This window comes from Corvus moneduloides, chromosome 7 (genome assembly GCF_009650955.1).
Source record: "Corvus moneduloides isolate bCorMon1 chromosome 7, bCorMon1.pri, whole genome shotgun sequence".
Taxonomy (NCBI): Eukaryota; Metazoa; Chordata; class Aves; order Passeriformes; family Corvidae; genus Corvus; species Corvus moneduloides.
In genome coordinates this window covers 38557359-38627634 of record NC_045482.1, presented here as the reverse complement: position 1 = coordinate 38627634, position 70276 = coordinate 38557359, and the positions used below count along the sequence as shown (strand labels likewise).

Below are 70276 nucleotides of genomic sequence, written 5' to 3'. Positions count from 1 at the left end.
TTAAAACAATTTAGTTGTGAATATTTTATTTGTTTCCCTAAAAAGTAAACTTTTAATTATTCCAACTCTTTGTTGGGATCATCCTCCTGCACCCGTCAGGTTTGAAGGAGGGATTCCACCTGCGATGCCCAGTTCCAGATGTGCTGATCCACAGCTGGACAGCCCCTGGCCTTATCCAGGGTGAATGTTGGGAATGTGATGGCGACACGACAGGGATGCTGGAACTGAAGAACAGCAGAGGCTGATATTGAATCAAATCTTTGTGGTGACTCCTGAGCCGGGTGAGGCTGTGCCGTGCCTGGCTGTCCCTGGAGCAGCCCCGGGATTCTGGGAAGCGTTCGGGAGGAGCAGGAATCCCGGCTGGGTGGGATTTGCACCGTGTCGCGTTACACGTGCTCCCGTCCCGTGCTCCGTGCTGCAGCACAGCCGCGCTGACCTCGCTTGGCTTCACCCCACGGAGCAGGGCGGGAGGAGCTCCCGGGGCTTGGGAATGGCGTTTGGGGGGGAATTGGGGCTGAATTCCAGCCCTGCTCGCTCTGGCGGTTTGTTTCAAAGCGTTTTGGTTCGTGCCATGGTTTTGTGTTTATATCCAGGGTTCTTACAGGATATTTTTATCGGGTGGCTGTATTTCCTGTTTTATCCCCATTTCTGACTCATTTCTGGGGACAGAACATGGGCTCAGACACTGAACCTCACTGGCTCCATCCCACCACCAAATATGGCAGGACAAATACCTGAAAATAATTGTCTTAATTTTTTATTTGTGATTTTGTGTGTTTGGGAGCATCCCTGTGCCCATTTGGGAGCATCTCTGTGCCCGTTTGGGAACATCCCTGTGCCCGTTTGGGACCATCCCTGTGCCCATTTGGGAGCATCCCTGTGCCCGTTTGGGAACATCCCTGTGCCCATTTGGGAGCATCCCTGTGCCCATTTGGGAGCATCCCTGTGCCCGTTTGGGAACATCCCTGTGCCCATTTGGGAGCATCCCTGTGCCCGTTTGGGAACATCCCTGCATCCATTTGGGAGCATCCCGGAGCTCGGTGTTGGCTGGAGCGCCGGAGCCAGCTCGGAGGGATAAATAAGGAAATAAAAGGAGCGGCTGTGGCTGATGAGGGCCAGCTCCGCGGGAATGTTAATTGCTGTAATTGGCTCGCGGTTGCCATGGTGATCGCGGGGCGCTCCGCCGGGGCTGCCAGGGGCGAGGGGGGTTTGCTCCCTGGATCCTCCCTGGATCCTCATTCCCGGAGTGCGGCAGCCCTGGAAAAGATGCCCATTTCCCTGGAACTCGTGCCTGGATCTGGGGATGCGCTGCCTGTGGCAAGCCATGGATATTTCATGGATATTCCGTGAATCTTCCATGGATATCCCGGGTGTATTTATTGCTGTGGGTGAAGCTCTGCCGTGGCTCCATCCATCCTCTCTCCAAGGGGTCCCAAAAAAGCCCACTGGAGCCTGTGAAGGGTGGTGGGACTCAATTGGCATCTGCAGGAATAATTGCCCAGCTGATCCAGAGGAGAGATTTCATTGGGGTTTTTTAGGAGCTACCCCTAATCCCATTCCTGGAATAAGGAATTGCTAGCTCCACAGAGGGTCACTCCCAGCCTCCCTCAGGGTTCATTTCTGGAGGGTCCCGGCTCAGGTATTCCTTTTGTGGAGGAATTTTCAGGAATTCCAAGCTTTTCCATTAGAAGGACAATTTTGGGAAGTTCTCAAGGAGCAGAACTTCGACTGTCACTTTTCCTAAGTGAGGATTCCCGTGTCCAATCCCCCATTCCCTCCCTCCATCCCTCCCTGAACCCCCACTGTTATTTTGAAGCAGAACAAAGTTTCTGATGGAAAGCAAAGAGCTGCCAGAGGGCCCTTCCACACTTCCCGTGACAATAATTCCCTGCCCACCTCAGCCAGGATCAATCCGTCCGTGGCTTTTCCTTCCCTGCAGCCCAGGGCAAGTGTGGAAGGAAAAATAAATAATTTGCGAGGGTCTGAGCAAAGCTCGGGATTACTCAGAGCTAAACTGCAGTGGATGAGGTGCCCCTGCCTGACGCTGCACTCCGAAGGCAGCAGGAAAACTTGGATGTGCAGCTTTTCCCGGAGCTCACGGAATCACAGCTGCTTCATTTGTGCTGTGACCAGGAAAAGCCATAAATAAATCATGTGCAGGATCCTTGCCTCCCCTCTTCCCGGATTTCCAGGATGCTGTGCTGGTACCGCATCCCTGCAGCCGGCCTGGATCCAGCCCTGTCCCCGGGGCCTCGAGCCCTGCGGAGCCGCTCCCGCTCCCTTTTCCCTCCCTCGCTCCCAGGAAAGCCCTGGAGAGCCACGTGCCCGGCTAATAACAGTCCCAGCCGCTGTAATTCCTCAGAAAATCAGGCGTTTGGGAAGGGTTATTGGAGCAGGAGCAGCTGCTCTGCGCCTTCGGAGCTGTGCCGAGGCTGTTGTGGTTCCCGAGCCCTGGGCTGCCACAGGCTGGGATCGGGATCCCACGGGAGAAGCCCCGGCCTGGCACAGTCCCTCCCCAAGAGGTTGTTTATTTGCCATTTCCCTCGAGCTTTTCAGGCCGATTTCAAAGAGCAGGGCCCGGGGCGATTTTAAAGGCGTTGGATCATTTTTCCTGCAGGGAGAACGACAGCGCTGTTGGGGAAAGGGGGAAAGTTCCCTCCAGGCTTTATTGCCCAGCCAGGGGTTAAATCCTCGAGGATCCTCTCAGACAAAAAGCAAAACCCCGAGCTCGTGGCTGGATCACAAGTTTTTATGTAAATGAAGCCCAGAGCAGGTCCAGGGAGCAGTGAGGGATGGCGAGGAGTTCCCGGGTTTATTATTCATGGAGGAATCCAGCGGCAGCAGCGCCGTGCCCGGGGCTGGGAGCAGCGCTCGCTCCTGGCTCTGCTCACAAACCCCACGGAGGAGCCGGGCCAGCCCCAGCCTGGGGATCTTGCTCTGAGGATCAAAAATAAGGATTAGAGGAAGGAATTTCTGAAGAGGTTTCAGTTTGAAATCTCCCTCACCGTGCTGAGCTCCGCAGGGACATTCCCAGCACAAAAATCCCTGGAACAAGGACCTTTATTTCTCCTGGAAGGTGCAGTTGTTAGCGAGGTGACAATCTCCTTTTGCTGCCTTTCGCTCTCACACAGTGACAATAAATCGGAGCTTTCGGGGCTTTTTCCTCCGATAATTCCACCCGAATCCGGGCTGGATCCGCTCCCCGTGCCAGGAGCTCGGCTCTAGCCCGGGTTTTCCTTCACGGAAAGAGCCTTAGCCAGGAATTTCTCTCTCCCCACTCCAGCTCTATCATTTCAAAGTTTATTCCCAAGCTTTCACTCCGTGTTGTCCCCCGGTCGCGCTCCCCTTTGCCAGCCCCAAGCATCGGTGCTGCGGGACCAAATCCCAAATTCCAGCCCAAAACACACAGAGGGGGATGTGGGCAGGAAAAAAAAAAACCCATCCCAAAGAAATCCCCAGCCTGGGAAAGCCGGGAATGCGACTGAGCAGCTCCGGGATGCGGGAAAAAGGGGACAGAGCAACTTGATTTTTAAATTCCTGTGAAACCCCAGGACTGGGGGTGGAGGGAGGATTTGGGATTTGGGATTTCACTGAGCACGTGAATATTTGTGTGTGTTCCTTGTGTCCGGCTCGGGCGGGGAGGACTTGCTGCTGCTGGTGCCGAATTCCCGCTGGAAGCAGCCGCGATGAGCCGGGAAGTCATCCCAGCGTAATTGGGACTTTTTGTTTTGTTTTCTTCAAGGCAATAATTGCCCGCGCTCCCTGATTGTTCCGAGAGGGCAGGGAAAGCGTGACTGTGGAGGCAGCGCCGGGAACAAAGCTGGGCTGGGATTGATCCTCCAGGGAAAAGGGGCTCAGCCACGCTGGGCTGGGTGCTCCTCTGAAAGGAGTCCTTTTTTTTTTTTTTTTTTATTATTAATAGAAATGCCAGTTAATTTGATTTATAATCCGGAGTGTTAATGGAAGAGAATCATAAAGCAGCCAGCTCGGGCAGCTCGCCGAGTGCCGTGCGGCTCCTCCTTAATTAGCCCCGAGCTGCCGGACAATTCCGAGCCCTGAACCCCCCAAAATCCAACCCCGCTCTGTCCAGCACCCAACCCAAAGTTTTGCTTTCCGATGCTCAGAACCCTCTGTTGTGGCGGTTTGGGGTTGGTGTTTTTTTTTTTTTCTCGGAAATTTTATTTTTATTTTCTTTTCTTCCCAGCACGGCGGCTGCCAGAAGCCAGCAATGAGCAATGTTTGAAGGGGCAAAAGCGCTGGCTGTAAATGTGCACAATATTCCACATTATATACATGTCACTCCCGAGCACCGCTGGAACGAGGCAGTGTCAAATCTGGATGACAGATTGAGGTGAAAGCTGGGAAGGGAGAGCCTGCGAAGGAGCAGCCCTGACTGAGGCAGGCACCCTATAGAATTTATCCTGCAGGCTATGGGGAACCGCTTCCACCGCACAAAGCGCTGCGAGAGGGATAATTGTCACTAATTTGGGGCTGGGCAGCCGCCGGTCTCACAATGCCACCTAGTGCTGCTGGCCCGGGTGACCCTAAAAGCGGGACCGGCCCCAGGTCGCCAGAGCCCGGCCCCGACCCCAAAAACCGGACCGGCCCCAGGTCCCCAGAGCCCGGCCCCGACCCCAAAAACCGGACCGGCCCCAGGTCCCCAGAGCCCGGCCCCGACCCCAAAAACCGGACCGGCCCCAGGTCCCGGCCCCGACCCCAAAAACCGGACCGGCCCCAGGTCCCCGGAGCCCGGCCCCGACCCCAAAAACCCGACTGGCCCCAGGTCCCCAGAGCCCGGCCCCGACCCCAAAAACCGGACCGGCCCCAAAAAGCTTCCCTGAGCTGGGATGAAACCTCCTCCCGCCACAAAGTTGTTGGAAAGCTGCTCTGGGGGGAGGTTCCGGCCGTTCCCATGGCAAGGTCGTGCCCTTGAGGGCCGGGCTGGGGGATTGGGGATTCCCGAGACTGGGAGGCTCCAAAGGAGGGATAGTGAGGGGTCAGGTGTGGTGTGGTGTGAGGGGTCAGGGGTGAGGGGTCAAGTGTGGTTGGGGTGTGAGGGGTTGGGGGTGGTTGGGGTGGGGGCTCGCAGCCCTGTGTGTGCACACGTGGGGGTTTGACAGGTTTGTTTGGGGCTGGAAGGAAGGAACTAGCACAGCAATGAGGAAAAGCAGGCTGCAGTCCCAGAGCTGCACGGGGCCGGGCAACTTTGCTTTATATTTATAATTATTTTTTTTAAATTATCTGATTTCACCTTTTTTTTTTTTTTTTTTTTTTTTTTTAATTTGCTCCCACTCAGTGCGAACAATTTTATGATAAAACATCCAGGCTCCACAGAGCTGGAAAGCCAAGAATGAGCTCCCTTGGGAGATGGAGAAGAAGCTCCTGGTCACTCTGGTGAGAAGGATCATTAACACCCATCCCTGGGTCAGCAAATTCCAGAGGAATATTCCCAGAGTGAACCTGGGTGCAGGTGGGAGCCAGGATCTTGGACATCCAGGACTTCCAGGGCCAACCATCTCCTTACTCCGGGATGGATGTTGGGAGCAGAGCTCCCAGTCCAGCATTGAGACTCCAAGCTTTCAATCATTTTTTAAATTTCAGTTTTTAACAGAACTCCTGATACTCCAAAGCCTTGAAAATCTGGAAAATAACTTTGGATTTGTTTGGATTTTTAGTGTGAGTTTGGGGGGTTTTTGCCTAAATCTGTTGCATCTGAAGCAAATATTCCATCAGAAATACATCAGTGATCTCGGGAAGGGCTTTACATCCCAACTTTCCCATATGGAGGGAACAGGGGAAGTTATTGGGGTTTTTTTGGTGTTGTTTCCCTCTCCCTGCACATTTTGGGCCTGGGACAAAAATCCATGGATGCTCCAGGATTGGGGAGCCGAGCTGGGCAGCTTGGAGGCTTTTCCTGGGAAATCTGCCTGGCTTTTGTCAGAAAGAGCAACAAAAAACCAGCAGGTCCTTAGAGCTCATTTTTATCCCACCCAGCTGGCATTTTCTATTGGAAAAAACGATCCATTTAAAAAATAATAATTAAAAATCTGATGAGTCCTGTAAATATCAGCAGTTCCTGAGCTCCCTCAGAATTCCTGCTGCCCGTGTGTGTCCATGTGCTGCTGCCGAGCTCCAGCAGTGGAAATTGGGGGAATCATCCTCCCAGAAGGGAAGTGGCTGCATCCAGCCCCTCTCCTGGAGCCCTCCCGCAGGGCAGCTCCAGCCCAGTGCATGGCACTGAGATTTAAAAGGATGTCCCCGGCAGGAATAAATCCTGGCCTCTCTGAATCCATCCCAGGGTGGTTTTGGGGGGGTCTGGAGATGTTTTAGAGCCAGAGATTTTTTGGAGGAGCTGGGAAGAGCCAGGGTTTGTGCTGTTATTTTTTATTATTTTATGGAGAACTCGGAGAGGGGGAGCCTGGGTAGAGGAAGGATCATCAAATCCCAGACTGGTTTGGGGTGGAAAGGATGTGAAGGATCATCCCATCCCACCCCTGCCATGGCAGGGACACCTTCCACTGTCCCAGGCTGCTCCCAGCCCCAATGTCCAGCCTGGCCTTGGGCACTTCCAGGGATCCAGGGGCAGCCCCAGCTGCTCTGGGCACCCTGTGCCAGGGCCTGCCCACCCTCCCAGGGAACAATTCCTTCCCAATATCCCACCCATCCCTGTGAATTTACTGTTTGCTGCAGGTCCATGGATTTACAGGTTCCTGGGGTCTCTAGAGCCGAGTTTCCCCCCTCACACCCTCTTTGTGGTGGACACCAGCTGTCGATTGTCCTGTCTGCAGTGCCAGGGCAGCGGATCCAGGGAATTCCGTGTGCCCAGTGCTTGGAGAGCCAGATCTGTAATTCCTTCCTTTGGGATCGGAGTGAAGCCCAGCGCAGGGTTCACGTGCCCAGGGTCAGGCTGTGCTGGGGAGGTCACTGTGGGACTGGAGTGGGCACTTTCCATGGAATGCTGCCCCTATCCCGGGCTATCTGCCGCTCTCCTGGGCACCCTGAGCTCCCTTCCCACTGTCCCTGTACTTCCCACTGTCTTGCCGTGTCCAGCCAACCCTTCACTTTCACGTCACCTCTCTGTCCCTCTCCAGGAGCTGTTCTTTTTTCCAGACTTTTTTCCATAGCAGTGTCCAGGGTCAGTAGGAGACTTCATGGACCAGTTCCCCTTGGATAATCCTTAGGTGCTGGCTGCTTTCCCCACCACATTTCCCTGCCTGGTTTAACCAATTCCAGGCACTTCCCTGACCGCATCCATGGGCTCGTGGCCGGCTGTATCTCCAACAGCTCCCAGTTTCAGGCACTCATCCTCCCTCTGTGTCTCCTTCCTGCTGCAGGCCCATAGAGGTGTGATCCAGGTGGGATTTCATGGAGTTACCAGGACAGGGAACGTCTCCTGCCCAGCACTGCACGGGCACGGAGGGAAAAGCGTTATTTAACTTTCGGGAGCACCCCCCTTTTGCCCTATAACGATATTCCTTCCTTGCCTCCATTAATCCCCACAAAACCGATCCTGAAGGACAGCTCGGGCTGGAGAGAGGGAGGGGGGCTGTGCCTGCAGCACCCAGCCCGCATTCCTGGAGCTGCAGCTCCATCTAGCCACGGCTCCGGGAGCGCGCTGGGATGCGGGATCTGGGCTGTGGGATGCGGGATATGGAATACAGCCCCGGCATCCCAGCGCACCCCCGCCGCCATCCCCCTCCCTGCAGAGCTCATCGCCCGTTCCTCCCTGACTCCAAATGGCTGTAAGTAATCGAGATCTCCTTGGTTTAGCTCTTTTCCAACTTTATCCCTGTTTTCTGGAGCACCACGCTCTGCTCCGTCACAGGCTGGGGTAGGACCGAGCCGCTGCACTTTTCCCCTCCCAGTTCCACGGAATTTTAGAAGGAATTTCTCCCGGCCTGTGGGAAGAGGCGTTAAAAGCCTTTTTCCTCCCCATCACAAGGGCAGGGCCCAAGTCGTTATCAGCGATCGCTATCTCGTAGTGACGTAATTAACGCCTGTAATTAACGCCTGTAGCGGATCCCTGCAGCCCTTACATGCAGCTATATCCCCTAAACCCCTGTATTTATTGGGTGCTGCTCCTGGCGAGGGGTACAAGGAGAGTTTGACCCCTCTGAGCCCTGGATCTGGCTCGGAACTCCCTTTCCCCCGTGGAATAACCACGGAAAGCCCAGCTCTGGGAGCCGCCGCCCCTTTCTGCGCCTTAAATAATGGAATTCAGCTGGAATAGCAGTTCATTATCTGTGCTCGCTGCCTCTGTCACGGGCAGCTGATGGCAGCTGATTGCAGCGAGCTCAGCTCACTCATTAATTGCCGTTGATTAACAGAGTTTGATAGCACGGGAACCCTTTCTGCTGCTGGGTTTTGCTGCTTTCCAGCGGCTCTGGATCCCAGGAATGTGGGGAAATACCTCCCTCTAGTGCTGCCGGCCCGGGGTTGTCTGGAATTCAATGTTCTTCCTCTGACAAGGCACAGAGCTTGATGCCGGCTGATTTGGAGGGGGCCGGGGATGGCTTTGGGGATTTCCTGGAGGGGCTGAGGCTCCTTTGGAGCGAAATCCTCGTCCTGAAAGGCCACGGGCAGCGAGGGATGCACGAGGGAGATGTCCGAGGAATATGGGATGGCAGCAGGGAGGGAATTGCTGTTCTGCTCCAGGTGAGCTGAGTTACAACTTAAAGGTTTCCCAGACTTCTCCAGGAACCTTGGGGATGCAGCTGGGAGGAGACACAGGGCTGGCCCAGAGCACCCCCAGGCTCTGGTGGGCTCCCAGTTTCCCTGGAAGTGGAGCCCACCCAGGCACTCCTCAGCCCCACCAGCCCTGGAGCAGCCTCCCCATGGGGGGACACGGGGCTCCCCCAAATTTCCATCCAGTTCTGGATGGAAGCAACCTCTGAAAACCCAGCCCAGCCCCTCCTCATCACCCAGAGCTGGTGCTCAACATCCCACACCCAGAACTGCTCCCAAGGCTCTGGGGTATTCATCAGAACACTCTAATACCTGGGGGAATCGGGGAAAACTGGGAAGGAGGTGCTCATGGATGCAGAGTTTCTGCCATTAATTCCCAAAGTTATTCCTCATACAGCACGAGAAGCTTTGCTCTGGCAGCACTCTACTGAAGTGTCTCGAATGTGCATTTAATTTGGATTTAATAACACCATTTTTCCCTCAGAAAACTCCGTCAATTATTGAAAGTATTTCTTGAGGTTTAGCAATTATTTAAGAGGTACATTTACAGTAAAGTAATTAACTCAAATGGCTTCGTGGTGGAAATGGTGTATTTCAAACAAATTTCAATATTTGTTCGCTGGAGAAAATATTTTCTCCTGCTCTAATTTGATCATCTCCAGGCATTGTCTGGGAAAGGTTTTAGTCTCAGCAACTTGCTGGGGAGTTTTGGGAGTCTTGGGGGTGTGAGAGCAGGAAACACTTTTAGAGGTGGGACCGGCTCCAGCTGTATCCAGCCACTCATGGATTCTTCCTAAGCTGCTTGTTGGGTTTTCCTTAAAGAAAAAAATCAGCTGCAGGAGAAAAACAGGGAATCCTAAACTGGTTTGGGTTGGAGGAACCTTAAATCCCATCCCACCCCTGCCATGGGCAGGGACACCTCCCACTGTCCCAGGCTGCTCCAGCCCCAATGTCCAGCCTGGCCTTGGGCACTGCCAGGGATCCAGGGGCAGCCCCAGCTGCTCTGGGCACCCTGTGCCAGGGCCTGCCCACCCTCCCAGCCAGCAATTCCCAATTCCCAATCTCCCATCCATCCCTGCCCTCTGGCACTGGGAAGCCATTCTCTGTGTCCTGTCCCTCCATGCCTTGTCCCCAGTCCCTCTCCAGCTCTCCTGGAGCCCCTTCAGGCCCTGCCAGGGGCTCGGAGCTCTCCCTGTGTCCTTCCCTTCTCCAGGGGAACATTCCCAGCTCTCCCAGCCTGGCTCCAGAGGGCTCCAGCCCTGGGAGCAGCTCTGTGGCTCCTCTGGACTCTCTCCACACCCTGCTGCTGGATACCCCAAGGCTGAGGGCAGGTGGGGTCTCAAAGGTCCCCACCCTCCATCCCTTGGGCCCCTCTGTGCACTTTGTCTCCTCTTTCCCTCACTCTCTCACCATTCCATGATCCCATTTCTCCCCTGCACGTTCCCATCTCCTCTCCTGTCCCTCTCCATGGGCAGTGGCACAGGACAGGGAAAGGGGCAGGGCTCTGCTGGCTGCTGGAAAAGGAACCAAAACCTTGAATTTGTTTAATGCCAACAGGAATCACCTGGGGGCTGAGCCCTCAGCAGGCCCTGGGTGAGGGGAGGCAGGAGGGGAGAGGCCCCTGGGGAAGCAGCTGATGCCTTAAGAGGCCTCCTAGACACAGAGGCTGGACAGGAGTAGAAGAATAAAATAGGTATTTATTGGAAAGGCCTTCAAAGGTACCCCCTGGGAGCCACAGGCTGTTACCAAAATGGACTCCAAGGTGGACGGCAGGTCACTCCTTCACACCTTTATAGGTTTGGTTCGTTTGCATAGCAGGGTTAATTCTCCAATTAAAGCTTCAGTTAATGATGCCATTTCCCCTCTGCTGGACCCCCTTAGAAGCTCTTTGGATTCTACTTTTTGGGGCTAGGATGGTCTGGGTGACCTTGGAGAGCTGGCCTGGAGAGGCTTTGTTATGTCTGCCCGTGGCAGAAGTGAGCAGGAGTTAGCAAGCGACAAGAAACCTCAGAGCTACACTCTAAGCACTACAGAATCAGCAAAATAGAAAAGCTAAAACCCAGGCATCACAGCCACCAAGTGACCTCTGAGGGACATTAAAATCACCCCAGCACATGGGGGCAGGGACATCCCTACATTTGTGATTGTCCCCACTATTCCTCCTTCTGCCCTGAATGAGCTCCTCTCCTCTATCCTCCTCCTCCTCCTCCCGGCGTGGTCACTCTCACAGCATCTTCTGCTCGTTCCCAAGAAACTTTTCAGCCAGAATTAAAATGGGTGCCCAGGAAATTGTCGCCAAAACTGCCTCAAGCTCTCACCAAAACTGCCTCAAGCTGCATGGATGGGAATGCTGAGCTCCCAGCTGGAATGACTGACGTCCAGAGCTCAGGTGTGCGCGTGGGACAAGCAGGTGAGGGAACTCATCATTCCCTTTGGAATGAGGGCTGGGATGTCACAGGTGGCACGAGCTGACTGTAAAGCACAAGGAATCCGTGCCCAGGGATTCCCAGGAGCCGGAGGATAAAGCAAACCTGGGATGAGGCCTGCAGGAGCCGCCTGGCAGAGGCCACAAAGAATTCCCAGTCCACGGGAATGGTGTTGGATGCAGGTAAGGGGACAGCACTGAGGGGCACTGGGGGCTGAGCCCACCCACCACCCATTCCCAGCCTGCTGAGAATCGCCTTCCCTTGGCCAAAAATGTGGCAAAGCTCTGGAATGATCTTTGTCCGTGCTGGCAGCAATCCCAGGAGTGTTCCTGAGGGGAATGTGGCTGGGACAGGGCACCAGGAGCACAAACCGGGCCCTGCAGACCAGCACTGGGCCATTTTCCTGCACCGGGTTTGTAGGAAAACTCATTTGTGGGGATATTCCTGCCTGGGAATGGATGGATTTGCTCAGAGCAGTGGAAGAAACACGAGCAGAGTTGGGACAAATCCCTTGTTCAAGGCTTCCCTGGAAAATGTTGCATTATAAAGTCAGGGAAGTGTTAAGGTTGGAAAAGACCTTTAAGGTCATCAAGGTCAAGCATCAACCACAGCGTTCACCACTGACCCGCGTCCCCAAGTGCCACATCCACATATTTCCTGGGTATTTCCAGGGATGAGGGCTCCCCCACTGCCTTCCAACGCTTTACAAAACCCTTTCCATGAAAAAGTCTTTCCTAATATCCACCCTAAACCCCCCAGGCACAACCTGAGGCCATTATTCACCCAGGGCTGAACAACTGCGCTCAGAGTAGCCAGCACCTCGATTCCCAAAGGCTCTTCCCAGATTTTCTTGAGTGATGTTTTATGTGGATCTGAGCTGCCTCTGCACAGATTCCAAGCTCCATTCCTGGGCTTCCAGCTGTGCTGCTGGCCCAGGAGCAGCCCCTGGCATTGCTGCTGCCTCCCGGAGAGATTCCCTTCGGTGCTTGTTTGCAATACTGGCTGTTGGACCTTTCTTTCCACCCAGAACTTTGTTTCTCCCAGCAGCAATCTCCGTGGGCTTGCTCGGGATGAGTTCCAGAGGAAATTCCATCCCTGGAGGTGTCCCAGGCCAGGCTGGACGGTGACTCCAGGGTGTCCCCTCCCTGCATCCCACTGAGGGGAGCTCTAATCCCAGAGATGAGCCCCGAGCCTGGCAAGGGATTTTTTTATCCGCATTATTTCTTGTGGCAATAGGACGAGGGTTGATGGTCTGAAAGTGCCAGAGGGCAGGGATGGGTGGGATATTGGGGAGGAATTCCTGCCTGGGAGGGTGGGGAGAGGCTGGGATGGAATTCCCAGAGCAGCTGTGGCTGCCCCTGGATCCCTGGCAGTGCCCAAGGCCAGGCTGGACATTGGGGCTTGGAGCAGCCTGGGACAGTGGGAGGTGTCCCTGGAGTGGCACTGGATGATTCCTAAATGTCCCATCCCCCCCAAACCATTCTGTGCCCTGCAATCATTTCTGTAAATCCTTGGTACTTGGGCTTGTTCTGTTGGTCCTTGGGTAGCAGAAATGGAATTGTTTGCAGGGTTTTTCCTGGCAGGATTTAAATAATTCCCAGATTCGCTGCCTTAGCAGGGACATGGGTCCTTTGGTGTCCCTCCCAGCACCACGAGCGTGCTGTGACGGTGAGCGTTGAAATCCTGGGGGAGCAAACCCGGCCAACACCCCTGGATGCCCACAATTCCAGCAGCCCGTGACGTCACAGAACAAATTCCAGCAGCCTTCAGCATTGTGGAACTCCGGGAAGGTGTTCAGGGAAGGCTTTAGATAAGGGCTGGGGGAGATAACAGCGGAAAGGTCAGAAATGGGGTTGGCAAGGCACGTCAAGGGGCCGGGGTGGCAGAGCTGTGCCCTGGCTGGGGGCCGGCTCAGTGTCCTTGTGGGGTGACTTCTGCCCACTGCCAGGGCTGGCACAGAGCCCGTGGGATGTGAAACGGGATTGGGAACACAGCAGCAAGCAGCAAACACACAGTGACCCGTGCCAGGCTGTGCTCGGCTGTAGGGCCTGCTTTGGGGAGCTTCCACCCGGCTTGGGGCCCCACAGCTGCCCACAGCCGCTTTTGTATAGAATATATCGGGATTTATACAGACACGGGATCCTGACGGGTCAGAGCAGGTTAGGAAATGCCAAGATAAATTATCCTGGTGCTCCCAGGGCTTGGCACTGCCTGCAGTTCCAGACTCTCCTGTTATCTCTGTGCCCTTATCAGCTGTCCCCCTTATCATGGGGGAACATGGGCCTGGCAGTGCTTGGCCAGTGTCAGGTCATCTCTCCTGGCCTTTGGCTGAAGGGGACGGGGCTCAGAAACTGTCCCATTCCTTGTGGGAATCTCCTGGATTTATCCAGCCCTTCCAGAGGGTCTGTGCAGGCTGCATGTGGGGCTGGAATTCTCCTGGTCTGGGTCAAGCAGCCGGAGCTCCAGGGGGGTAACAGAGCTGGGAATTCTGTGCCAGCTCCCAGCCTTGGAAACCTGGTCCTGCTGGGGAACTCCTTGGCACAATTAACATTTCTAATGGTTGTAGTTGAAAGTTACATTTGTTCTGCTGGAACAACTTCAAAACGGCACATTCCTCCCTCTGGGTCTTCACATGTCCTAAAAATGGGATATTTGTTCTACAGGGTCTCTCCAGGGAGAGCTCCGAGCCCCTGGCAGGGCCTAAAGGGGCTCCAGGAGAGCTGCAGAGGGACTTGGGACAAGGCATGGAGGGACAGGACACAGGGAATGGCTTCCCACTGCCAGAGGGCAGGGATGGATGGGAGATTGGGAAGGAATTGTTCCCTGGGAGGGTGGGCAGGCCCTGGCACAGGGTGCCCAGAGCAGCTGTGGCTGTCCCTGGATCCCTGGCAGTGTCCAAGGCCAGGCTGGACGTTGGGGCTGGGAGCAGCCTGGGACAGTGGGAGGGGTTGGATCGGGATGATCTTGAAGATCACTTCAAACGAAACCAGTCTGTGATTCCAGGTTTTACAAATGCAAGAACAGTTTTTGTTCTCTGAAATTTAAATTTTAGTTTTTGTTGACTCCAGCTGGACTTGGCCCCATCAAGGCCCTCTGCTCTCACCCGGGCCTGTCTGAGGGGTGCAAGCCACATTGAACCCCAGGTAACACCTTTCTTTTAGGGCTGCCTTCTAGTTCTGAATTTCCAGTTCTCATTTGAAATTTGAAAATAGTTTTGCTCTTCTGGAGGCACAAAAACAAGCCCAGGGAATGCCACCCCATTCCCAGAGCACCCTGCTGGCAGCCCAAGGTGGCAAAAAGCATCATGCTGAGCAAATCTTCCCTGGAAGCGCCTTGTTCCTAAGGTGGGGTTTGCTTCTGGAGTATCTGATTTATCCCACGTTAAAGGTTAATTTTTCCTTCTTTATTTGATGGAATTCCAGCAGGCTCCGCGTCTCCTGCGTTTCCTGGCAGCTCCCTTATCTGAGCTGCTCCAGAGCAGTTCTCCAACGATTTGTGGGCATCACGTGCCTCGCTGCCAGACTATTCCTGGATCCTTATCCATGGACAGCAGCTCCCTGCTCCGAGGGCAGCCGCAGCCGGGGTGGCAGCGGATGAGTGGCAGGGACGGGCACGGCAGAGGTGCCAAGGGAGTCAGGATCATCCCAAAGGCCCAGCAGGGGCTCCCAGCAGGAGATTTTATGTCCTTGGGGCCATTTCTTCCATGTGGGATCTGTGTCCCGGTGTGGGAATATCCATGGGATGAACCTCATCCATCAGCTGATGAACCTCAACCCCAGCTCCGCTTTCCTGAATCCTTTGGGACTTTCCAGCGCCCCTCCAAAAGGAATTTTATGGGGAATGGAGTCCTTGCCTCCTCTGCCCTCAAGCCCAGCCTCCATAGAAGGCTGCTCCAGCTTCCAGCCCCCCTTCCCTGGGCAATCCAGCCCCACTTCCCAGGGAATCCATCTCCCCTTCCCCAGGGAACCCAGCCCCCCTTTCCCAGGGAACCCAGCCCCCCTTTCCCAGGGAATCCAGCCCCCCTTTCCCAGGGAATCCATCCCCCCTTCCCTGGACAATCCAGCCCCCCTTCCCCAGGGAATCCATCTCCCCTTTCCCATGGAACCCAGCCCCCCTTTCCCAGGGAATCCAGCCCCCCTTTCCCAGGGAATCCATCCTCCCTTCCCTGGACAATCCAGCCCCCCTTTCCCAGGGAATCCAGCCCCCCCCCTTCCCAGGGAATCCATCCTCCCTTCCCTGGACAATCCAGCCCCCCTTTCCCAGGGAATCCAGCCCCCCCCTTCCCTGGGCAATCCAGCCCCCCTTCCCTGGGCAATCCAGCCCCCCTTCCCAGGGAATCCAGCCCCCTTTCCCTGGGCAATCCATCCCCCCTTCCCCAGGGAACCCAGCCCCCCTTTCCCAGGGCATCCAGCCCCCCTTCCCTGGGGAACCCAGAGGTGCTGGGGGTGGCACAGTCCCCTCCACTCTCCAAGGGGCTCTCCAGCCCCTTCACCCCAAAAGCAGGAGCTTCCCCTTGGAAGCTGTTGCAGTCTCAGAGGGCATTTTAAGGTGGATCCTTTGCTGGAAACCGCCTTAATGTGTTGATTCTTAATAGGAAAACAAATCCTGGAGAGCAGTGCCCAGTTCATGGCACAATCCCGTCCCAGCTTCCTTATTCCAGGGCATGGCCCCATCTTGCTGGAATTCAGAGCAATCCATGATGGAAAAATGGCAGGAGCTGGCTTCCCAAAGACACCCAGCCACTGGCAGTGCTTTGGGATGTGGAAGCTGGGATGAGCCCATGGATGGGGCTGGCCAGTCCTTTCCCACTGGAAAAAGGATCCACAGCCATCCCTCTGCCAGGGAGGGGGAGGGAGGCAGAGCCAGCAGCTCAACCCAAAAAAATCCCCAGAATGCTGGGATTTGAGTCTATTTTGCAGTGTTGTAGTTCGCCAAATATAGTTTTCCTGTAGTGGGGAATATTGATGGATTTCATCTGACTGTGCCCAAAATAACCTCTCCAATGTGCTGAGCACGGATTTTCTCAGTCGGTGACTGGGGCAGGGATTTCACAGAGCCCCACTTTGGGTGTAGGAACTCAAAGCTCATCCCAATCCCACGGGCAGGGACACCTCCCACTCTCCCAGGTTGCTCCAACCATCCAGCCCGGCCTGGAGCACTCCCAGGCTGGGCCATCCACACCACTGGGGCCAGGAGCTGCTCCAGAAATCCCTCTGAATCCCAAGTTCTGTGGGAAGGACAAAAGGGCGGCAGCTCCAGCTCTATTTCTGTGCCACGAGGGTGGCAGATGGTGCTGCTTTTGTGCTTCCCACTCTCCCAATGTTTAATTACAGCCCAGAAATAGCTGCCTCCATGGTCAGCTGCTCCTCCAGCACGGTGGGACGACAAGGAAGAACAAAACCAGCTTTTTTTTTTCCCTTTCCCTTCAGGAAAAAACTCCAATAATTGTGACAGAGCCTTTTCAGAGAGGAGGGTTCTGCCAGGTTTATGTTGTGCCCCGTTTTCCTCCAGCCACCTGGAGGATTTAGTGACAGTAAAAGGGCTGTTCCCTAACAGGAGTGTTTATTACACAGGAAAATTCCAGGTTTTCTGCCCTGGATCCCTGCCAGTGTCCGAGGCCAGGCTGGATGGGGCTTGGAGCAGCCTGGGACAGTGGAAGTTGTCCCTGTCCCTGGCAGGGGTGGCACTGGATGGGATTGAATGTCCCTCCCATCCCAACCCATTCCATGATTCTGGTTTGATGAGCCAATGGCTGGGCCTGTGCATCCCACCTGAAAATAATCCCAGTGGGAAAGGAGAGCGGCTGGATGTACACCCAGCCCTCAAACACCTCCCTGCTCTGCCTTCACCCCATAAAAAATGGGATCTCTCCCTTCTTGCCTGACCCTGTGAAGTCTCATTCCAACGAATCCATCACCAACAGCTTGGCTTTGGGAGTGAAAGCTGCAGCCTGGAACCTGATTTTGGGGGGAAATCCAAACTGAGAGCTTCCACGTGCTCCCAGCCATGGGAAAATACGGCTTTCCTCAGGGAAAACATGTTCCAAACCTGGGGACAGGGAGGAGCAGAGGGTGGGAGCAGATGCCAGGCCTGGGAGCAGGCAGAGGGCACGCAGCCCTGGAACATCCCGTGCTTGGATTCTGCTCCTCCTGCCTGGAACGCTTTGCCATGGGAAGGGAAAACCACTGTAATTAGGGAAATAACAGCCCAGGCTTGTGTGGGGACGCCTCAGCTCTGGCAGGAACCATCCCTGGGCTTCCTGGGGAGGCTCCTTTTCCAATGGGGAGCTGCCCCGAGGTGCTGCAGGTAAAACAAGCAGCTCTTGCCCAAGGTGCTTCAGGGTAAAACAGGAAAGGTGAGGAAAAATGGGGGGGAAAGAATCTTAAATTCCAGCTAAACACGGAGCTAAATATCAAACTAATTTAAACCCAATGTGTCAGGTTTTCAAGCTGTTTATTTCTCTGTGTTTTTTTGGACAGGTGGAGAGAAAGAATCTGGAATTGGAATAAAACACAAAGCCAAGTATCCAAGTGATTTAAACACAAGATTTGACTTTTCATGCTCTGCCAGCTGTTTATTTCTCCATGCTTTTTGGACAGGTGAGGAGAAAGAATCTTAAATTTGAGTTAAACATGGAGCCAAATATGATTTAAACCCAAGATTTAAACTTTTCAGGATGTTTATTGCTCACCCATGTTTCCTGGAAAGCTGGGGAGAGAGAATCCTAAATTCAAGTTTAACACAAAGTCAACTATCCAACGGATTTAAATACAAGATTTAAGTTTTCAAGTTGTGCCAGCTGTTTATTTCTCCATGCTTTTTGGACAGCTGGGGAGAAAGAATCTGGAATTGGAGTTGAACATGGAGCCAAATATCCAAGAGATTTAAACCCAACATGTAAGGTTTTTAAAGTGTTTCATTCTCATCCCTGTTTTTTGGAAAGGTGGGGAGAATCTTAAATTCAAGTTTAGCACAGAGCCAAACATCCAAGTGATTTAAACCCAAGATTTCAGCTTTTCAAGCTGCTTATTCCTCAGGCAGGTGTAAATGTGAACCTTGCGTGAAGCAGCTGTAAAATTTGGGCCCAGGTGTGTAAAATTCAGGCCCAGCTGTCTAAAATTTGGGAACAGCTGTGTAAAATTCAGGCCCAGCTGTATAAAATTCAGGCACAGTTGTGTAAGATCCGAGCCCAGGTTGTGCCATGGGGCCAGGGCTTGGCACAGCCAACACCTGCTCACACCGGGGGCCAGGGATGTCCCAAAGGTGATGCTTTGGTCCCCAGCCCTTGTTTTTGGTGACACCAGAGCCAACCCCTCGTGTTTCAGAGCTGAGAAAGGTTGCTGAGAGCAGGGACTGGAGAGAGGGAGCTTTGCACTTTCCTGGGAATGTGCCCTGAGCCGGGAGCTGTGGCAGGTAATTGTGGAGTTTGTGTGAGTGAGTTCCCCTGCGTTCCTTAGAGGATCCAAACCTGGAATGAAAATGACTTCATTGCAGTTCCTGGGTGGGTTGAGTTGGGTTTTCTGTGTGTGGCTGCAGGCAGGGAGAGAACGTTTGCTGGGGGAGAGGAGCAGGAGGCAGGACACGGCTGGGAGCCCGCGGGCACCGCCGTGTGCTGTGCAGAATCAGGGAATGCCAGAATCCCAGCATGGTCTGGGTGGGAAGGGATCCTAAATCCCATCCAGTGCCACCCCTGCCATGGGCTGGGACACCTCTCACCATCCCAGGCTGCTCCAAGCCCCGTCCAACCTGGCTTTGGGCACTGCCAGGGATCCAGGGGCAGCCACAGCTCTCTGAGAATTCCATTCCAGCCCCTCCTCACCCTCCCAGCCAGGAATTCCTTCCCAATATCCCATCCATCCATCTAAGGATGGAGTGTGAGTTCATGGATGCTGCTCACAGCCCAGCAAAACAAATTGCCCTAATTAGTTGATCAGCCCTAATCAATACCCAACCTGTGGTTATCAACTGTAGATTAATGATGGGAATTTCCATCCCAGGCTGGAATCTGTGCCCATAAATCACAGGGAGCATCTGGCTGCCTTTACAATATTGACCCACTTATATAATTTTGTGTTTTCCATAAATCTCCAGGATTTATTTGGTCTCCTCCCTTTGCTGTTTCCTTGCCATGGAGCTTTTTTCAGCCTTCAGAATCTTGGAGCAGCTGGTGCTTGGCTGACTTTGGGACCATCGTTTTCCGTGCTGAGATAATTCCCTCCTGTTCCAGGAGAGGATCCACTCTGGCCTGGGGCTGCTGCAGAGGGAGGGGTTTATTGGAATATTGTGAGGGATCACAGGAATTACTCCCCAGGGAGGGAGAGACAAATAATCCAGAGTCATATGGAATGAAATAATGGAACGGTTGGGTGGGAAGGAATTTAAATCCCATCCCATCCCAGCCCTGCCATGGCAGGGACACCTCCCACTGTCCCAGGCTGCTCCCAGCCCCAATGTCCAGCCTGGCCTTGGGCACTGCCAGGGATCCAGGGGCAGCCCCAGCTGCTCTGGGCACCCTGTGCCAGGGCCTGCCCACCCTGCCAGGGAACAATTCCTTCCCAATCTCCCACCCATCCCTGCCCTCTGGCACTGGGAAGCCATTCCCTGTGTCCTGTCCCTCCATGCCTTGTCCCCAGTCCCTCTCCAGCTCTCCTGGAGCCCCTTCAGGCCCTGCCAGGGGCTCGGAGCTCTCCCTGTGTCCTTCCCTTCTCCAGGGGAACATTCCCAGCTCTCCCAGCCTGTCTCTGTGGGAGATGCTCCAATTCCCTCAGCAATGGCACAAAGTTATTCCATGTGAATATGGAATTTTCCTGTTATTCAGCAGCGCTATCTCTCCTTGATTGGGATTTGATTGATTATTGCTTTTCCTCGGACAAATCCTATTAATTGCCTCATTAGCATAATTTGGAATGCTAATTGGCGTCGTGTCCAGATTGGAAGGCACAGCCCCAGCCTGTGCCCTGCTGTCTCTGCTGGCAGCAGATCCCTCTGCCTGGCAGCGTTCCAGGGCCAGGCTGTTTTGGTCGAAGGAAAAGAGCCTGGATCTGGTATTTTCCAGGGAAAACGAGCTTCCGATTGCTGTCCCCAGTACTCACTGAGCCGGGTTTAGCACCAGGCCGGCTGATGGCTTAGGCCTGGCCGTGGCTCTCTGGCTCTGGCGTCAATGACACCCCGTGCAAAGGGCAATGGGATCGTCAGGGATGATCCTGCTCCTTGAATAGATCCCACTGATGGCAGGGAATGCTGTGGAACACATGGATTATCCCAGTCCAAGGAAAATGTGTTTTCTGTGCTTTCCGTGACCCTGCTGCTCATCAGAGGGAGGCAAGGCCAGACCTGCTGGTGTTTTACTGTGCAGCCACAACGGGGCTGAGGAGGACACTCCAATATTTAAATTATGGATTTCACTTTGGATAGGGTTTGGGAGGGCTTTGGGAGGGTTCCCCATCCCTGGCAGTGTCCCAGGCCAGGTTGGACACTGGGGCTGGGAGCAGCCTGGGACAATGGGAAGTGTCCCTGCCCATGGCAGGGGTGGGATAGGATGGGTTTTAAGGTCCTTCCCAGCCCAACCCATCCTGAGGTTTTCGGATTCTATGGAATGTGTCTGGCTCGATTTTCCACTGCTTATTTTAGATTTTGGTGGGACTGACCTCTAAATCCAGCTGGGGACTGAGAAAAACACCTGGAACAATCTTCCTTCCATTTTCAGCCATGTTCTCTCCTAAATTTCTTGAAATCCCAGGAAATATTTCAAGAGGAGAGGGAGCAAACCACCAGCAGTCAATCTCCTTCCTCTGGAAAAGGATGCTGAGGTTGGAGAAAATGGAGTGAAGGAAATCCCAGGAATCTGGGGCACCAGGGATTCATTCCCTTTGGAAAACTAGTCATCCCTCAGCCTCTGAAATTGGAGAATCACTTCCCTGCTGGGATGGCACAGGGACACCACGGTGAGGTTGGAAGGGATCACCTTGCACAGCTCCCTGGGGAAGCTGGGCCCTGCAGTTCCCAGTTTTTGGAAGGAAAGCTGCTGGAGTGTTACAGGGCCACGCCCAGCACGTCCTGGCAGGGGATGCTCCACACAGGAATTCCCTCTTCCACAGCCCCTGGAGTCACAGATTCCAGACCAGCTCCACACAGGAATTCCCTCTCCACAACCCTTGGAGTCAGGGATTCCAGACCAGCTCCACACAGGAATTCCCTCTCCACAACCCTTGGAGTCAGGGATTCCAGACCAGCTCCACACAGGAATTCCCTCTCCACAACCCTTGGAGTGTTACAGATTCCAGACCAGCTCCACACAGGAATTCCCTCTTCCACAGCCCTTGGAGTCACAGATTCCAGACCAGCTCCACACAGGAATTCCCTCTTCCACAGCCCTTGGAGTCACAGATTCCAGACCAGCTCCACACAGGAATTCCCTCTCCACAGCCCTTGGAGTGTTACAGATTCCAGACCAGCTCCACACAGGAATTCCCTCTTCCACAGCCCCTGGAGTCACAGATTCCAGACCGGCTCCACACAGGAATTCCCTCTCCACAGCCCTTGGAGTGTTACAGATTCCAGACCAGCTCCACACAGGAATTCCCTCTTCCACAGCCCCTGGAGTCACAGATTCCAGACCAGCTCCACACAGGAATTCCCTCTTCCACAACCCTTGGAGTCACAGATTCCAGAGAAGCCTTGGAGAGGTCCAAGGCTAATGGAGAAGTGAAATATGGGATGTGTCAGGAATTTAATTAAAGAGAGAATGATTCCAGTCCCTCAGCTCGTTTAAACCAGAGCTCAGGAGGGTCTTCTCTCATCACAGGTAATTATCCAAGCATTCCCTGCTCCCATTCCCAAGGAAGAGAAGAGTGAGCTCATCCATCACCTGGTTAATGCCAGGGTTTGTGGTAAACAGGAACAAGGCGTCAGCAGGTGAAGTGTGATTGGGATCTTCTCAGCTCCCTCAGCACCAGAGGAGCCTTTCCCAAACCTATCCCAAGAGGTGTTTCAAAGCAGAAATATTTTAAAATATTAACTAATTAATAATAAAATTTAATTAAATAATTGGATAATTAATTTAATTTCATTTTAATCATTAAATAATTGAATCATTATCTCCTCCCAGGGCAGAGAGGAAGAACAAACCCTTCTGTGGCACAGACAAAAAACCAATAATTCCCTGAGGCTTCCCAAGCCCTGGGTGCTGTCCTCGTCCTCTCCAGGGGTCAGAGCTGGGGACTCACCCAGGCTGAACCTCCTCAGGGGTGATGAATCCCCAGCACCTGCGCCGTGAATCCTCAGGGAAGCACTGAAGAGGGAAAACCGGGCAGAGCACGGCTGCTGCTCCTGGCAAAGGGCACCTGGAAGCTGTGCCAGGGCCTTGGGGTTCAGCCACAGCAGCCCCAGAGTGCTCCAGGAGGGCACAATTCTTGTGCTGGCAGCTTTCATCAGACAAGGTTTGCTTTGGGTCCTTTTCCTCCCCATTTTGGTGCAGAAAAAGCCCAATTAAAGTGGCCCAAAAAACCCAATTAAAAGTGCAGAAAAAGCCCAATTAAAGGGGCAGAGAAAGGCCAATTAAAGGGGCAGAGAAAGCCAATTAAGGTGCACGAAAAGCCCCATTGAAGTTGCCTTCAAACATGGCTGGCAGGTTGCCTTCCCTGCCCATGGAGGGGATGGAATGGGATTGGCTTTAAGGTCCCTTCCAACCCAATCCCGTCTGGGATACGATCACAAAAAGGGTCCTTAAACCCTGCAGCTGCAGCCCGGGTGTGGAAGAGGTGGGAATGCAGCAGCAGGTCTGGCATGGGCTGGGATCCCCAAGGTTCTCCCTCACCTCCTGCCCACCCTGTGCCTCGGACGAGGGGTGTCCAGTGGGACCCTCAACGTCCCAGTCCCGGCAGCTCTGGGATCTCCACCCCAGGCAGGGCAGTTCCAGGGGGGCTGCAGCTCCTGGAGAATCCACCCTGGGACCCAGCACCCCAAGCTGGGCTGGACCCCTGGATCCCAATCCCACAGGAGGCTCTGGATGCAGCAGCTCCCGTCCCAAACCTGCTGGGCTGTGGGGCTAAGCTCGGCAGCTCCAGAGGAACAGGGATACATTTTGAGTGGGAATAATCTGCATTATGAATGGAGGAACACGTCACGCCAGCCCTACACGGAAAGGCACTCACGGTGCTGCTCTCCAGAGGGTGTTGGAGGGAACAGGACTTCATTCCTCTCTCCATGATTCATCCATATGCAAAGCCCCTCTGTGGAGGTAAAAACCTTTTATGCTCATCCATAGATAACGAGGAAAGAGTTATAAATACTTAACGGTATTTAGATCTCTCACAAGTGCGTGCTTTAGCTCTTCTTAGGGCTGGAATTGTCTCCTGCCGGGCCTCTCCCAGCCTGTTTGCCCTGGAGAACGGGAACTGCACTTGGAGACATGGATGCATTTAATGAATAAGTTGTCAGCTTGAAAGGAGCGCTCAGAAGGTTGTTAAATCCGTGTATCCAGACGGAGGGGCGGGCAGGAGAGGGGTGGTGCTGGAACAGCTGAGTCACTCAGGAGCATTTTATGGGGTAGAGCGAAGCTACGGCCCAGCAGGGAAAGGATGCCAGCAGAACTGCAAACCCCTTCCCTGCCTGCATGCAAAGGTGGAGTTCAGAAATCAGCTCCCCACAACAGGAGAGGTGTTTCAGGGCCTCTCCTAGACAGAAGAGTAGGAATGGCATCTCTAAGGTCATTCCCAACCCAAAGCATTCCGGGATTCCCGGAGTCTGAGTGGCAGTGGTTGATTCCAACCGGGATGGTTCGTTCTAGAACACTCTGAGTGCCAATGTGTGCCCAGGCTGCTCGCGCAGACCTCGAAGCCAGGCTCTCCACGTCCCCAGGTGCCACATCCCATGGCTGCAGGGGTGGGGGACAGTCCCCTGTCACCAGGGAGGTCACTGCACCGGGCTCTGGCCCTGCCTGCAGCCAGCCTCAAACACTGGGACAGCTCTTTGCAGCTCCTGTCTGAGCCATTCCCCATCTCTCTGGATGGGGTGTGGGGTGCCAGGCCCCTGGCACGATCTCCCTGAGGCCGGGATGGGCCATCTGACTGCTTTGGGGACAGAACAAAGGGAGAATAGGGCAAAGGAAAATGATTTAGGATCGTGCAAAACCTGCCTGGGGAAGGGGCAGCAGAGCTGCAGCAAGAGCACAGCCCCAAGCTGCTCCTGGGAGGCCATAAAACGGTTACAGCTCATTAACTAATCGGCTGAAGTGCTAATTAGGAGCACCCTGCCCTGCTCCAGGTCAGGCCCAGTAGGAGCTGCCCTGGAAGGAGCAGTCTGGGATGGTTGGGCTCCCTGCAGGAATTGTCCTTGCTGCTGGTGTGGGGTGCCTGTGGGGTGCGGGGATGTGGCAGTGGGATTTTGGGAAGGGCTTTGGGTGGCTGGGGTGGGGCTGGCTGTGCTTGGCGTGGTTTGGAGCTGGGCGGGGTGGCTCAGGGTGGTCCCTGTGCAGCCGGGCTGCTCCTGGGGGCTGCCCCTGCCTCGGGAGGGCTCCTGCCCTTCCCACAGCACCGGGAGGGCTGGACGGGAGTGCCTGGGGAGGGATTGTGCTCCCGGGGCTCTGAGAGTGCCTGGGGACAGTGAAGGAGCTGCAAACCCAGAAATCCAGAATCCACCTGAGGATGTGACTCCCGTGGTGGCAGGTGCTGTGCAAATGTTCTAAATCCCTCCTGGATCCCAGGATCTCCTTTCGTGGCTCTCCCAGCTCCTCACCAGTTGAGATCAAACCCTGTAAATGGCTTTCTGCTCCCAGAAATGGCCCTGGGGGCTCGCTGGGGCGTGGAAGTGCTCAGGAGACTGAATTTCATTGGGGAAGTGGTGTTGGGGCTGAGAACTTGCAGTGCAGCTTGTCTGGCACTTGGCTGAGTGCAGAGGGGCAGAGCCTGCTCACAACCCTGTTAAAGGGGGTTTGGGGTGATTCCTGGTGTGAACTGGAGCTCTAAAGGGAGCTGAAGGTGCTCTGACCCCGCAGCAGAGCCGGGAGGTTGGGTGGGAACGGGGCTGGGGTTGGCTTAGTGGAACACCTGCAGTGCTGAGGAAAGGATGTGGATCAGCCTTGGAGGGTTTTCCAGCCTTAAAGATTCCATGAAATGGTTTTTCTTGATGTGTTCAGGTATCCCATGGTTTGGGTGGGAAGAGACCCTAAAATCATCCAGTGCCACCCTGCCATGGGCAGGGACACCTCCCACTGTCCCAGGCTGCTCCAAGCCCCAATGTCCAGCCTGGCCTTGGGCACTGCCAGGGATCCAGGGGCAGCCCCAGCTGCTCTGGGCACCCTGTGCCAGGGCCTGCCCACCCTCCCAGGGAAGGATTTCTCCCAGTTTTCCCAGTGCCCTTCCCACCCTGGGGGCACCGTGGCTGCAGGATCTGGTTTAGTGTTGTCAGCTCCTGCCTGGAGTGAGACTGATGCATCCACAGAACCCCATGGAAGCTCGGCTGCATTTTCCCTTCTTGCCTGGCTCGGATTTGTGTATCCTGGGCGCCGCTCTGTCCATTTTCCATCTCTTTGGATGGAATGTGCCTGTGCCAGGCTCCTGGCGCAGCTACCCTGGGCTGGGATAGGACTTCCAGCTGTTCTGGATAGAGAGGGAGAACCAGGCAAAGGAGCCTGAAGGGCGTAATTCCAAACCCTGGAGCGTTTCCAGCCTCTGGGACCAGATAAATGTGCCTGTCCCTACAACTTCCCCATCCTGTGCTGACAAATTGCTCTATCTTCACACGCACAGCTCCTGAAAAATGGCAAAATCTCATTATTTTGTAGCATATGGAACCATTCCAAGGCAAAACAGCTTCTCTGGAATATTTGCTGCGATTCCCAGGTATAAGTGGAAGCCATAATTAGCAGGCTGGTGTGAGAACCCAAACACTCCTCAGGCTGGAGGAGATGCAATCTGCTGAAGTAGATTCTGATCCCATGGGATGCTCAGAGCTCCTGCACTGCAGCTGGAGCTGGATTTGCATCCCGAGCCGGGTGCTGGCAGCTCTGGCTCTGTAACTGTTTGGATTTGGATCCCTCCGTCCATCCTGGCCTGCAGGAGCTCTCCAGAGCAGCATCCCAGAGCTCCCGAGGGCTCTGAAGGTTTCCCCCAGGTGTTCCCTGTTTGCTGAGCCCTGTCCTGCTCACCCTGGGTTCATCTGAGATCAATGCAGAGAGGGGAGCTGGGAGGGGCAGCAGGCGCTGATTGGAGGCTGCATTTCCATGGAGTGCCCTGGAGTGGGAATAAAAGTCCTTTGGACAGTGTGCAGGCTTGGAAAACAAAGAGCAGAGCCCTCCTCCTCCATCTCCATGGAAATGCAGAGCTTTCCACCCTGTGTGCTTCACCGTTTAGGATCTCTGAGAGTCCCCGATGTATTTGGGCTGTGGTTGATTTAACCCTGAAGGATTTAACCCTTTGGTGCTCCTGAGATACTAATATACACCGGGAATGATTTTCCTGCATATAAAATGGGAATTAGGGAGGGATTTTTCTGTTTCTGGAGCAGGATTTATTCCTTGGGTTTTAAGGTGCCCTTACAAGAACAGAGTCTTTGGGTTTGGATAAAGAAGAAACTAGGAAGGAATTGTTCCCTGGGAGGGTGCTGAGGCCCTGGCACGGGGTGCCCAGAGCAGCTGGGGCTGCCCCTGGATCCCTGGCAGTGCCCAAGGCCAGGCTGGACATTGCGGCTGGGAGCAGCCTGGGACAGTGGGAGGTGTCCCTGGAGTGGCAGGGGTGGCACTGGATGGGCTTTAAGGTCCCTTCTACCCCAAACCATTTTATATTTCTGTTCTCTTCACCTCCAACCCCGCTGTAAGCAGTGCCTGAAATGTGAGTTTCCCCCAGTGATTAACTCCGGACAGGGAATGTTGGCTACAAACACCTGGAGCTCCAGGCTGGCTCCTGGATTTTCTCCTAAACCAGGCCAGGTCCCATCAGCAGCCGCCTCGGGCCGGGCTTGCAGGGAGGGAGGAGCTCATTAGCAGCTGGGTCATTAAGAGGCTTTTGTGAGAGCAGCCCTTGGATCCCTTCTGGTGAGCAGCTCCTGCACAAGCGGGAGGAAATGGGATCACTCAATCCAGAGAGCATTAGAGCGGGGTTAATGGCAGTTCTGGGGTTAATTGTGGATCCCTTTTGTAGTGAGCTCCACCACCACTGGGAGGATGTGGGGATTGAGGATCCCCAGGAGCTCCGGGAGTGATTTCCAGGAGCTGCCTCTGTGACCCAGAGCTGGAATTAGCCGTGCCCATAAACGTCCCCTCTCCGCACGGGCTGATCCATGCATTGGTGTCCAGCCACTGGCACCAGGATGAAATGCCTTTTCCACCGCCGCGTTTGCTGCTTTTTCACGCTTGCCCTCACGACAAGTGTTGGTTTGGGATGGTTAACGTGGGTGAGCTTTAAGGTCCCTTCCTCCTCAAACCCTTCTGGGATTTCGGGAGCGCTCGGGGGCCGGAGCTGGGGCTGTAACAGCACCAGGGAACCTCGGAGCCCTAAACTGCTCCAATGTGCTAAACCCTGCTGCAAAAACATCTCCCCAGCCTGTACCAAAGTCCTGCTTTCCATCCCCATCCCTCCTTTCTGCCCCTCCTCGCTCCCAGTTTCCCGAAGGCGGCACTGCCGGTGTTTGTAGGGAGCTGGGGATGAGCCCAGCGGGGGTGGGAGGCTCCCGACAGCCCGGAGGGGCTGCAGAGGGCTCGGCTCAAACCCTGAGCTGTTATTTACCCCGGGCAGAGCCACTTTGCCATGGAAAAATGCGGGTAATGGGTCCTGGAGAGGAAACTGGGGGTTTTTCTGGATGTTCAGGGCTATTATCCTTTAGATTAAGAGCAGCCAGTCCCAGCTAATGAGCTCCAGCCCACAGAGTGTGCGAGATGAACTCTCGCTACGTAGAGAGCTTTGGTTAATCTTGTAATTATCAAATGAATGAAATTACTCCTAACAGCCTGTAATTTCGTGGTCAAGCAGATAATTGCCATCCCTGCCTAAAGCAGGGAAAATCCGCCTTGGTGGGAATCAACTCTGGGCTCCAGGTGCAGGGGCAGCGGGTTCTGCTCATCCCTGCTCATCCCTGGCTGCCCGGGGGGTTTGGAGTCCCCGTCCCTGGAGGGGTCCGAGGAAGGGCTGGAGGTGACAGTGCTGAGTTCTGCAGAGCCACGAGGTCCCCCCTGAGTTTCCTTTGCTCCAGGCTGAGCCCCTTTCCAGCTCCCTCAGCTGATCCAGGGATGTCTGTTTTGGGGGGGGAAAAAATCCTTGGATTTGGCAATTCCTAATAACACATGTCCCTGAAAGTTTTGACAGCTGGGAATAGAAAACCATCAAAAAACTCTTCCAGAGCTGAGTCACTTGGTGCTCTGGGCTGGGAACGGGACACGGGCTGGGTTTAATGGTCCTGGAGGGCTTTTCCAGCCCCAGGGGTTCTGGCATTTTGTGGTGTCAGAGCTGCTGGGTCTGAGATCAGCAGTGGCCCCAGCCTGGCTCTCAGCAGATCCCAGCCCTTCCTGGGGTGGACATCCCACGCCTCTGAGCTCTGCAACTTTGCCTCCTCCTCATTCCAAGCCAAATTTGAAACCCCTGCTGTTCAGGAGCTGCTGGAGCTGGATTTTTCCTTCTCTCTGTGCTTTGACCCAGCTGCTTTGGGTTTCACTAAGCAACCGCTGACTTTCCCCTTATTAACATTTGCTGCTGCTTATAAATAAGAAATGAGGTTCTAATAATAATCACTTTCTTTGCTTAATTAAGGCACTTCCATTTAACGACTGCTGAGTGTTTTTCTGCTTCCCGGTTTGTTTTTGAACGCCTTGCCTTAATGATGCCAGGGTTTGAGGGATGGCCCTCAGGAGGAGGAACTTTCCTGGACAAATTAGGGACTCTCTGGGGACTGAGCCACAAGTGGTGACAGTCAGGTGAGACCCAGGGCTCTGCCATTAATGACTTCCAGATGTTTCCAGTGAGGTTTTCAGGGAATGTGCTGGAAGAGGCAGGCAAGGAAATTAAGGCAGGTGATTACAGTAAATCCCAGTTCCAAGGGCAGCTCCTTTTTCCTCACCAACAGCTGGGAAAAGGGCAGAGCGGGAATAAATGGATACATCCAAGGGAGGGAGAACCAGCACCTCAAGCTGGGGGATGAGAGCAGCGAAACGCTGGAGCTGTGCCCGGTGTCTTTAGCAGCCCTTCCCACACTATTTAATGTCATTCCCTCGAAAACGTTCTTTTAAAAATACAACAGCTCCAGAAACAGCAAGAACTCCAAGGTGACATTTTGATGCATAAACACTTGGGAAACAATGGCAGGAGTTCATATCACACAAATGGGGATGTTTGTGGTAAAACCCGCAAGGGAACAACTCCGTGGCTGGGAGAGGAGCAGGTGCAGGGGGGTGATTCCTTTGGGGAATGTCAGCCCAAACTTCTGGGGTTTGGCCGTCTCCCTGCAGGAGCCAAGAGGTGCCTGGTGGGACAGGGAAAGGTGAAAGAAGCAGGGACTTAGATTGGATAAAGGAAAAGGGTTTTTACAGTGAGCGTGGGCAGGCCCTGGCACAGGGTGCCCAGAGCAGCTGGGGCTGCCCCTGGATCCCTGGCAGTGCCCAAGGCCAGGCTGGACATTGGGGCTTGGAGCAGCCTGGGACAGTGGGAGGTGTTGGGGTTGGAATGGGACGGGATTTATGGTCCCTTCCAGCCCACACCAGGCTGGGATGTGCTGAGCTGCCCTTCACGAGAAGGGTTCAGGGAATCACAGAACGGCTCCAGCGTTTCCCTCGGGATGGGAAGAACCGATCCCATCTCCCAGTAATTGTCCTGATGCAAACCCTGACATTTTGCCTCACAAAGGCCGGTGATTGGGGACTCGTTTGGGATTGCTGGCCCCTTTTGGAGAGCTCTAATTGCACCATTGGAATGACCAAAATACCCCTCCCCAGCCCACAGGTGCCGGGCACTCTCACTCCAAAGTGACTCAGCTCTGGAAAACAGGGTTTTGGTGGCTTTCTATTTTCAGTTGTCAAAACTTTCAGGGAAATGTGTTATTAGGAATTACCAAATTAAGGACTTCCCCCCCCCAAATTAGAAATACCTGGATCAGCTGAGGGAGCTGGGAAGGGGCTGGAGAATTCCTGAGGGAGCTGGGAAAGGGGCTCAGCCTGGAGCAAAGGAGCTCCGGGGGGACCTTGTGGCTCTGCACAAGTCCCTGACAGGAGGGGACAGCCGGGGGGGTCGGGCTCTGCTGGCAGGGAACAGGGACAGGAGGAGAGGGAACGGCCTCAGGCTGGGCCAGGGGAGGGGCAGGGTGGATATTGGGAGCATTTCCTGTCCATCCTATTGCAGGGCGTGAAGCTCCAGCATTCCCTCTTTGCTCCTGGCAGGATTTAGGTGTGAAGCCCAAGGACCCCGGGAATGCTGAGTGCAAACATTTCCTGCCCTTTTCCAGAAGGTATCCACGGATTCCAGCTGATCCCGCAGGTGCCCATCCCTCCCCTGGCCTTCCCGTGCCCACCTGCTCCAAGGTGCGTGGTTCGGCTAAAAAAAGCTCGTTAATTAAACATTCCCGGCTGTGCCAGATGGAGCCGAGCTCCCAGGGCAGGGAGGGATTTGGGAACGCTGGCAAGGCACAAAAGGTGCTGCCAGCCCTGCCCTGGCTGGGCAGGGGGTGCCCGGGGATGGGGTGACAGCAGAGCCACCCCCGTGCTGTAAAGGGACATTAAAGGGGAAGGAATGTGGGATGTTGAGCTCCCCGCTGGGCTGGGTGATGGAAGAACGGCTTTCCTCTCTGGAATTCCGCTCTGGAAAGTGGCACGGGAATCGCAGCCGTGCAGGACCTGCCCTGTGGATGAGCTCCGTTCGCTCAGCGCTGCTCACACAGGAACGGTGGAGTGTCCTTTCCATCCAAGGTTGTTTCCATGGTAACGGGACGGGATCTCTGGGACCGGGAATGTCGCTGCTCCCTGCACCGGCGCTGGGAATTCTGCTCTGCTCCTTTCCCCACTGAAACAGGCAGAGGGGGCAAGGGATGGGAATAATCCTGGAGCTCCAGAACTTTCTTCTCTCATGCCCTGGCCGTTGGCTTGTGAGGGAATTGCAGGAATTTTGGATGGAAAAGCTGCAGCCCCGTCCTGAGCTGATGGGCAGTCAGGTGTTGGGTGCCCCTTGCAGGGCCTAAAGAGATTCCAGGAGAGCTGGAGAGGGACTGGGGACAAGGCATGGAGGGACAGGACACGGGGAATGGCTTCCCAGTGCCAGAGGGCAGGGATGGATGGGAGATCGGGAAGGAATTCCTGGCTGGCTGGGAGGGGAGGCCCTGGCACAGGTTATTCCATGGCTGCCCCTGGATCCCTGGAAGTGTCCCAGGCCAGGCTGGAGCAGCCTGGGATAGTGGGAGGTGTGGGATGGGACTTAAGAGCCCTCCCAGTCCAAACCATTCTTGGATTCATCCATTTTCCCAGTGCCAGAAATCCCTGGTCCCTCCAGCTGCAAACCTCGAACCCTGTGGCCGTGCCTGCCCATCCCAGCCTTCAAAACAGCCCGGGCTCATTTAACCAGAGCAGGACCCCAATTCTCGCAGTTCCCCTGGGCGTTCCCACCTCTTTGCCAGGTAATTTTCCTTTTGTTTCCCAAACAGGTGGCAAAGCTCTGCGGGCTGCAGTTGCTGGGTGTGGAGTGGGGCCCTCATTCCAAAGGGAAAGGCACATCCTGCTGATTAGGCTGAGCTAATTAGTGGCAGCTGTATCCCCGTGGGAGCCCGCACACAGCTCTGGCGCTTGTTGTCCCCTCCAGAGAGGTTTTTAGCGAGGTTCTGGGGTGTGGCAGTGCCGCAGCGTCCCCAGCTCTGCCTCCTCGGTGCTATTTTTTAGCAACAATCCGAATTATGGCCACAACAACTCCTGGTTCCCAAAGCCCAGCCACGCAGAACCCCTTCCCTCCTGCCCACGGCTTCTGAAATACGCTTTAATCACGATTGCTGAGGTGCTGCCTATAAAACACATCCCATCCCTGACAGGAATGACGGTCTGGAGCCATTCCCTGATGAACTCCCTGCTCTCCAAGGGAATGTGCCCGGGCTGTAGCTGGAGTTCCCCACGGGGGAGGCTCTGTGGCCGTGAAAAGGAGCGTGAACCACCTGCGAATTCCTAATCCCCGGGGTCTGACAGAAGCCCGGGAAGCCAATCTTTCCCAAAGAGCGGGATTTCGGTGTCTCCAGGAGCAGGGAGCTCTCGCAGTTCGAGGCTCCGTGTCCAAAGCCCAGTTCCGTGCCTGTTTGGGCTCAAGTCATTTGTGGGAATTGCAGGTGCCACCGGTGAGTTTCTCTTTGGGCGCTTTTTCTCTCCAATTCCAGATGTAACGGCCTTGAACTGCCAGGTAGGGGTGGATGGGATATTGGGAAGGAATTCCTGGATGGGAGGGTGGGGAGGGGCTGGGATGGAATTCCCAGAGCAGCTGTGGCTGCCCCTGGATCCCTGGAAGTGTCCCAGGCCAGGCTGGACATTGGGGCTTGGAGCAGCCTGGGACAGTGGGAGGTGTCCCTGGGTTGGAATGGGATGAGTTTTAAGGCCCCTTCCAACCCAAACCAGTCTGGGATTCCCTGTGAAGGTTTTTTGGTGATATTTTATGATTTTTTGGGTAAATGCATTCCCACTGGTGGTCCCAGGTAGTGCCAAATGTCCCCGCTCCATCCCTGGGCTTTAATTCCAGTGGGTCCCAGGGGGGCCTTCTATTCCAGCTGGATCCCATATTCCCTTTCCTTAGGCTGTGCTGCTGAACCATCACCAGGAGTTCCTTTGTCCTGGTGTGTATACAAAACTATGGAGACCCCGATTTGGGATGCAGGGATCCAGCCTGGACTTGGGATCCTCCTGAGCCCGAAAACCAGCAATCCCTGTCCTGCGGGACAGAGGGGCAGCAGGAGGGAGAACCTGGGACACGGTGCCTCTCTCTGCTGGGAGCAGGGGCAGTCCAGCGGCAAATCCCCTTTCCAAACCTTTATTCCCTAATTAGAGCCATCTGGAAGCCCTGGATCTCAGTGGATTCCGATTATCCAGCGAATTTAATCATGGGATAATAGAAGCGTGGGCTGGAGCGGGCAGGAGGGCACCTGAAGGACCTTTCGGTGGCGCTGCCTTTGTCCTGCTGCCGGCTCCTTTCCCTGCTTCCCGCGGCTTTCAGGGCTGCAGGCAGCTCTGTCTCTATAGAAACGGGCCCTGGGCTCTGCTGCAGGCGCTTCTCCAGGGCTTCATTTCGGGAAATTAACGGCAGGAGGAGGAGAGAAGGAGGGATAAGGAAGGTCTCCAGTTTACACATTGAGGGGTTGTTTTGCCCTAATCGGGAGGGGAAAGGGGAAGGAATATTATGGGTTGTAGATATTTAATTAACATTTAATACACGTGGAAGAGTGGGGGCATTTCCATTTCTTTTGGCCCCCAAATGGCCACAATCAAACCACCGAAGCTGGATGGAAAATGGACACGAATTAATAAATTAATTAATTTATTTATTTAGGAGAACCAGTCCCAGATGGATTTTCCTCCCGGTGTTTTTCCCTCTCTGAAGACAAACCCAGAATGTTTCTTTGGTGAAAACCTTTCTTTCTGATGTATTTGTTATAATTTGATGTTTATTATCCCGTGGGTTGCTTGGAGAGCCATCAGTGACAGAATTCCTGCCCCATTCCCAGCAAGGGCTGCCATGATTCCATAAGGAATTGGGTCTCCTAGGGAAACACGTGACTGTTCCCTCATTTACTCCTCCTTTGGGAGCAGATTCCATATGAATTCACATGGCTTTGGCTGAAATTCCAAGGATATTATTCCCAAGGGTCACTTGCCTACACTTTGGGTTGGATTGATCTTTCTTTAGGGCGTGATTTAGCAAGTGCTGGAAATTCTCCTCAGTGCTCGTGCAGCCTCTACTTCCAAAATATCCTGGGAAAAGGCTGGAATGCAGCATTCCAGCTCTGCCAGGAGCAGGGCTGTGTGGGAAGTGCTGCACAGAAACAGAACCACTCCTGAAGAGCAGCAGGAAAGGAGGAATAAAAACCAGGAGGTTTTTACTGCTGGAAATGACTAATTTAAAACAAAACCAAAGCCTTTCCAAAGCATTGTCTCCTGCTGGAAGCAGGATTTTCCATCAGATTTTCAGGATTTGGTGAGAATGCCTAAAAGAAAGCCGGATAAATATTTCAGATGCTCAGCCGAAGTTCACTCCGGGAAGGAATTGCACCTGGAAGTTGTTCCTTGGGGTTTGTTTTATTTGGAGTGATGCTCTGGGCTCTTCAGGGTGGGGCAGGTCCCATCCCAAATATCCCATGGGAATAGAAACACTTCAGCATTCCTGGGATAAAGCAGTTCATCTTCAGCTTTGGCCCTCCCAGATCCCTGAGGATCCGGTGCTGCCGTTCTAGGACTCTCAAAAGCTGGGAGGAAGCCCTGGGCAGCCCCTGGGGTGAGAGCCCCTTATCCCTCCCAATTCCCAGCCCCTGGAAGTGACTGATCCCAAAATCCCGGTGGGGAAAGAGCGATCCAAACAGCAATTTGGGATATTAAAGATTTAGAGAGGAGTGGTGAGACCCTGCCAGCTGGGATGTGAACCATGGCAGGATAAGAGGATGAGAATTTGGATTTTATTCCAGCAAAATTTGTATTCCAGGATTTTGGATGCCAGGAACAACTTCCAGGTGGAAGGGTTTGATAATATTCCCATTTTACCATCTCCTGACTCCAGAGCTCTCCTGGTGGGTGCAGAGCTCCCACTGGGTCCTCCCAGGGATGTGGGAGCCAAACTGGAACCCGAGATTCCGGATCTAAGGACAAAAGGGGAATATTTTGGAAATTATTCAATTCCCTCCCAGATAATATTCCAGCCTTGAAGTCTCCTGCCTCCCTGGCCTCCTTGACTGCCTGTGTAGGGCACCCCTGGATTTTCCAGCTCCTGGTTTGTCCGTGGCAATGGGATCATTTTGGCCCCGCTGGACGAGCATTGGAAAACAGCTTGGATTCCCTTTTTTCCCTTTTCCTCACAGGAATTCCTGCCACCAGGACTGGGGAATTCTTCCCTGTGCTGGCACAGCCCAGAACTTCCTCATGAGGTGCAGCCAGAGGGATTTTTCATGGGCACATCCCATGGATTCCTCCATAAATCTCCGCACATGATCCGCAGGGAATTGGAGGCCGGATTTTGAGCGTGGGTAAGGGAGACCTGTGGGAAAGCAGCCGCTGAAGGCACCAGGACCACAACAATTCCTGAGCTCCATCGCCATGGAAACAGCGAATCCACGCTTGGGCCATGGATGCAAACTGGATTCCAGCGGGAGCAGCGGTGGGACGGCTCTGGAACAGCTCTGTGTGCTCGGCATGGAGGGGGAAAGGTGGGAGAAGGGGTTTCCATCTCCAGCTCATCCCAGTATTTCTGGTGGGTGATGCAGGTGAGCCATGGGATGGAGTAGGAGGGGTTTATTATCCACTGGTGAGGGCAAGGATGAGAGAAATCCCTGAGATGATCCCACAGAGATAATCCCACAATGGCTTTGCTTGGAAAAGCCTTCCAAGGCCATGGAGTCCAACTATTCCCAGCCCTGCCCCTGTCCCCAGGTGCCACATCCACAGGGCTTGAAATCCCTCCAGGGATGGGCACTCCGAACCTCCCTGGGCACTTCCAAGGCCTGAGCACCCTTTCCATGAGGAAATTCCTGCTGCTGTCCACCCTGAGCCTCCCCTGGCCCAGCCTGAGGCCGTTCCCTCTCCTCCTGTCCCTGTTCCCTGCGAGCAGAGCCCGACCCCCCCGACCCCCCCGCTCCTGTCAGAATTCCAGAGAGGAAAAAGATCCCTCTGGATCCTCCTTTTCTCCAGGCTGAGCCCCTTTCCAGCTCCCTCAGGAATTCTCCAGCCCCTTCCCAGCTCTGTTCCCTTCCCTGGACTCCTCCAGCCCCCCAGGGCGTCCCAGAGCTGTCCCCAGCACTGGAGGTGCCCCAGCAGTGCCAGCACAGGGGGACAATCCCTGCCATGGGGCTGTGTCACACCAGGGCTGGCACAAAATGAAATTCCATCTGGGAATTCCCAAAGGAGCGTGGCTGTTGAATCCAGGGCTCGGTAGATCCTGATCCAGGTGTGTCCTGCTCTTGTCCCCCAAGCTCAGGGCTGTCACTGGGAGCTTCACCCCCAATTTCCTCCGAGGCTGCAGAGCTGAGGAGCCCAAAGGCTCCTGCAGGAGGAAAATTCCTCGTGTGGGAATGAGGGATCCTTGGCTGCTTCCCGCTTTTCCAGCTGCACTAAAGCCACGGCAACCCTGTGGAAAGGAGCAAAAAAAAAAATGGAAAAAGGCAAATGCAGAGCAGGAAAAGGGGCAGAAATGGAGTCACGGAGACTTTTCCTGTGCTTTGCTTTGCAGGGAATAAACAGGATAGAAGAAAGGAAGGTTTGGGCTCCAGCGGCTGCAGGGCCAGCCCTCACCGGGCTCTTGGATTTCAGAATGCTTGGAATGAGCTCATCCCACAAAAAGGAGCTGTGGACACGTCCTGGATCAAGCTGAGGGTGGGGAAACCCTGGCAGAGAAGCTGTGGCTGCCCTGGATCCCTGGAAGTGTCGAGGTTGGAATAACCTGGGATAGCGGGAGGTGTCCCTGCCCACGGCTGGGGGGTGAGATTGGGGTGGGATTTAAGGTCCCTCCATCCCAAACCATTCCAGAATTCCATGAATGGAAAGCTCCCATTCCTCAGGGAGTCCCACTGGAAGGGTGTCCGTGTGTCCCAAGGGGGATCCCAGCTGTCTCCCTCTCCAGCCTGAGGAACAACCATTTTTCCAACCATTTTCCAGAGGCAAGCTCCGAAAAATTCAGGAAGGAAGTTCAGCCTCATTAAAACCCCTCTGTGTGTTCCCTGTCCCTCCTGCCCCTCTGTGCGTGCCAAACTGTGCCAAAGGCATGGAAACAGAGAGCTGGGAATGGGATTCATCCCAGAAATCCCTTCCATTTGCATCCAAAGGCGGGATATTTATGGAAGCAGCAGCATCCTGTCCCTCTGGATCTCGGCCTGACCCGGGGAACCTTTTATTACAGCAAGAATTAATTAATATTTGATTATTTCTTGGCTCCTTGCCCCATTCCCTCCCATGGATCCCATGGGAATATTTTATTTGTATTGTGAAAAAAGGAGATTTTAATGAAATTCTGCTACTTTTGTGCTCTGAGTTGCTCAAATGGGGCAGGAAATTGAGCCCCACCCTTCAGACACATTAATTCCCACTGTCCAGGGAGGGAACAGGGAAAACAGAAAAAGATGGAATTTTTTTTCACTTCTTAGAGAAATGAGAGGATTGGGAATTCCTGGAGCAGGAAAACCCAACCAAATAAAAACCTCAAAAAATCCCAACCAACCAAAAACCTTCAAAACACCAAAACAAAGCCCCGAAAAACCAACAAAGAACCCCAGTAAAAAATAAAACCCAATTCCAAAGAATCCCAGGGGATGTTTCAGAGACTTCCCCGCGTTTGAAGCAGCCGTTCCCCATCCAGAGGGGGATTTTTGGTCCAAGCTGGCGAAGGTTCTCCCAGTCCCATTCCGGCATCATCCGCTCCTTTCCCTGGACTTTCCAGTGCTCCAGGACTTCTCTTTTTCTTTCTCGAAGGAAAAATTCCAATTTATTTCACTCCACCTCATTTACAGACTCATTTCATTCCCTTTTTATCCCAAAATTCCTGAGGGCCATGTCCATCCCCAGCTCCTCAGCTTCTTCCCTGCTCCTCCTCTTTGCGGGCAGGGATTTGATCCCAGGCCAGGATGCTGGGAAAAGCCTGCAGAGCATTCCCAGCTCCCTCCCGGCCCCAAAATCCCCATTTTGGGCCCATCCAGCTGTTTATAAACCAGGATTTTCCTGCCTGGGTTGGAGCAGCAGCTGAGCACTCCAGAAGGTCCCTCCAGGGTTGTCCTTCTGCTCCATCCCAGCTGGAATTGCGGGACTGGGAGCACTCGGAGCCTGTCCCTGAGCAGGGATTTCCTGAGGCTCAGCACAGCGGGAACGGAGCACACGGAAAAATATCCCGGAAAAGGCAGCGGGGATGCGGGGGAGGGGAGAACTGGGGGAGAAGGGCTGGAATGAGAGCTTGGAAAATAGGCAAGAGAAAAGAGAGAAAAGAGTTAGGAAAGGAAAATAAAAATATATAAAATGTAAAAGAAAAAATGATATAAAATGTAAAATATAAAATAAAAAATAATGTAAAATATAAAATGTAAAATATAAAATGTAAAATATAAAATGTAAAATATAAAATGTAAAATATAAATAATAAAATAATATTAAATATAAAATGTAAAATATAAAATGTAAAATAAAAAATGTAAAATGTAAAATATAAAATAATATAAAATATAAAATGTAAAATATAAAATGTAAAATATCAATTATAAAATAATATTAAATATAAAATGTAAAATAATATAAAATGTAAAATAATATAAAATGTAAAATAATATAAAATGTAAAATAAAAAATGTAAAATGTAAAACATAAAATATAAAATAATATTAAATATAAAATGTAAAATGTAAAATATAAAATGTAAAATAATATAAAATGTAAGATATAAAATGTAAAATATAAAATGTAAAATGTAAAATATAAAATGTAAAATATAAAATAATAGAAAATATAAAATGTAAAATATAAAATGTAAAATAATATAAAATGTAAGATATAAAATGTAAAATATAAAATAGAAAATAATAGAAAATGTAAAATGTAAAATAATATAAAATAATAGAAAAAATAGAAAATAATAGAAAATGTAAAATGCAAAATATAAAATTTCAGCTATAAATAGCAAAAGATAAAGTATAAAATATATATAAAATATGAAATATAAAGTATAATATACAAAGTATAAAATATCAAATAAAAATAAAGCATAAAATACAAAATATTAAATGTAAAATATAAAATATAAAGTGTAAAATACAAAATATCGAATACAAACTAAAAAGTATAGACTAAAGAAATAAAATTCAATATATAAAACATAAAGTCTCAAATATAAAATACAAAACATTAAGATACGAAATAAAAATACGAACTAAAAAGATAAAATATCGAACATAAAAGCCAGAATACCAACTGTAACTATCGAACTACAGAATCTAAATTGCAAAAGAGGAAACACAAACTGTAAATGTAAATTAAAGCACATTTGGAAGGATCAAATACCCACCACCTGCAGCAGAGCCGGCGCCTCGGACTCCTCCCATTTATTCCAGTTTGGAGTACGGGATCAAAGGTCAGGATTTGTTGTGGCAAAGCAAACGTTCTGTGCCTTTTCCCCTCCAATTGTGAGTTTGGGATCAGAGGGATCCATGGAATTGTTGGGATGTTTCCCAGCAGCCTCTCCCAGGCGCCTTCCTTCCGCGGGGATTTGGGTTCCCTGCGATTTCCCTGCCTGTTTCAGGTGCCCACGGTTTGGGGTTGGATCATCTCGGGCCTGAGGAATTTGGGGGAAATCGGATGGAATTTTGTCCTCAGCTCCTCTCCTGGGATGCTCCTGGCACCTGGAGCTGCTGCTGGGATTCCTCGTGTCCCGCTGCTCATGGAATGAGCTGGAACAAACCTTCCTGCCCTGCCTCCAGCCCAAGGATTTAAATCTTTTTATAACATTATTTATTTGAAATATCTTTAATATTTCTATTTTAAATGTTATTTTAAAATAAATGATATTTCAAAAATCATTATTTTCAATATCCCAACAATTAATGCTTTAATGGCGCAATCATTGCTGGTTTTTAGTAACAGCAATTTTTAATAGTTGTGATTAAATATCCTTTTTTAAAGGAACAACGCGCTGCCAAGAATATCTTGGAGAATATTTGTTGGCATTTTCCACCCACGTGCTTTAAAAAAAATCCATTTGTGATGTCCTGATGGACAGAAAAACAAACCACTTTGGTTTATTTAGTTAAAAAAGGAATTTAGTTTAAAAATTCAATTGATTACATAGTGTGGATTTATCATCAATCATGCCAGTGTAAATTATTTTATGGAGTTCCTCCCTGGAGCAGAGAGTAAGGCCACATCTCTAATACTTTCTATTATTTATTTGTTATATATAGTTATTCTATTTTTATAGGTTTATTATTTTATATATATTTACTTTATATGACACATGGTTATATTTAATTACATATTAATATGGTCTATTATATATTTACTTTTATATGTTTATGTATCATTATAAATTTATTATATATGCTATAATCTATATGTTATTAATATTTTATTCCATATTTATTAATAGATTTCCTTCTATATTCCATTATACACTTATAAGAAAATTTTATTCTAGATTTATTAATATAGTCTATTATAGGTTTCTTTACATATATATTATTATTATACCTTTATTATTTATTTTTATATTTATTATTTCTATTTCTATTTATTATTTATATTTATATTTATATTTATATTTATATTCTTCATCCTGAGCCTCATCCTGACACCGGATTTTATCCCAGCATTGGGATAATTTGGGTTTTTCATCGCTCCTGCTCCTCCAAGGAAATGGAGCCTGGAGCATTCCCAGGAAGGTGCCAAGGGAAAAGTGTCCATGGATTGCTCCATGCCCATCCCTGCCTCACATTCCCATCTGTTCCCGGCTTTCCTTGGGGGTGGAACAGGGCCAAGGATCCAGATCCCAAAGCCCCAAAACCCGGGAGCTGGGAAGGAATGCAAGAGTTTGGGAATGAGGAGTAAACCTGGATCAGCGGGGCTTTAACCCACATTATTTATTATTATTATTATTATTATTATTAGTCCATTGTATCATTATTTTATTGCATTATTATTACTAGTTCTATATTTACACTGTGATATTATTACATTCTATTAATTATACATTTTGTATCATTTTTATTCATTATTATTGATATTATTATTGATATTATTATTGATATTATTATCGATATTATTATTATTATTATTATTATTATTATTATTATTATTTTGCTCCCCAAGTGCTGGTGCCCAGCACTAAAATTTACACTCAAACCCCAAATCTGACACTAAATTGACACTAAAACCCAAAGAGGAAGCTCTGGGGGAGCTCTGACTATTCCTGGAGCTTTCATTCCTGATGACAACAGGAATTCCCACTTTTCCACGGACAGGGAAAAGGCTTCTCCTAAACGAGTACAAAGACCTTGAAACGCAGCTCAACCCACCCCAATTTTTACTTCTGCTGCTTTTCAGAGCAAAGAGACTGATTTTTACCCACCCCCCCAAAGGTGAGAGGAGGAAAAGTGAAGAGTTCATTATTGATCATTTTATTCAAGTGACAAAAGGGGGGGACAAGTGACAAACACCTTAAAACCGCCCCAATCTGGGCCAGTTTAACAAAGCTGGAGCTAAAGCCGAGCTTTGCAGCCTCAGTCCCGGACTTGGTTCTGCTGTAGAACCCAACCCACACGTGCCCATTTATCCAGGGAGACACTGCATGCCCAAAAACGCGTTTATTTCTTTCATTTCTTTTATTTTGACTGAAATATTTACAATTTCCAGGAGAATCCAAGCGGGAATTCAGCAGGAGAGAACACAGACCGGCTGTGCAATCAATCAATCAATCAATCCTTGTTAATTACAGTTCTCTTTAAGGAGCAGAAGCAGCAGGGCTGGGTTCAGATGTTGGTTAATTCATGAAAATAAAGTGAGCACACCATAAAAATGGAATATTGACACGAGGAAGCCCCTAAAATAAAGAAATCAGCGCGGCCACGTGCCTGTGCTTGCGCCTCACCTTCTCACGGACACCTCACTGTCACCCAACCCCGGCCACGAAGCGCGGGAATTCTGCATCCAGCAGGGATGGATGGACAGACACAGCCCTGCCGCCCCTCCAGCACCCAGCCTCAGCAGGCTGCCTTGTACCACAGCAAGAATTCCGGTCACATTTGCTTTTTTTGGCACCTTTTCATTTCAAAATGGCAATTTCGCAGTTAAGCCCAGCTACGTATTTTTATTAATTGGATCGAAGTGAGGCTCCTTCTCCAGCGTCTCCCCCACTTCCAGCGGGTTTTTGGAGGGTTTTTTCCAGCTCCAGCTCTTCTCCCTGGAACATTTTCCATTCGATTTGTGGAGATACCCATGGGGGACCCCAAATTGCACCCGGGCTGCTGTGCCAGAGTCAGGAAATACAATGGAATAAAATGGGATAAGATATGGAAAACAGAATAGAATATAGAAAATAGACTAGAATATCAAATATCGAATATCGAATATCGAACAGAATATAAAGGAGAGGAAAGGATAGAATTAAGAGTTAGAATTAAAATAGAATTAAAATTAGAGTAAGTATAGACTAGAACAAGACTAGCTCAAGAGTAAGAATAGGAAATAGAATATATTAAGAAGAGAATAAGAATAAAAATAGATCGAGAATAGGAATAGGAAATAGAATAGAATAAGAGAAATAGAATAAAGTAGGGTAGAAAAGAGAATAAAACAGAACAGAATTAAAATGGAACAGGAATAAAAAAATAGACAAAAGAATAAAATAGTATCAGGTTAAGAATAAAAATAGAATACAGAAAAAGAATAGAATTAGAATAGAATAAGAGAATAAGAAGAATAAGAATTAGAATAGAGTAAGAGGAATAAGAATAAGGAAAAATAATCAAATTAGAACAGAATAAGAAAAGAATAAGAACTAGAATTAGAAGAACCTGCAGTGCCACCCAAAAACCAGGCTAAACCATGGAAAGGAACTCTGGGACTTGTACAAAGTCCTCGGGAGCACAGTGACAGTCACACACTGGAACTTCCAGGCAAACTGGTGGCTGAGGCGGCTCCAGCAGTGCTGGGCTTCTGAGGCCTTGTTCCGCACCAGCCTCTGGAACAAAATCCCAGTTTTTTTCCTCAAAGCCCATCAGCTCTGTTATTAATGGCCCAGCAGCGTGGGCATCGCTGCAGGGTGGCCCAGGAGCCAGAGGTGCCCATCCATGGGTGCTCCTCTGCCCACTCCCGGCCATGGCTGGGAGCACCCGGACGTGACCCCAGGGGTTTTACTCCCAGCACGGCACTCGGAGCCCTGCTCCTGGCTGCTGCTGGGCTGACTCTCCTGCCCAGCCATGGTGCTGCCCATCGCCCCATCTATCCCAAACCTCCTCCAAGATGGAGCCTCTGGGAAGGCCCCAAACGCAGCCCGGGGGCACCTCAACCCTTTGGGTTCTGGGGAGGTGCTCCACCACCTCAAGGCCTCATCACAGAGCCCAGCCTGGCTTGGTCACAAACGAGGCGGGCAAAGGGAACCCAACCACAACCAGTGAGGAGTCAACCCCAACATTTCACCATTCCTACAACGTTTGACTTGTTCTGAAGCTCCCAGCGTGACCCTCAGCCCACAACAAGGTCAAATTGCATCTGCACCACGGCAACAGCAGCGAGGAGCAAGCCCCAGCGTGGGACCACCATCCCCTGCCTGGGGGGGAAACAAATCCAGGCCCAGAGGGATCGGGGGAGTTGGGGCTCTGCCTTTGGGGTGCAGCTCATCCAACAGAAGAGCCTGCTTGGCACCACGGGCACATTCAGCTGCTTTCACGGCTGGCTGTTTCAGCAACGGGAGAAATCCAGCACGTCCTGCTGATTTTCTTCCACACATATTGTACATTTTTAACAAGTTACTAATTGTACCTGAAGTGTGAACTTGGGTCATTTATTTATCGTTTTGCCCAGGCTTAGGAACAGAAGTTTCATTCTCTAAACAAAGCCTGATGAAATGCAGATTATTTTTTTTCCCAGTATTTTTTTCCAGTGGCTTTGACACCCCAAAAAAACCTGAAAGCAAACTAGAAACCAGCAGTGGATTTAAGGCGAGCAGATTTGGTGTGAGGGGTGAACTAAAACACCTCCTTGGAGGAAAAAAAACCACATGCAGCAACAACTTGGGTGAGCAAACCACGACCCACAGCGGGAAAAAAACCCCAAACGCTTTCAACTCAAACTTACCCTGAAAGTTCCCCACTCCGTGTTGTCCCTATTCCCTCGGGAATACGGGGGAAGGAAGGCCCCTCTGCGTGTTTTTCGGGATATAGAGTATAAATATAGGAGGAGTCATGCCACGGACTAGATGCAGAGATTGCACACTATTATTGCATGCGCTGGGTAGTACATGCCAAGGACGCGGCCCTCGCTCGGAATCCCGCGGGACGCTCCCGCCTCCCGGAGCGCCGGCTCCATCCCGGAGTCCGGCCCGGCCCTCGGCGGCCCCGCTGCCCTCGGCAGTCCCAGGCGCACGGGATGCCCGGCCCGGCGCGTTATGTGAAGCGGTCGGAATTCATTTTGCGCAGTTTGGGCGGGAGGTTCCCCTCCATCCTCCCGCCGCCCCCCGAGAGCTTCTGCAGCTTGGGGGGCAGCTCAGCCACCGACTGGCTCATGGGATCCGACATCATCTTCGTGGTCTTAGAGCCCAGTTTCTCCTCGGAGTTGCCGGGCACCGAGCTGATGCGCTGGAGTTTCATGGGCAAATCGCCCATGCTGTAGGCCTTCTCCGAGGTGGTGGAGCTCATCCTGAGCAGTTTTTTCGGGAAGTCGTCCCTCCCGGTGATTTTCTGCAGTTTTGAGGGCAGTTTTGTGCCCACCTCGTCGAGCCCATCCAGGCACTCCACGGAGTTGTTCCTCTCCTTGCTGTTGCTGACGGCGGGCGGGATCAGGGGTGAGGACATGAGGAGCATCTCCTCCTGCTCCTTCACGCTGTAGGGCGGGGTGGGCACCTCGAACGTGGCGTGGAACTGGGAATAATCCACCTTGAAGAACCCTTCTTCCAAGGAGATCACCGGGAAGAAGCGATGGCCCCAGAGCACCTCGTCCTCCGTGTAGGATGTCCTGGCTTGGCATGTCATCCCTGCAAGGAGAAGGGAGGAAAAGCTTCCACCAGTTCCAGGAAATCGGGGATGCGCAGAAATCCTTGAGCAATTCCATGAACTGGATTTTATGGGTTTAAATGTATGAAAAAAAAGCACTGGCCTGCCTTTGTTTGGAGGAAATGATGCATCAGGGGAGGTTTAGGCGGATATTAGGGAAAATTCCTTCATGGAAAGGGCTGTCCAAGGCAGTGGTGGCGTCCCCAGCCCTGGAGGGATTTCAAAGCCCTGTGGATGTGGCACCTGGGGACGTGGGGCAGTGGTGCTGCTTGTAGGTTGGACTTGATGACCTTAAAGGTCTTTTCCAACCTTAAGGGTTCCATGATTTTAGGATTCTACAGCTGTTAAAGCATCATTCCCAAGGGGAATGATACCAGCGGAAGGGGCGGAACTGAGGAATTCCCACCTACATTTACAGACTCTTTGTGGCGGTGCTGCTGCCCAAGGGACATCAGGGCTGCCTGAGAACCCTGGGACTGAACCAGCAGGAGCTGTAAGAGCAAATGGGGCTTGTCAGATCCTAAAGTATTCCTAAGTTATTCCATATTTCCCTCATGTCCACGAACACACACAAAACCAGCCCCTCATAGGCACATTCCAACCCATCAGGGAGCAGCAAGTTCCACAAAATACATTTATTCCTCTTCAAAGGCCTCACCAGTAATCTGCTCCCAGATCCATCGCTGCCAGGCTGGGATCCAGCTCCAAAAAATTATCAGGGAATAAAACCATGACTAAGAGGCACAACACTGCCCTTCCTCTTCCTCCCACCGTGGAGAAAAGTCCCCTCAAGCACCAGACTTGGCCACCCTGGTGACCCTTGGCAATCAGAGGGAGATGACGCTCCTGGATTGCTGGAGGCTTCCTGCTTTTTAAAAATTTTTATTATTATTATTTTTATTTTTAACTCCTCTCTGTAGCAATCTGTAAATTACGCTGCCATTTGCTCCTCACGCAGCCAAGTGGAACTGTGACATTTGGATTTCAGGAAGCTCCATCCACCTCTGCAAACACATCCCCTGCCTGGCTCACCAGGATGATGCCTGGGAGCCAGGAGAAAAGGAAAGGAGCTTGGGAAGGCACAGGAAAAACAACAGCGGGGCTGCAGCGAGGGGGAGTGGGATGGAATGTGATACACAGCCAGGAAAATTCCAGTTTATCCCACTTCATGCTACTGCTGACGGGATCAGTGTTGGTTTGGCTGCTGATCACAAGACAAAACTTTGCTTCCCACTTTATCTCTTGGGAGAAAACCATGAATCCAGGATTGTAGCATTGGATGCTGCTCCCACTGCCGGGAAGGCCTCACACCTGCAGGAACACACCCAGAGCCGTCCCTCATCCAGGACATATTTTTTGTACTTCCCAGTGAATCTCACCCAGAGGCCAGGTGCTCCTGCTCATTAACTGGGGTGGAAGCAATCCCCTTCCTAAAGGGTTTAGGAAAAACCTGCAATTCTGAGAAAAATGGCAATTTGAGTGAGCTCTGCTTCCACCTGCGCCCTTCACTCTGCAGCTGCTCAGGAGCAGCTTCACCAGCACATCCCAGAGCTTCCCCTGCTGTCCCTAAGCCCTGACTCCCGCTGGGACCTCCTCGAGTACTGAACGTGGGATTCCACATCTGAATCTGTACCTGCATCTGTATCCCTATCCGAATCTATATCCACATCTGCATCTGTATCCACATCCCCATCCATATCCACATCTGCATCTGTATCCTCATCTGAATCCATATCCACATCTGCATCTGTATCCACATCCCCATCCATATCCACATCTGCATCTGTATTCACATCTGAATCCATATCCACATCTGCACCTGTATCCCCATCTGAATCCATATCCACATCTGCACCTGTATCCCCATCTGAATCTATATCCACATCTGCATCTGTATTCACATCCCCATCCGAATCCATATCCACATCTGCACCTGTATCCCCATCTGAATCCATATCCACATCTGCATCTGTATTCACATTCCCATGCAAATCCATATCCACATCTGCATCTGTATTCACATCCCCATCCGAATCCACATCCACATCTGCACCTGTATCCCCATCTGAATCCATATCCACATCTGCATCTGTATCCACATCCCCATCCGTATCCACATCTGCATCCACATCCCGATCCAAATTCCCATTCACACCTATATCCACACCCACATCTGCATTCCCATCCCTGTCAGCATCTGCCTCCCCATCCTCATCCCCTTCTGCATCCACATCTCCAGACCCAGCTCCACCTGCATTCCCATTCCAATCTGCTTCCACACCCTGTCAGCAGCTGCATTCCAAACCCCGTCCCCACCCCAGGCAATCCCATGGCAATGCCGGGGGCTGTTCCCAAGGGCTATTCCCACCTCCTGCTCCATGGTCCTGCCTCTCCCAGCAGGCTTTCCACGGAGGAATTTCATACCCACCATTACCATGGAAAAATGGATCAGCTGAATCTCGGGAAAATCAGCCGCAGATTCTGTCTCGTTCCCACATCAGCTCACTGGAGGGATAAATATTTGCAGGAATATCGTTTGTCTTTCAAATCCATGGATCTCCTTCCCCAACAAACCCAAGGGCACAAATTATTTAAGAGCCTCTCAGGATGAACAGCAGCAGCCAATATTCCCAACATGTCAGCCAATATCAGCCCCAGCTCTGAGCTCACAGGGTTGTTCTGCCATTCCACACTTGTATTCCAGCAGTAACAGAATCCCAGGATGGTTTGGGTTGGGAGGGTCCTTAAAGCTCATCCCATCCCACCCCTGCCATGGGCAGGGACACCTCCCACTGTCCCAGGCTGCTCCCAGCCCCAGTGTCCAGCCTGGCCTTGGACACTGCCAGGGATCCAGGGGCAGCCCCAGCTGCTCTGGGCACCCTGTGCCAGGGCTTGCCCACCCTCCTAGGGAACAATTCCTTCCCAATCTCCCATCTATCCCTGCCCTCTGGCACTGGGAAGCCATTCCCTGGGTCCTGTCCCTCTGTCCCTTGTCCCCAGTCCCTCTCCAGCTCTCCTGGAGCCCCTTCAAGCCCTGCAAGGGGCTCGGAGCTCTCCCTGTGTCCTTCCCTTCTCCAGGTGAACATTCCCAGCTCTCCCAGCCTGGCTCCAGAGCTGAGGGGCTCCATCCTACACCAGGACCTTTGTCCCCAGCACACCTCCTAAAAAGCACCATGCCCCAAATCCATGAGTATTTCCACGTTTTCCCACAGAAAGGGCAGGATCAGTGGGTGCACGCCACCTCTGCCAGCCCTTCCAATAATTACCCCAGGATTATTTTCCATGAATTTTGCTCATGGATATCGCTCCTGGCTCCCAGTTTTCCATTCCTGCTGTTGGCATGGAAGGGTTTCCATTTCCTGAGCTTTTCTCCCCTCTCGAGTTCCCCCTCAGCAGGGCCCGCAGCCCGCGCTGCCTCCGCCGCCTCCACCCCGACCACGGGCCTGCTCCCAGCTTCCCAAGTTCTCCACGTGATTAATATTCATTTGCAGGATAAATTCCCAGCTCCGGCTTGGAAGCCAACAGGCTGCCTGCAGAGGAATTATTTATTATGGAATTAAGCAGCCGTTCGTCAAAGGAAAATGTTTGGAGTGTTTTGCTCTCTGCTCCCAGCTCAGCCTCCCTCAGGCTCTGCGAGCTGGGAACCAGCAAAGCTCTGCCTGCACACAAATCCCACCTGAACAGGTACAACAATCCCAGATTCCAGCAGAAATACCCCAAAATATCCAATAAAACCCCTCTCCATCGCCTCGAAAACAGGGAATGCTTGTTTTGCATGCGGGGAATCCAGAGGAGCTGTGGCTGCCCCATCCCTGGCAGTGTCCAAGGCCACTTGGATGGGGCTTGGAGCAGCCTGGGACAGCGGAAGGTGTTCCAGCCATCCAGGTAAGGACGATCCTTAATTTCCTTCCAATCCAAGCCATTCCGTGTTTCCGTGATTCTCGCTGTCAGCCCAGCTCAGAGCTGCATCCCTGGATTAATGAGGGGGCAGATGGAGGCCAAAAAAAAAAAACCCGTAAATAAATGCTTTGACTAATTCCACCCCCTAATAATCCTCCAATTACTTCCAAATTTCCGAAGGACCCAGATGGAGCCGGCTGTTTTCTAGAGCCTTAACATAAATTGCCTTGAAAAGAATCCCAGCCCTGCCGTTACTTATCCCATCTGATTCCCGAGGCTGGCTGCTGCCTGGGAAATCACGGATCATTAACCAGCTTTTAACAGCCCCCCCTGCCCTGGAGAGGCCTCAGAAGCAATTCTGGCACCCAAAGGTTCTGTGGCTCTTTTCCCTCTCCAAAGTAATGCCAGAAATTCCACCTCCAGCTGCTGGAATGCAGCTTGCTGGCCAAGGGCTGGACACAGGGACATCAGGTGTCCTTCCCAACGTGGAAAAGTTCATCTGAATCAGTGGGGAAAGAGGGAATTAATGGGGAATTATGGACTCAGCAGCACATGGTCCCAACAGCCACAAAAAGGGCATCTCTGTGTCCCAGGATTGGGAGGAAGAAGAACCTCCAGCAGGAATTTCTGGCCAAAATGCACAAATCTCCTTCTTTTTGTCAGGTTTTTAACTTTTTTCTTAGGAAGAGCTCCTGCCCTGCAGGTTCAAACTCCTGGAGCTGAGCCAGGGGCTCCTCCCTGTGCATTTTGGGGGTTGATCTGCCTTAAACCTGCAATTTTCCTGGAAAACCTCCAAAATACCTGTTAAAGGTGAATCACACAGCAATGACTGATGAATTTCTAACAACTGAGCTAATTCAGAACTGCAATTTAAGGCCCCTGAAGGGAAGAGTAAAGCCTGATTAGGGCTTGATATAAAACATACAACACTCACCCCCCCTGCTCTTGCAGGGCCAAGGGAGGATTTGCTGCTGCAGGAAAAAGGATTCCCACAGCAACCTCTCCTCTTCCAGGGCTGCAGAGGAGGTAATGGAATCCTGGAATGGTTTGGGTCAGAAGGGAAGTTAAGGATCATCCCATCTCACCCCTGCCATGGCAGGGACACCTTCCACCATCCCAGGGTGCTCCAAGCCCCGTCCAACCTGGCCTGGGACACTGCCAGGGATCCAGGGACAGCCACAGCGTCACTCCAAACACAGGGATAGCAGCTGCTCTATCCAAGGAAGAGTGGGAGATCCTGATGTTCCCACCTGGAACGGTGACAGACAGATGGGATCTGCAATCAGCCCTGATAACGGGGACACCGAGCGGGGTCAGCCCCCAAACCAGGAGGGTTTCAGCTCTCAGGCTCTTCCTCTCCCCCTGCACTGCCACGCTGTTTTCCCATGGAAGTTCAGCCGCCAGACTGGGAAATGCACAGCCCGCCGGGAGCGCTCCTCCGCAGACAGAGCGTGGGGCTGAGGCTGCACCACCTCCATCTCCCGGCAAGAACAGCTATTTCTGGCGCTAACGTTTCCCAGCTCCGCTCCAAGGCTGCTCCTCCATTAAAGTGACGATGGCTTGAAGTGCTCCAGAACGTTCTGGCAATCCATGGCCAGGGAGCTGGGAATGTTCACCTGGAGAAGGGAAGGGCACAGGGAGAGCTCAAAGCCCCTTGCAGGGCCTGAAGGGGCTCCAGGAGAGCTGGAGAGGGACTGGGGACAAGGCCTGGAGGGACAGGACACAGGGAATGGCTTCCCACTGCCAGAGGGCAGGGATGGATGGGAGATTGGGAATTGGGAATTGCTGGCTGGGAGGGTGGGGGAGCAATTTTTCCATAAAACCCCATTTTGGTTAAAGAGAAATAAAATACAGCATTTCCTGAAATGTGAGACACAAAATGTGCCCTAAAGGTACCAACCATAAAACCCCTTTATGAACCATGAACATACCACAGAATCCTAGAATTATCTGGGTTGGAAGGGACATTAAAGATCATCTCATTCCAGCCCACGGGCAGGGACACCTCCCGCTATCCCAGGCTCCTCCAAGCCCTGTCCAGCCTGGCCTTGGACACTTCCAGGGATCCAGGGCCATTAATTTCCCATTAATTTTAATCCCTGGGAATTCCAACACACAGTGATTTACCACATCAACTCTGTGTGCAAAAAGGACCCAAAGATCCCTTCCAACCCAACCATTCCATGATCCCATGCTCCCGTGGCTCCAGGATCACTCCTGTCAGTCAGACATCAGTTTTATCCCAAATACTTTATTTCTCCTCACCCTCAGGAGCAATCCCAGGCTCCTGCTCCTCTCCTCAGTCGAGACCCGTTGTTTATCTCCACTCCATAAATACCTCCTGCTTTATTCCCACTGTTCTCCCGGAGCATTCCTGACATTTAAACACATCCACGACACCAAAGGTATTTCCCTTATCAGCCAGGCCTCTTCCCGGGGCGCTTTTCAATCCCTCACAGCCCCAGATTTCCCTGGCACCCTCAGCACCTCGGTCGGGTGTTTGCCAGGACCATGCTTAGTCCAAATCACGGCAGGTTTCCAAAATCCCATGGAAGCAGCACAGGAAAGCACATCCTGCTCCTGCTCCCACACCCAGGGACGCAACAGGCTGCTGGCAGGTGAGGAACATCCCTTTTTTGTATCAAAAAAAGAGGGGAAAATGAAAGTTTGGCAGCCTCCAGGGCTGCCCTGCCAGGCCTGGAGCAGGGTTTTCCATCCTTTTGGAAGAGCAGAGGAAGGAGCAGTTATCTGGATCAAACCACCCGGTGCACATTCCATGCAATAATTAATCCGGGGAATCTGCCCTGCTATTTTTATCCTCTCCTGATTTTTTTAATCCCAACCCCAGACTCCGCTCCATTCCTTTCCCTACGGCCGGAATGCATCAGGGCCGATCCCAGCCCCTCCAGCCCCTTCCTTGGAGCAGGTTCCTTTCCCAGAGCCATCTGCCACGTTCCCAGGTTTGCATCATTCCCCTCCCACCCGGCCAGGATTGACTCAGCAGCACCAGAAGGGAAGGATTTCATTCCCTGCTCGGATGCACTGGGAAGGGCAGGGAGAAAAGGATGGAGGGAGGAGGGATGGGAATGGGAGAGGCAATGCATCCCTCCCCATGGATGGGGATATTCCCAGGGAGCTGGGGACATGGATAAAATAGGGTTTGGACATAAACTGGAATTGCCCATCCATGCCCTGGAGAAAAGCAGTGGATGCTCTCCAGAGCTCCCATCAGCCTCAAGTATTCCCAGATTTTTCCTGACAGCACAGTCCTGTGAAAACATTCCTTATGCTAAACAGAGAATCCCAGACTGGTTTGGGTGGGATGAGAAATTAAGGATCATCCCAATCCAGCCCTGCCATGGGCTGCCATGTCCCTGCCATGTCCCCAGCCACTGTCCCAGGCTGTTCCAAGCCCCAATGTCCAGCCTGGCCTTGGGCACTGCCAGGGATCCAGGGGCAGCCACAGCTGCTCTGGGCACCCTGTGCCAGGAAAAAAAACCCTTCATGGAAAAAACAATCCAGGCCTGGCAGTCCCCATCCCTGGAGGGATTCCAAAGCCCCGTGGATGTGGGCACATGGGCCAGTGGTGGCCTGGGCAGTGCTGGGAATGGTTGGACTCCATGGGCTCAGAGGGATTTTCCAGCCTAAAAAATGGAGCTGGTTCTGCTTTCCATGGAGCGTGGGCTCCAAAGTGCAGCTGGAAATGAGGGGATTCATCTGTGGCTCAGTGTTGGGAATGGCAGGGAAGAGCCCCAGGGACAAAGAAATGCTCTGTGAAATCCCAGGAGATCAGAGGTGTCTCGGAGCAACACCTGAGGGAAGTCAGTAAAAAAGGGGAAAACAAAGATATGGGCAGGAATTCCTGCTCTCCAAACGGGAACGCTTCCATTGTGAGGCTGAGCCCGGCCCTTCCCTCCCCTCTCACAGCCGCTCCTCCAGCAGCTCCCGCTCCTCCAAACTCCCACCCGGCCATATGGGCTCAGCACCGAAATAGAGCTCTCCTCTGCAGGGCTTGGCAGCCCTACCAACACCCCGAGGGAGCCAGAGACGCCTTCCTGGCACGGAAAATCCAGCTCTCTTCAGATGGAAAGGGACAATTCATTGGGGCGGACAGCGGGGCCACACAGGGAGAGCATTCCTGGGCTCCAGGGCCTGGGGACGTTCCCTCAGTGCTGCCAGAGGGACACCTGCTCCAACCCAGCATCCCTGCCCATCCACCCTATGGAAAAAGGCTCTCAGGATGCTTGGGAGACTGACTTAAATAGAACAGAAAGTCAGCAGGCGCTTTCCGAGCTGCAAGTAATCTGTATCAACGGCAGGGTGATCCAGAGGAGGACGATCCGCCTCTGATTGCCCAGACAAGCTGTGGATTCCGCACCCCTGGAAGTGTCCAAGGCTGGATGGAGCTCGGAGCAGCCTGGGACAGTGGGAGGTGTCCCTGCCCTTGGCAGGGGTGGGATAGGATGGGCTTTAAGGTCCCTTCCCACCCAGACCATCTGGGACTCCATGGTTTTACAGAAGGCAGCACGGAGCTGTTTGGGAATAACCTCTCGGGGCTTAGCGCCACTAGTCTGACACAGGGACTGACCTGTTGAGTATCTTTAAAATATTAAATATTCTGAGGCCATCAATTAATCCCCACAACTGCTTCCAACAAAGCTGCTCCGTGATTCCTGCTCCTCACCTGCAGTCCTGGCCTGGCCAGGGAATTCAAGGAGATCCCCCCCCCGAATTGATCAGGAGAGAAGGAAACAGCTGGAGCTGTGCCAGAGGGGGATGGGATGGAGCTCAGGGAAAGGTTCTTCCCCAGAGGGTGCTGGGCACTGCCCAGGCTCCCCAGGGAATGGGCACGGCCCCGAGGCTGCCAGAGCTCCAGGAGTGCTTGGACAGCGCTGCCAGGGATGCCCAGGGTGGGGTTGTTGGGGGGTCTGTGCAGGGAAGGAGCTGGATCCACGATCCTGTGCATCCTTCCAGCTCTGACATTCCCTGATTCTATGCAGACCTCGTTCACCATCCCCTCCTGGGATCCCAGTATTTAAAATTCCTGAGAACACAGACTGCACTCCCGTGTTCCCAGGGGTATCCCAGGGCTGGATCCAGGGGATGACGCCTCACAGAGGGGACATGGGGCCAGTGACCGCCTGCTGTGGGACAGGAGCACCTGGAAAAGGGGATCACCAACCCCTGGCAACCCCAAACCTCCTGCTCTGAGGGATTGTTCTGCTCCTCTGTGCCCCAGACAGCTGCTGAGGCTGGGTTGGAGCAGCTTTCCCAGCTCCTCACCTGCATCCATCTGTCTGGCACTGGGAACATCCCAGCTCCCATCCCCACCTCTCCCAGGCCGGAACAGCTCCTGTCATGTATTTCAGATCCATGCACAGCTCCAACACCACCTCCCTTGAACTAAACATAGCTCGTGGCACGCAGGCGGCGGGAGGAGCTGACAAACATTCCCTGCCTGACACCGGGAGCACAGCGCTCCCGGGAAAGAGAGGATCGGGGCTGTCAGCACTGCGGGAACGGCTGTCAGGCTGGATTTGGGGCTGGAAAAGGCTCTTCGGGAATCCACACACACCTTGCTGGGCCATGGATATATAAATATATACAAATTTATACAAATAGCATGGGATGACAGGCTCCCAGAGTGGTTTGGGTTGGGAAGGACATTAAATCCCACCCCATTCCACCCTCTGCCATGGGCAGGGACACCTGCCACTATCCCAGGTTGTTCCAGCCTGGCCTGGAACACTCCCAGGGATGGGGCAGTCTCCCCTTCCCATGCAAGGAGCAGAGAGCTCAGTGTGACCTCCCCGACTTGGAAAAGCTGAAAACCTTTTCCCTCTGCAAAACCTTCCCAGCCAGCATCTCCACACCCTCAGCAATTCCATGCTGGATTTTCCCCACTGGTGACCCGTTTTCCTGCTCCCCCCAGGTGCATCACCAGGTGCTCAACACCTCCAAGCTGCTCCTGCATCCGCAGCATCCTCAAACCTCTCCCGGGGGAAAACAAACACCCCAAAACACGTGGGATAAACACCCCCAAATCCCACAGGCCCGGCGTTTCCTGGAGCAGAGGCAGATAGGGCTCAGAGGTTTTGGATGCTGCTCCCTCCCTGTGGCTCCCACCGCGGTTCAGATCCGAGGGCGGCACAGAGGGAAATCATTTCCTGCAGCGTGGGCAGGAGGGAGGGAGGGAGGGAAGGAGTCGATCCCGAGGGCAGGGAAGGTTAATTAGGGCCCACATCCCTGGGGATGGGATGGCATCCAGCAGGCTCGTTGTTCCCAGGAGGATGGATCCGCCACGTCCCAGCCCGAGCCGCACAAATACCCACATGCCTGCGGGGGTTTCTAATTTTACATCCCAGCCTTGCTGCCATCCCGAGCGTGCTGATTGAGCTCTCCCCAGGCTGGCTTAAAAGCCTCTGAGTCTGGAGCATTTTTGTCGTTTTAGGGGAAACGATGCCTTTTTTTTTCCTGAAGGTTTCAGGAGCGGCTCGGTATTTGTGACATTGGGAATTCTGGCTGCTGCTCTTTGCCTTGGCCCATCCCAAATGTCAGGGCACTGCTTTGCTTCCAGGAAAAATCCTGGTGGGCTGCAGAGGTGCTTCCACACCTCCACAGGATCCCAGCCTGGTTCGGGTGGGAAGGGACCTTAAATCCCATCCTATTCCATCCCTGCCATGGGCAGGGACACCTCCCACTGTCCCAGGCTGCTCCAGCCTGGCCTTGGACACTGCCAGGGATCCAGGGGCAGCCACAGCTGCTCTGGGAATTTCATTCCAGGGCTTGCCCACCCTCCCAGCCAGGAATTCCTTCCCAATATCCCACCTAACCCTGCCCTCTGGCACTGGGAAGCCATTCCCTGTGTCCTGTCACTTCTTGTCCCAAGTCCCTCCACAGCTCTCCTGGAGCCCATTCCCCTCCCTGGAAGTGTCCAAGGCCAGGCTGGACGGGGCTTGGACCAGCTGGGATAGCAGGAGGTGCCAGGGATGGACTGGGATGGGCTCTAAGGTCCCTTCCCACCCAGCCCATCCTGAAATTCTGTGATTTACATTCTTAAAACTTCCTGGGTAGGAGCCACTGCTGCTCATTTTCCCTATCCCCATCTCATTCCCACGTGCCCAGTCTGGGATGAACAGGGACAAGGCTTCAAAGCAGGAAGCCACAGCCACCCCACACGGTCATCCCAGCCCTTCCACCCGCTAAGGGCATTCCAGAGGGAATTCCCTTTGCAGCAGCATCCCAGAGCCCCCCGAATCCGGCTGCTCCCGAGCGCACCCGGCTCAGACCCATCTCGGTGCTCCCGAGGACAGCAGCAGCCTCTGGAATAGCGGATCCCACTCCCTGAGAATCCTTAATTGCTTTGTTTGTGTTTACGGGGCTCTCAGGCTGATCTGCTCAGCGCTAATGAGCCATTAACTCCCAATTAGGAGCTCTCCGAGCACAGCTCTAATTCCAGGGAGCTCTGCTGATGAATTAATTACCAGGTGAGCTCGGCTGCTGCCTCGGAGTGAGGCCTCCCGAGCCCCAGCACCACGGGAACAGCATTCCCTAAATAACTGCTCCTGGAGACACTGTGTTCCTGTGGGAACACAGACTCACCACCATGAAATCCCAGGATGGGTTGGGTGGGAAGGGACCTTCAATCCCATCCCAATCCACCCCTGCCATGGGCAGCGACACTTCTGCTATCCCAGGCTGCTCCAGCCTGGCCTTGGACACTTCCAGGGATCCAGGGGCAGCCACAGCTGCTCTGGGATTCCATCCCAGGGCCTCCCCACCCTCCCAGCCAGGAATTCCTTCCCAATATCCCATCTACAGTGGAAATCTGGAATGCTTTCACGGGCATCATGGATCAAGCCACAACTCCAGGCATGTTTTCCATGCGGCTTTTAAATTCTTAACCTCTGCCAGGTATTAAAAAAAAAGGGAAAACCCCATTCTGTTCTGGCTGAGGTCCCTGGTACAAAGCACCCTGTGAATTTTTCCGAGCTTCCCAAGCCTGCCCAGGTCTGGCTGCCGAGCAGCACTGGGGGAAGCAGCCACGGGCAGGGAAATCGGAGGGAATATTAAATATAAATCCCAGCTCTTTCATCACGTGGAGCGCTGAACACGGAGTCAGCAATGTTCCACTGGGGGAAATTCCATCCCAGCTCCGTGCCCCGGGAATTTAAAGTGTCTGCAGCACAGAGAGGAGTGGGAAAGGCTCCAGAGGCACATTGGGAATGTGCTCAGCACCTCGGGCTGTGTCCTGTTGGGTGAGCACAGCTAAAAGATGGGAAGGGTCAAGCGATGGAACAGAAAGGCAAAAGGGATGAAGCGTTCATAGGGATCAGGGTTTGGGAGTTTGGAGAGCTCTGGGATGTGCTTTTAGCTGGGACTTGGAGTGGGGCCCCTCGGCTGCTGCTTGAACCAACCCCAGCACCCAGGAACCACCACCCCAGCCAGAATCCCAGGATCACTGAGGCTGGAAAAGCCCTCCAAGGGCCTGATCCCCACCTTGTCACACAGCCCAGGGGTCGATGGGATCCTGGGAAGGAATTCCTGGCTGGGAGGGTGGGCAGGCCCTGGCACAGGGTGCCCAGAGCAGCTGCAGCTGCCCCTGGGTCCCTGGCAGGATCCCAGGCCAGGTAGGACGGGGCTTGGAGCAGCCTGGGATAGTGGAAAATGCCCCTGCTGGATGAGCTTTAAGGCCCCTTCCCACCCAACCCGTTCCATGATTCTGTGATTCCCTGATCTTTATCACCCTCGCACTGACAACGTAATTTTAAATTTAAACATGTTCCAGTTCTTGGTTACACCGATCCCAAAAATACTCCAGAAGCCACAACCAGCCCCACACCCACCTCCAGCCCACATTAAATCCCTGGAGGTTTCCTGGAGAAGCCAAAGCCGGGACACAGCCAGGAACACGGGGAGCAGGAAGATGGAGAGAGCCCTCCCTGTGGGACTCGCAGCCATCCCATGTCCTTAATCACAGTTAGTGCTGCCTATCCAGGGTTATTCATCCCGGAGCTCCGAGCTGTGTCCTGACGGATCCGGTGCGGCCATGGATCGATATCTTAACGAGGAGAGAGGAAATCTCATCAGGAAAATTGCTGCTCCAGAGGCTGCCTTGCCTTGGCTCCATTTATCTCTGCACCTCTGGGTCATCTTTCCCTAGACCTGTCCCAATGGAACAGGAGGTGATTCCTGATGGGATTGGGGGGTGCCTGAATCACCCCAGAGCAGCTGTGGGACCTCACAGCATCCCAAAGTTATCACTGCCACGAATTCCAGAACATGGAATAGTTTGGATAGGAAGGACCTTAAATCCCACCCAGTGCCACCCCTGCCATGGCAGGGACACCTCCCACTGTCCCAGGCTGCTCCAAGCCCCAATGTCCAGCCTGGCCTTGGGCACTGCCAGGGATCCAGGGGCAGCCACAGCTGCTCTGGGAATTCCAGCCCAGCCCCTCCCCACCCTCATATCCAGGAATTCCTTCCCAATATCCCATCTAAATCAACCCAAATCCTTCAGCTGCAAGCCTTTCCCTCTTGTCCTTGTCACACAGGGGCTCCTTGAATCGTTATCATTTCTGACAAACCCCGAGCAGAAAGAATCCTTGGAGGCAATAAATGGAATAAATCCATAACAACAGCAGGAATTTCAGCACAAGGGGCGGGGCAGGGCAGAGGCGCAGAGCAGATCCGGGAGCTGGATAAGCAGAGGGGGATTCCAGCCCAGGCTGCATCCCTGCTGCCCACAGCCTCACGCAGATAAGGCTGACCCAGCTCTGCTCCACAAGCAATAAATCTCCGGATAAATCGACTCCATGGAGCATTTTCCTGTCTGGGGGCACAATTGTTTGTTTCTTTGTTGGATTTTTATTGTCCTGCCAGTGTTGAATTGCAGGGGCAGCCACAGCTGCTCTGGGAATTCCAGCCCAGACCCTCCCCAACCTCCCAGCCAGCAATTCCCAATTCCCAATCTCCCACCCATCGCTGCCCTCTGGCAGTGGGAAGCCATTCCCTGTGTCCTGTCCCTCCAGCCCTTGTCCCCAGTCCCTCTCCAGCTCTCCTGGAGCCCCTTCAGGCCCTGCCAGGGGCTCGGAGCTCTCCCTGTGTCCTTCCCTTCTCCAGGGGAACATTCCCAACTCTCCCAGCCTGGCTCCAGAGGGGCTCCAGCCCTGGAGCAGCTCCGGGGACTCCTCTGGGCTCTCTCCAGCAGCTCCAGGTCCCTCCTGTGCTGGGGCAGCTCTGCAGGTGGGGTCTCAGCTGGCCGGGGCAGAGGGGCAGAATTCTGCCTTCCTGCAGGTCACAGATTCCAGAGGCACCTGGACACCCTGATCCAATGCCCTGCTCCTGGCAACCCCATCCTCCCCCTGTTCCCACCACTGCCCGGATTTGGTGTGAAATCCCGGGATTTAGGCCCCAGCACTCACAGCACAGGGGCTGAGTTTGCTCTGCTGAGAGCTTCAGGATTCGTTCATGTCCTGCACAACATCCCCGGGAGCTCCAGGGAGTCACTAAGGCTGCAAACAAGGCTGAGGAGCCCGCAGTAAATGCTGCACTGAGGGCAGGGAGCTGTTCCCAGCAGCCTCTCCCAGCGCTGGGATGGCACACACGGCTCCAAACCCTTGGAACCCCGTCACGGTCACTAAAGGGCTTAGTCTGGACTCCCAGATGAATTCAGAACAACAAGGCGGGATGAGGATCCTCCCTGGATGCTTCCAGGGGCAGCTCAGCGGTGAATAAACAATGGGCAGCCTTTGTCTCCATACCCCAGAAGGGCCCTGGGATCAGCCAGGAGTGGGCAGGGCTGCATCCCAGGAGCGCCATTCCCACAGGGATGCAGCCCCCTCACCCAATTCCCTCTCCCCCTGCTCCCCAAATCCCACAGAACCAGCACAGACAGCAGGGAAGGGGCAGGAGGGGCCCCAGCCCTCCAGGCTCTTTCCAGCCCGAGCACAGCTTTCCCCTTGATAAATTCCCAATTCCTCCTGACACTTTGGATGACTCCCCTGGAATGTCCCGGCATTTTACCCACGACAGGCCTCTCCCCCCGCTCCTGCCAAGCACTTTTATCATCATTTCCTTCACAGTGGCATCGGTGCAGCTTGGATTGTGTAACACACGAGGAGCTAAACCAGCACTTTTCTCTTACACCTCACCTTAAAATCATCCCAAGAACCAGCAACAGGCACAGAACCAGGCCTAAACTACAACTGGTTTATGTCATCTGTAAACTGGGAGTGCCCAGCTGGGACAAATCCGGCTGCTAAGTGTCAGACAGGCAAAACAACGAGGCCTGGCTCAGGTTCTTCCCTTGGGATGAACCCCCAGGATATGGAATTCAGCTCTCAACTGCTGGAACTGTGGATGTTTGGGAAGGGTTGGGGTGTTTGGGCTGGGATGGGATGGAAGAGAGGGGCTGGGGGTGTCCAGGGAAGGGAATGGGACTGGGAAGGGGCTGGAGAAATTCTGAGGGAGCTGGAAAGGGGCTCAGCCTGGAGCAAAGGAGGATGCAGAAGGAAAAGCTCTGCAGCAGAGCCCTCCCCAGACGTCCCTCATTTTCCTTTCCCCTCACGTTTTCTCCCACTTTTTGGTTTTCCCCTCATGGCAAGGGGGACCCTGAGGGGCTGGAGGAGTCCAGGGAAGGGAATGGAGCTGGGAAGGGGCTGGAGAATTCCTGAGGGAGCTGGAAAGGGGCTCAGGCTGGAGCAAAGGAGCTCAGGGGGGACCTTGTGGCTCTGCACAGGTCCCTGACAGGAGGGGGCAGCCGGGGGGGTCGGGCTCTGCTGGCAGGGAACAGGGACAGGAGGAGAGGGAACGGCCTCAGGCTGGGCCAGGGGAGGGGCAGGTGGGAAAAATCCTTCATGGAAAGGGCTGTCCAGCCCTGGCACAGGCTGGAGGCTCCATCCCTGGAGGGATTTCAAAGCCATGCCCACAGACAGCCCCTCACCCCAAAGCACATCCTGCTCCCCACACGCTTCCCAGAGAATTCCAGGAGGTCAAAACCCTCCAAAAGGCAGAAGAAACCCAGAGTTAATCACGAGGAGAGCTCAGGGGTTTGGGCCTTTCCAAAAGGAGACATCGTGTGTGGCAGCTCAGGCACTGCAACAACTGCACTGGGAAGGCCAGTTCAGTTGGGATCACGGAATTCCAGAATGGTTTAGGCTGGAAAAGATGCACAAGACCGACTCCAACCATTCCCAGCAGTGCCCAGGCCACCACTGCCCCATGTCCCCAAGTGTCACATCCACAGAGCTTGGAAATCCCCCAGGACTGGGGACTCTGTGCCAGGCCTGGACAGATGTATCCAGGAAGAAATTTTCCCAAATATCCAACCTAAACCTTCCCTTAAGGCCATTCCCAAGCCAGGATCCCTCAGGAGAGCGCATCCATGAGGAACCAGCAGGGAGGGAGCTGCAACATTTAACACCCCGTGCGTTGTGCAGAGCTGTAAATAAATAAAGAATAACGAGCATAAAGGGATCCAGGCCAAGGAGCAGGTATCCATGGAAAAGGCAGCCGGGCATTCCTGGCAGGTTTTGAGCAGCACATCTGCCTGAGGCAGGGCCCCTGCTGCAGGTTATTGAAGGGATGAATAAATAACACTGAACAGGGATCAGTCGGCTGCAATATTTCTGCCAGCCACATCCATAATGCACGGAGGGCAAAGATCCAGGGAAAGCTGCACTGCCAGCGGATGCAGGAGGGTGAATGAGGAGCGGGAAGAAGTTGCTACGGAGGAAAAATGGCTCCAATTTCAAAACAATAAAGGATTCAAGGAGCCACTGCGTGACAGGGACGGGAGGGAATGGCTTTACACTGAAGGATTTAGGTTGATTTAGGTGGGATGTTGGGAAGGAATTCCTGGCTGGGAGGGTGGGGAGGCCCTGGAATAGAATTCCCAGAGCAGCTGTGGCTGTCCCTGGATCCCTGGACAACCTGGGATAGTGGGAGATGTCTCTGCCCATGGAATGAGATGGGCTTTAATGTCCTTCCATCCCAAACCATTCCAGGATTCCGTGAATCAGCACCACTGGAGCACTGCAGGGTTTATTTGTCCGTGAATGTCTCCAGGAGGAGCACGCTGTGTCTATATTTAGCCAGCAGCAGCCCCACATCCCAGCACTCCATGAAAAATTCAAGCCCTTCGCCTTCCCCTTTCCCACCCCAGCATTCCCGACCCCCCCTCCAGCTGCAGCAGGACACAGCTCCCACAGGAAGCGGCATATTCCTCTTTTCCCTGCTCTGTCCCCCCCAGCTCCTGGCAGCAGGCGCAGATCCATAGCAGAGATCAGGGGTTGGTGCTCCCGAGCTCTCCGGCCGATTGCACACGGGCATGATCGCTCCTGCTCAGCCCTCCAACACTAATTCATGGGAAAAATGGAACTCCACATGGAGCCTGCTGATCCAGAGGCTGTGGAAGCGCCGGGTCAGCACAAGGAGGCTGCTCAAGCAGGAGGAGTTCTCTCTGATGAGGCGGGAGCAGGGAATTTTTGCAGAGCCACGACTTGCGCTGAATCACCGGGATTATCCGTGGGGAAAGGGAAGCTCCTGCCCGGCTCTGGGTCAAAATCGCTCCCACTTTTCTCTCCCAGGTCTCCAAAGGGATCTCAGGGAGGAAAAGGAGGGAGCAGGGAAGGCCTGATGCAGGGAAATGGGGAATTGCTGCCTCTGGCAGGAGGAGGGAGCGTTATCCAAGATAAAAGTTATGTAAGGGATGGATCCCAGAATCCCAGGCTGCCGTGGGTTGGGAGAGACCTTAAATCCCATCCCACTGTCCCAGGGTGCTCCAAGCCCCATCCAGCCTGGCCTGGGACACTTCCAGGCATTTGTTGTTACCAAGCTCTTGTCTCCCACCAGACACTTCCTTCCCTGCATTTTCCCAGCACATTCCACCTTCTCCTCAGCTTTAAAAATCCCTTTTTCCCCCTTTTCCAGCCCAGCAGCTCCAGGGGGACAGAGGGAAGCTGGAGCTGAAGGTCCCAGTCCCAGGAAATCCTGGCTCTGCCAGGGCCCAACGTGTTTTGTCCACATGACCAAGAAATATTGGATTTTCCACTGCTGGATTTTGTCTCACAGCAGCACTGGGAAAAGATCTGCCTGATGTTCAGCCCCGAGAGTTTTAAAGGAATGTTTTACAGGGATATTTTAAGGGAATATTTTATCATGCTCAGGTTATGCTTTGGAATATTTCAAATAAAATAAATGCCATTTCAAAGCCACTTCCAAGGTGTGAAATGCTGAATCCTCTTTTCCTGTTGCCCTCCCATCCAACACACAAAAAAAAATCCCAAAATCCGAATGGAAAGATAAAAATAAATAAATAAATTGACCTTTAAAGGTCCCTCCCAAGCCAAACCATTCCAGAATTCCGGTATTTTGCTCTCCACCTTTAAAGTTCCTGAATTTGTATTGAGGTTTCTCACTGACCCTGAGAACAGACATCCAAAACAACCCCATTTTTAAAGGGAATTACCAGAATCCTGTAATTTCCAATTCGGTCCCAGCTCTTTATTCCCTCCAGTTGCTGCATTCTGAACTCACACTCCCTGGATCTGAGAGAACCCTTCCTCTGCTTCCATAATTCCAGTTTTTTCCTGTTTTAAAGCAAATCCAGAGGAGAATGCCTTTGATGCCATCCCGATTTCTTTAATTAAAAAGCCTGGCAGGCTCTGGAGCTCTTTAATCAGCAAATCACGGGAAGAGGTCTCCAAAATAAATTTAATGAGTTTGGAAAATGGATGCACAAACCATTCCTGCAGAGTTTTGTCTGCTTCAGATTCCCATTAAGGGTTCATTTTCCAGGAATTTTAGCAGCTTATCAATAAATTGCAGGATAATACACACAATTATAAAAGGTTGCATAATCCCACACACATCCAGAGGCAAATCCCAGCAGGAAAATCCAGGATGAAAGTCCAATTCTGCCCAGGAACAGCACCAGGAAGCTTTGCTGACAACAGAGCTTCCAATTCTCCAATTCTCCATCCCAGCAATGGGAAACAAGGACAAAAACTGGGAAATAAACCCTTGGAATGTTCTCCCCAATTCCACATTATCCTAATAACAGAGGGGTGGAAGACAGATCCAGAATAACCCGGAATGATCAGCACTGACCCTCAGCAATCAGCAGCAGCTCCGGGTGCTGAAAAGCCCCTGGAGCATCCCCGCTGGGAAGGGCTCCAAAAAATGGGAACAATCCCAGCCCCAGAGTGGGGCATCCTCCAGCTCCTGGGTCTGGGATTGGGAGGAACTCAGAGCACTCCCCACGCAGGAATTTTAGGTCATGGAATCCTGGAATGGTTTGGGTTGAAGGGACCTTAAATCCCATCCCATTCCATCCCAGACACCTCCCACTATCCCAGGGTCCAACCTGGCCTTGGGCACTGCCAGGGATCCAGGGGCAGCCATGGAATAACCTGTGCCAGGCCCTCCCCACCCTCCCAGCCAGGAATCCCTTCCCAATATCCATCCAAATCTTCCCTCTTTTAGCTAAAAACCATCCCAAGGAATCACCTCCATCACCTTTGGCTGTGACCCCTGCTGTGACTCCTAAAAAATCCCTCAGAGGAGACATTTCCCTAAAGGAAAGGCCTGGCTGGAATCTGGGAAGGGAAGAACTCAGCTCAGCCCTGCTGCTCCCCCCAGGGAATTCCAGGAAGGATCAGAAGCTCCCAGCTTCCCTCCTCCCTCTGGGAATACGCTGGATCCGCTTCCCACGTCTCTTCCTCCAACCAAACCCTGTCATTATGGAGGGGAAGGAGAGCAGGAAGGAATGTCGGTGTTTCCCAAAATTCAGAGGCAGCGCACGGACCCCATCCAGGCGGGAGGCATCCCGGAGAAATCGTCTGGATCCGGCTTCATGAGGGAAGGCATCGGAAAGGGGGATTTTCATCAGCCAGGTGGGACTGATGAGCAGGAAGATCCCGCTTAACTCATCAGGCATCTCCCAAAAAATCTCCAGGGCCTCTGCAGCCAGCAAAAGCCAAATTTATTGGGAATATTTCCTCAGTATTTCCTCAATTTTCCACACTCCAAACCCCTCGGTGCTGGAGCTGATCAGAGCCAAGGGATGAAAGCAGGGAAGGAAGCTCAAGGAAAAAAATTCCTCCCAAGCACCTGCTGGAGCCAACCTGGAGCTCCAAATCCAGGGAAAAGACAGAGGTGCCTCAAACCGTGGGTATTCGGAAAGCCCAACTTTGGCTGCCTCAGAACACCTCGCAGCGTGCCCGGAGGAGCAGGGAGCGCTCCAAGGCCGGGAGGGAATTCCAGCCCCGCGGACCCGCGGTGTCCCCACTCACCCGTGGTCTCGACGATTCCCTCCAGGATGACGACGATCTCGAACTGCTCCGTGTGGATGCTCCGCTGGGAGAGGTCGTAGAAGGGGCTCTTGGAGTCGATGACGTGGCAGATGGTCAGGGGGGACACCAGGAACAGCTGGTCCGCCCCGGTGCTGAACCCCACGTCCAGCTCCAGCTGATCCAGGGGCAGGAATTCCCCCTCCGGAGTCTGCCGCGACTGCGAGCGACAAGGAGGGAAAGAGAGGTTGGAGCTCCTCATCCCTGGAAGTGTCCAAAGCCAGCTTGGACAAGGCTTGGAGCAACCTGGGATAGTGGAATGCCTGCCCATGGGATGGGATTTAAATCCCTTCCCACCCAAATATTCCCAGTTCTGGGATTTCACCGAGTGGAATCGGGAGTTAAGGACAATGTGGTGCTTGGGGACACGGCCAATCCAGGGAAAGTCCAGGATGGGCTCTGGGGGGGGAAGGAAATCATGGAATCCCAGAAAGTTTGAGTTGGAAAAGCCCTCCAAGGTGGAGTCCAAGCATTCCCAGCACTGCCCCAGGTCCCCAGGTGCCACATCCACGGCTTTGAAATCCCTCCAGGAATGTGACTCCAGCCCAGCCCCGGGCGGCCGTGCCAACGCCTGACCTCCCTTTCCCTTTCCATGGGGAAATCTTCCCTAATATCCAATCCAGCTCCAGGTTAAATTCCCACAGCCCATCAGTGCCCTCCCTCCCTCCCCTGCATCCGTGGGGTTCCCAGGGAATCCAGCACATCCCTCGCAGCCCTGCCGTGGGACAGCTGCAGGAATCCAGGTGTTCCCGGATCCAGCTGGGATCCCACATGCTGCGAGCTGCTCCCAGGGAATTCAGAAGGAATTCCAGAGCTGAAATCCAGATAAACCAGATAGAAGCGAACACCTCCCCAGTCCCTGGAAGAACCCGACCCCAGGCAATTCCAGAGGGGATATTTTGCAAAGGAATGACCCTGAGTAACTCCCTTGCTCCAAGCGATGACGGGGGGGAAAGTCGGGAATTCTGAGGGCCATCAAAGCTCTTTCCACTCCCAAAAACCCATCCCAAAATTCCCACTGCAGCACAAGAGGCTTTGCACTCATTTCCCACCGCAGGGCTTTGGGGTTGGCTTTGCTCCTGGGCTGAGCTCAGCAGGACAAAGAAAGGAATATCCCCCCGTGGATTGGGAGTTCCAATGCCACGCAGTTCTGCAGGAAAAGAACCTTTTCCATACCAAAAGCCCTTCCCAAAGGAAATCCGGGCCCCCCGGGGCTGCACCTCAGCTGACACAGGTGACTCCCAGCCAGGGCAGGAGCTCCGAGGGAGGAGCTCCCCAATTCCCGCTCCGCGTCCCCGTGCCCCCGAAAGCTGGGAATATAAACCAGGCTCGGCAGTGCCCTGGGAAGAGGGATGGCTCTCCCTGCTGCAATCCTTGGTTTCCTCTTTTTCCCCTTAGTTTTCCCTTTTTTTCCCATTTATTGGCTTCCTTTTCCTCCCTTTTTTCCTTTTTTCCCTTTCCCTGCTTTTCTGTTTTCCCTTCCCCCCTTTTTTCCCTTTTGTTCCCTTAATCCTTTTTATTTCTTCCTTTTATTTTCCCTTTTTCCTATTTTCTTTCAGTTTTCCTTTTATTCCCCCCCTCTTGGGTCCCTTTTATTTTCCATTCCTTGCTTTTATCCTCTTTCCTTCTCTCATTTTCCATTTCTTTTATTTTTCCCATTTTATTTTCCCTTTCCCCTCTCTTCCCTTTTGCTTTTATTCCTTTTTTTATCTTTTTTTACCCTTTTCCCCCCCTTTAATTTTCCCTTTCCTTTTATTTCCCTTTTTTCTTTAATTTTCCTTTTATTTTCCTCTTTCCCCTTTTTTCATTTTATTTTTTCCTCTTATTTTCCCTTTCATTTCCCTTACCCCCTTTTTTTTATTTTACTTTTCCCTTTTATTTTGCCCTTCCTCCATTTTTCCTTTTTTCCCCTTTTTTCCCTCTAATTATCCTTTCTTCCCCTTTTTTTTTCCTTCCCCTTTTTTTCCCAGGAGGCCTGGCCAGCTACTGCTTTTCTTCCAAGCACAAACCTTTCCTTCCCCACATTTCAAACCCAGGGAATTCTTTTGGAGCCACGCTAAGTTGGAAGCTCCAGCTTTTAAAATTCCCCCTGTGGCACTCCCAGAGCCAAAAAAAAAAAAGAGCCATTTTCAAATGCTGGCCTGGAAATGTCTCATTTTTGATCTTTTATAGCTTGAAATACAGGAAGTTATTAAATATATTTCTATTTCTATAGTATGTAGATATATATTTATACATTCATCGTTAAATGTTTCAAAAGGAATTTTATAAATAATATATTGTTTAATAGAAATACATTTATGATTGCATACGATTTAAATCCAGGATGTTATGTTGTTATGCTATTTTTAGATATTTATCAATAGAATTAATATCTATAAACAATATTTCCAATATTTATAATCATACATTAGCACTTAGACTATTTATTAAGGATATTCCATCATTTTAAAGCTATTGAAGGGCTATTTGGGGAGTTTTTTAGGAATTCTTTCCCTCTTTTAGGCACAGACTCCCTCAGGGTTCAGGGGAACCCAGCACTGGGACAGCGCTGATCCCAAAATCCCATGGGAAACAGGGATTTGGGGAGAACAGGACAACTTCAGGAGCCTCCCATGGGGATGAGCGTCCGTCCCTGGGGGTGGCTGGGGGAGCAGGGAGCAAAGGCGGCCACATTTCCAGGGGGGATTGTCCCAGGAAAGGGGACCCTGCCTGGCCCTGCACAGCACCCTCATTCCCGGCAGGATACTCTTCGCATGGAAAGAGCACCCACATTCCCTGCACAGCACCCATCCTGAGGGAAGGACACCTCAATTCCCTGCACAGCACCCACATCCCAGCCAGGGCACCCACATTCCCCACAGAACATTCCCATTCCTTGCACAACACCCATCCCAAGGGAAGGGCATCCACATTCCCGGCACAACATCCACCCTGAGGGCAGAACATCCATGTTCCCTACGCGGCACCCACATCCCGAGGGCAGGGCACCCCCATTCCCTGCAGGACACCCAATCCCGAGGGCAGGGCACCCCCATTCCCTGCAGGACACCCAATCCCGAGGGCAGGGCACCTCCATTCCCTGCAGGACACCCCGTTCCCAGCACCCACCTGCGGGCACCCCCGCTCCCGGGGGATCCATGCGGGATGCTCCGCACGCGGCAAACGCCTCCCGAGCCGGCCCCTTGCTCCCACCGCTCCATCCCGATTCCCGACCCCTCTCCCCTCTGGATCCGCGGCCGCCGGGCGAGCCCCGCACCAACACCAGCTCTTCCCAGCTCTCCAGGGCAGGGATTTTCCAGGTCTAACCCTGGCACCCGGCTTTCCTTGGAGTTCACATCAATAAAGTTCTGCCTGGCTGGGCTCAGCATTATGCCCGGAGCTTTCTCCTCCCCGGCTCACGGAAGGCTTGGAGCTACAAAGGATTTACTTGTCAGGCAAATGGAGCATTTTATAGGAATCTATAAATATCCATCCCAATCCTGCGCCGAATGTAAGAATTATCCTCGAGGAGGGTGGAATGCGGTGCCTGATGGCTCCCGGAGATGCTCCCTGAGGCAGGAAAGCAGGACAGGGATGGACACTAGGACAGCAGCAGGACCCACAAAACAATCCGGGATCATCCAGTCCTAGCCCTGGCCGTGGGCAGGGCCACCTTCCATGGCCCAGGCTGCTCCAAGCCCCAGGGACACGGGGACAGGCACGGGCAGGAGCGAGGGGTGTCCAGGGGACACGGATGTCCCCAGGGGAGCGGCAGTGGGGCCCCGCTTCTGTCACAGAACCATGGAATTGTTTCGGTTGGAAAGCCCTCCAAGACCATGGAGTCCAACCATTCCAACCATTCCCAGCACTGCCAAGGCCCTCATGGAATTATTAAGATTGGAAAATCCCTCCAAGACCACGGAGTCCGAGCACTCCCAGCACTGCCAAGGCCCTCGCATCCCTAAGCGCCACATCCACACAGGATGGGGCCTCCACTGCTGCCCAGGACAGCTTTCCAGGGAGGAGTTTCCCCACCACCCCACTGGGAGCACCCACCTTGAGCAGCTTGCAGCGGATCTGCGCCGAGACCATGTGGCTGTTGCGGAGGTTGCCCACGCGGAACATGAGCGTGAGCTTCCCGTCGCGCATGGAGATGGCGGCGTGCTCGCTGAACATCAGCGTCTCGGCCCTCTTCTTGGGCTGCGACATCTTGATGAACATGCAGCCGATCAGGAAGGCGTCCACGATGGAGCCCAGGATGGACTGGAAGAGGAAGAGGATGATGCCCTCGGGGCACTTGTCGGTGATGTAGCGGTAGCCGTAGCCGATGGTGGCCTCGGTCTCGATGAAGAAGAGGAAGGCGGACGGGAAGTTGTACACGTTGGCCACGCACGGGGTGTAGCTGTCGTCGTGCGCCTTGTTGAGGTCCCCGCGCATGTAGGCGATCACCCACCACATGGAGGCCATGAAGAGCCAGGCCACGGTGTAGGTGAGGATGAAGATGAACAGGTTCCAGCGCCACTTGAGGTCCACCAGGGTGGTGAAGAGGTCGGACAGGTAGCGGCTGGTCTCGCCGCCCAGGTTGCCGTGCTGGACGTTGCAGCGGCCGTTCTTGTCCACGAAGCGCTGGCGCTTCCCGCGCGGGGCGCTGCGCGGGGGCGGGAGGCCTCCGCCGCTGGCCGAGGTGCTCACCACCTGGTACTCATCGCCCAGCTTGCGCCGCAGCGCCGACATGCTCCGCGCACGCCGCGCACACCGCGCACAGCCCCGCGCAGCCGGCAGAGTCCCGCGCAGCGCGCACAGCCCCGCGCACAGCCGGCTCAGCCCCGCGCAGCGCGCACAGCCCCGCGCAGCCCCGCGCACAGCCCCGCACAGCCCCGCGCAGCCCCGCGCACAGCCCCGCGCACAGCCGGCTCAGCCCCGCGCAGCGCGCACAGCCCCGCACAGCCCCGCGCAGCCCCGCGCACAGCCCCGCGCACAGCCGGCTCAACCCCGCGCACAGCCGGCTCAGCCCCCGCGCAGCGCGCACAGCCCCGAGAACAGCCGGCTCAACCCCGC

At 53.0% G+C, this 70276-nt stretch overlaps 1 protein-coding gene and 1 long non-coding RNA gene across 2 annotated transcripts; one reads left to right on the top strand and one right to left on the bottom strand.

Annotated features, from left to right (window-relative positions):
* The first annotated feature begins 32647 nt into the window (after positions 1-32647).
* On the top strand, positions 32648-37619 carry LOC116446644. Its single transcript, XR_004241298.1, has 2 exons — positions 32648-35516; positions 36479-37619. It is a non-coding gene; the product is annotated as an uncharacterized LOC116446644 (long non-coding RNA).
* A 6137-nt stretch (positions 37620-43756) lies between these two features.
* Positions 43757-70030, bottom strand: KCNJ3 (potassium inwardly rectifying channel subfamily J member 3). The gene is made up of 3 exons (XM_032114806.1): positions 69275-70030; positions 65180-65396; positions 43757-44965 (listed from the first exon to the last, which is right to left on the bottom strand). The coding sequence occupies exons 1-3, from the start codon at positions 69950-69952 to the stop codon at positions 44379-44381; spliced, it is 1482 nt and encodes a 493-aa protein (XP_031970697.1). The 5' UTR covers positions 69953-70030; the 3' UTR covers positions 43757-44378.
* Between the last annotated feature and the right edge of the window lie 246 nt (positions 70031-70276).

Bases quoted from the DNA above. Each gene is read 5' to 3' on its own strand.
- KCNJ3 (XM_032114806.1), bottom strand. From the start codon at position 69,952: ATGTCGGCGCTGCGGCGCAAGCTGGGCGATGAGTACCAGGTGGTGAGC. The intron at 65,397-69,274 runs GTGGGTGCTCCC...TGTCGCTCGCAG, and splicing joins TCCGCTGCAAGCTGCTCAAG to TCGCGGCAGACTCCGGAGGG. The intron at 44,966-65,179 runs GTGAGTGGGGAC...TTCTCCTTGCAG, and splicing joins GGGAATCGTCGAGACCACGG to GGATGACATGCCAAGCCAGG.